Source organism: Carya illinoinensis, chromosome 10 (genome assembly GCF_018687715.1).
Source record: "Carya illinoinensis cultivar Pawnee chromosome 10, C.illinoinensisPawnee_v1, whole genome shotgun sequence".
In the NCBI taxonomy this organism is placed as follows: Eukaryota; Viridiplantae; Streptophyta; class Magnoliopsida; order Fagales; family Juglandaceae; genus Carya; species Carya illinoinensis.
The window spans coordinates 35,734,401-35,806,489 of record NC_056761.1 but is presented as its reverse complement, the minus strand read 5'-3'; the positions used below and the strand labels follow the sequence as shown (position 1 = coordinate 35,806,489).

At 35.3% G+C, this 72,089-nt stretch overlaps 3 protein-coding genes and 1 non-coding gene across 9 annotated transcripts; 3 read left to right on the top strand and 1 right to left on the bottom strand.

The window, feature by feature from the left end:
- The first annotated feature begins 2,229 nt into the window (after window positions 1-2,229).
- On the top strand, window positions 2,230-2,303 carry TRNAV-CAC. Its single transcript has one exon. It is a non-coding gene; the product is annotated as a tRNA-Val (tRNA).
- Window positions 2,304-2,325: 22 nt separating this feature from the next.
- On the top strand, window positions 2,326-6,655 carry LOC122279959 (PRA1 family protein A1-like). 3 transcript variants are annotated; one of them, XR_006229698.1, is made up of 9 exons: window positions 2,326-2,664; window positions 3,220-3,260; window positions 3,350-3,428; window positions 4,980-5,066; window positions 5,141-5,229; window positions 5,353-5,424; window positions 5,519-5,647; window positions 6,133-6,210; window positions 6,316-6,655. XR_006229698.1 is itself a non-coding variant. In XM_043090879.1 (8 exons), exons 1-7 carry the CDS (start codon window positions 2,507-2,509, stop codon window positions 5,620-5,622), a joined length of 630 nt encoding a protein of 209 aa, XP_042946813.1. In that variant the 5' UTR covers window positions 2,326-2,506; the 3' UTR covers window positions 5,623-5,647; window positions 5,855-6,118. The 3 variants fall into 3 exon arrangements, 2 of the variants coding, with proteins under 2 accessions (XP_042946813.1, XP_042946812.1); XM_043090879.1 differs by lacking the exons at window positions 6,133-6,210; window positions 6,316-6,655 and adding an exon at window positions 5,855-6,118; XM_043090878.1 differs by lacking the exon at window positions 6,133-6,210 and having other exon boundaries at window positions 2,329-2,664.
- Window positions 6,656-41,918: 35,263 nt separating this feature from the next.
- On the top strand, window positions 41,919-42,353 carry LOC122278683 (glycine-rich protein 5-like). The gene has a single exon (XM_043088867.1). The coding sequence runs from the start codon at window positions 41,919-41,921 to the stop codon at window positions 42,351-42,353; it is 435 nt and encodes a 144-aa protein (XP_042944801.1).
- Window positions 42,354-58,516: 16,163 nt separating this feature from the next.
- LOC122278160 (uracil phosphoribosyltransferase-like) lies at window positions 58,517-64,151 on the bottom strand. Of its 4 annotated transcripts, none has more exons than XM_043088266.1 (12): window positions 63,964-64,150; window positions 63,780-63,872; window positions 63,452-63,530; window positions 62,486-62,544; window positions 61,584-61,661; window positions 61,232-61,313; window positions 60,944-60,992; window positions 60,085-60,146; window positions 59,831-59,898; window positions 58,989-59,044; window positions 58,861-58,908; window positions 58,517-58,752 (listed from the first exon to the last, which is right to left on the bottom strand). In XM_043088266.1, exons 1-12 carry the CDS (start codon window positions 64,090-64,092, stop codon window positions 58,701-58,703), a joined length of 855 nt encoding a protein of 284 aa, XP_042944200.1. In that variant the 5' UTR covers window positions 64,093-64,150; the 3' UTR covers window positions 58,517-58,700. The 4 variants fall into 4 exon arrangements, 3 of the variants coding, with proteins under 3 accessions (XP_042944200.1, XP_042944201.1, XP_042944202.1); XM_043088267.1 differs by having other exon boundaries at window positions 64,009-64,149; XR_006229305.1 differs by lacking the exon at window positions 58,517-58,752 and having other exon boundaries at window positions 59,810-59,898; window positions 63,964-64,151.
- Between the last annotated feature and the right edge of the window lie 7,938 nt (window positions 64,152-72,089).

Sequence of the window (72,089 nt, the reverse complement as noted above, 5' to 3'; positions counted from 1 at the left end):
TTATTTAAATTACTAAATTAAAATTAAGTGAATTATTAATGTAGATTTTGTAACTAACTCATTAAAAAATATTTTATATGGTCAATGATAATAAATTAGATGAAAATTACATCATTAACTTATATATATTGTATAAAAATAACATATTAAATTATTAAAAATATTTTTAAAAAATATATAGGAGTTTGGTCCATTCGGTCAGGTCCGGTCCTGGCCGGTCCAAAATTTATAGGGCCCGGGACTAAACTGAATGTTCTCGGTCCACAATTTATTAGACCGAGATGGACTAGTTCAAAGTTTGGTCCGATCAAATCGATTTTTCCGGTCCGGACCGACCAACTTACACTCCTACTTGCTACATTGACTTGAAGATTCTTTACGTGACTTGCTGAATGCATGTGTCCAAATAAGAGGAACTATCCTTAACAATCCTACACAACATGCTATGTAATCATAATGGTGGTAAGACTTTTTCTACATATTTTATTATGGAGTAATACTAGATATAATTTTAGGTTATACAAAACTTACGCAATCCCTTTAAAAAAAAAGTGAAGTCCACCGTAAGAAAGTGAATTTTATCATATGGGTGGCGATGCAACAATGTTCGGCGCAAATCTTTGCAATCAGATCGAACTTAAATCCATATCTAGCGGGAATTGCAATTTTGTTGATTTCAAAAATGATCTGAAGCAACTCCAAAGCACATAATCACTACAAGAAAAATGGCATTTTGCGACCAATTTATAGCGGCGAAAAGACTATTAGCAACCAAAATTGATCGCTAATAGTCTTTTCGCCGAATGTTGAAGTAACTTAATTAGGTCAAGACAAATTTGAAGACTAGTTTGACACAGGTTGACAATTATTATAGAAAGCTAAAAGCATCCAACGTAGGAATGTTATGCACCATGTGAAACCCCCTTAGTTGCGGGAAAAAGCAAAGCAGGCCATACCTATATTTGATTGTTTTAGTAAATTGGGTTTTTTCTGCAAACAAGCTGATAGAAAATCGCACCAACACTCCAGAGATTTGCCTGCTTAATTATTCAGTTCAATGTTAATGTGAAGAACATGAACTAATTCATGTATACTTGACTAATGAAAAGAGTGAAAGTCACCTTTGCATTGTGCATACTTTGACGTTGCATGAAAAAGAGATTTGTATAAAAAAGAACAAAAAAGAACCGAGCAAAAGCCTTTTGATTTGGTCAATGGGTCACTCCAATTCGAGGGAAAAAAGAGAAGAAGGCTTGTGGGTTTAAAAAATCTTAGGCAAATGCATTTTGAATACTTCTACTTGCAAGTCAGTGTGGAAAATATATATCGTACTCTAAATCATTGAGTAACAGATATAGAACTTGATTTACAAGAAATATAAGTTTTAAATTTCTCTTGGAAGAAGTGTAAGCGGTGTGGAGGGAGTGTTCCCTACATTGACTTATTAATAAAAAATTTCATCCTTTTTATTTGTTCTATATTTTGTATTTAAAATTATTATATTGACACATTGTATTCTATAAGACTATAACTATTGTTGATTGTCAAATAGTAATCTCTATCATACTCAACAGTTAAGATTCATGTACGTATAAATGTCGTACTGTTTATCATCTTATTATAGGTTAGACTTGGATGAATTGTCATATGGGGAAGTTTAGGTTTAAACATGCATAAATCTTATACTAAGAAAGTTTATACATAGAAGTGACTTAATGAAATAATTTAGATTTAATTTAAAATAAAAAAGAGTTTTACTATCTAATAGATCATATTAATTAACCCCCTGCGTGTAAACTTTTTTGTGTAAAACTTGCTTATAATTAGGGTTCGATTGGATAGTAAGATGAACTGAGATAATTTTAAATGAAAGTTGAAGAAAATATTATTAGAATATTATTTTTTAATATTATTATTATTTTAAAATTTGAAAAAATTAAATTGAGATTTAAAATGATTGAATTGTTTATTATATTTGATATTGAAACTTGAAAAATTGTAATGATGAGATTAGATGAGACACTTTATGAATCCAAATGATCTGTAAGCATTTCTCTTGTCATACTTGTTAGTTCCAAGGTGTATTATATTAACTTTAATTGTTTGAAATGAAAAATACAGAACTTCTAATTATTTAAGGGTGAAAACTTTGTTTCACTTGAAAGTATTTTTTGTATTTATTCCTGTCACAAAGTGTTATTTATTAATTTTAAAAAGACACTTTATCATGTCTGGGTGGTGTAGTTGGTTATCACGCTAGTCTCACACACTAGAGGTCCCCGGTTCGAACCCGGGCTCAGACATTCTTAACGTTGTTATTTTCAACTATCTTTTACTTTACCCCACAAAGGGCAATCGTATCCATTTTCGATCCTTCAACGCTCAAATTACTGCTTCGTATCACCATCTTCCAACCTCGATTCCTTCTCAGGCTGTCATTTCTCTTTACCTCGTACTTGTAAGGTTTTTCCTTTTAGGGCTTCGCAGCAGAATCCCCGAGACAGCCATGGATTGGGGCAACGTTACAGCGGAGGATCTGGTCGACGCCCTCCGCGAGGTCGAGTGGTCGGCTCCACCGCGCCCTCTCTCCGAATTCTTCTCCAGATTCACCTTCCCCCGATCTTACGCCAAATGGAATAGCCGCCTTAAATGCAATCTCTACTAGTACGGTTCCTTTTCTCTCTGCTATTATCGTATTCTTTCTTGCCTGAGCTATCGTGTTTTACTGATTTATTTTGCGAAATTTGCTTGTCAATTGAACCCGCTTGGATTTTAATAGCCATCTTCTATGGTCGATGAGTATGAATTGAAAATTTTATCGTATCCTGTTTGTTCCAGTGTTTTGGCTCCTGCAAAATAATACATAACTGAATTAGGGCAAATAGTTGTATAACGCCCGTAAAGGTATTATTATCTCTCATCATTTCTATATTCATTTAAGATAGAATATGCTATTAAGGAAATAGGAGCTGCTAGCGCTTTATTTTGCAGTACTGCGATTGTAAAAGTGTTTGAACCATGCACTTCAAGCCCTATATCTCCCTGTTTTGTTCCTGTAGAGTGAATAGGCGACTCAACTAAGCTCTGTTGGTATGTCCGGCTCAGTGTATGGCTTCGGTTATGGTAGATTACAAATAATGTAATGATGTGTATTTGTTTTACTAATTTTTATCTTCAATATATTAATTTGTTATCTTCAAACGAAAAATATGTTTGCAGCTATCGAACCAACTACTTCATTATGATAATATTCATTCTTGGTAAGTGAACAGGACTTTGTTGTCTTCTTCCTGTGGTATAAATATGTGAACTGTGTTTCTTTTATTAATATCTTACCTATGAATTTTAGGATTGGGTTTTCTTCGGAGGCCACTTGCTCTTGTAGCTGCTTGTCTGACAGCACTTAGCATTGCTTTTCTGAATGATAGGTAAGCCATTGAACATAAGTGTTTGCGGGGTGGTTGTGTGAGTTGCACTTGTCTCAATTGGCAATGGGGTTTTTGTAGTTGGAATTGATTTTTTCATTAAGAATACTTTGAATAGTCATTTTCCACCCTCTTGAGGTGTTGTAAGCATATATTTCACAATATGAGTTCTTTCTTTTATATTATCATTACCCATGTTCATCTGTTTGTAAACCCCTACGGGTTGGCTCAAGTGGTAAAGGTCTTGGGCTTGAGTGTATGCTCCCCCCAAGTTTAAGGTTTGAATCACTTCGGGTACAAACAATCGCTATGGGCCATTGGACTGGGGGGTTTTCCTCTTAAATTACCCGAGGTGCACTTGCGGGAAACTTCTTGTCGAGGGCTTGTGCACCCCAAGATTAGTTGGGATGCTGTTCATGGACACCCGGTGCCAATAAAAAAAAAAAAAAAAGTTTCATCCGTTTGTAAAAGTCTTTTTAACATTTTGAAGTTTTAGGTTATAAGTAACATTAGCTAGATTTTAAATAATTTAGGTTGCAGTGAGCTACTGCTGCTTGAGTCCATATAGATCAAAGACACTCAGCAGTAAGAAGTGGGTGTACTATCTGTCATATGTTCCTCTTGATCTTGGAGGTACTGGGAGTATGCTTCTGTGCCTATAATAAGTAAAACTTCCAATCATTATTATTTTACGTTAGTAGATATTACAACCATGCATATATGGACACTCATGCATGCTCACCCAGAAAGTCTGCGCTTGAAATTTCATAAAGCAATTACCATATGGATTTTGGTAGAGTTTCAATTAATCCAGTGAGAAGTTTCTATAGTGTGTGCTGATGTATATATGGTTGGAGAAAGTGGTTTTTGTAAAGATCTGAACAGATCTTAAAAAGAAGTAATTGATCCATATTGATCAGCTTTTCTTTCTATGTACTTCATAATGCCACACAAGAAAGTACTTTCCTAAATAAAAAAGAATGTCACATGAGAGAGAAAGTAGCTTGACTTGGTTGCCGCTATTGTCAAGATGATTCTTGATTGATCCTAATCTATTTTTTCAATTTATTTTCTGCCGTACTCTCCATGGATGAGGGGAGGTTATATCATATTTTATTTTTATATTGGTCCCAATGACAGTAAAATAAGATGATCATTTTATGAAGCACAGATAGTCATGCTTGGGATTTTTTTCTTTATACGTTGGTACTGTTGTGATTATATAATTCCTTATTGAATGGATAATGATAGGCTTTCTACTTTCTACCACCCTTTTACTACTTCATAGTGTATTTGAAATTTTTATTTTACTATTATTTTATTTTAAGTAATTTTTTAACAACCTTAATCATTAAGAAAAAAATTTAAAAAAATATACAACTTTACTAATAGTCATTTCCTTAACCATTAAGTAAAAGAAAATAATAAAAAAAACTAAAAAAAAAAATAAAGAGAGTAGTAAAGGACTGGTAGGAAGTAGTAAGCCTATCATTATCCATTGGTAATAATCATGTTAGTTTTCCCATTTATGTATGCTAAGGATTATTTCTGCAGCTTTGCAGGTACTTTTAGTGAGAAGGTAACAAGAACAGTAAGGCAATTCTCGCCACACTTAGCTGCAAAGATGAGGCCTGCTCTTACGTAAGTGTGTTAGCCTATTATGTGCTTGCAAGTTTTTCAGAAATGTTGCTTTAATAATTCTTTGTTGTTGGCAGGCCTGTTATTCGTGGACGTCCATCAGCTAAAAGAGCAATATATATTTGTGGTCGGCCTCGTTGGGTGTTTGTTTTGATATTCTCTACTGGTATTTTAATTCTGAAAATCATTTTTTTCCCTGTATAGCTTGAGAGGAGTATAAATGTTACTTGATTCTCCTTCTTTATAACTTATATAAATGTTTACTTAATCTCCTTGTCTATTTTTGTAGTGAGTTTCTTCCTCTGGTTTGTTTCCTGTGGTCTCTTAATGGTCCTATGGGCTCTTGCCATTGGACTTCTTGGTATGTTATGTGCTAGATCTCACCTGGCTTTTTCCTTCATGGTGTATGTATGTTGTTAACTCTCTCTCTCTCTCTCTCTCTCTCTCTCTCTCAGCCACCATCCTGCATGCAAGTTTTAGAACACCTAATTTGAAAGCACGTTTGAACACATTCCGTGAGGAATTTCGTGCGGTTTGGCGCAATTATAGTGAGCTGTAGCTTACATGGAGTTTGTAGAATGTTGGTAAGCATTTGCTGACCTTTATTTATGGTTCAATTCTTACCATATACCGTTATTTCTACGATGATTTTCATTTCCTTAATTCCAGTTAAGCCTTTCTAGTTTTTGGCAGAGGTTTTCTAATTTAAAATGTTTGGATTTAATTGAATCCAAGATAATATTTTCATTTACAAGTTATGAGTAATTGATGTGTAGCTTAAAATGTGTCAGGGCCCAATATTTTCCGAGGCACTGTGCACGCATAAGTGAAATTAGGGGTGATTCTTGTATTATTGTCAAATGCTTGTCTATCTGTCATCCAAAAAAAAAAAGAAAGGTCTTGCTTCGATGCTGTTCTGGCATTCTTTTGCTTTCATGTAAAACACCTGAGGTGTGAAATTGGATATAATTGTATCCCTTTAGCACGTGGTCTTACAGCCGATTGGATGTGACATCAATTATTTGGGCTTGTGATATCATGTGTTTATATTGCAATTACTATGTTACAGCGCCAGGTTTTGTATTTAACCTCGTCAATAGTTTGACATGCTAATGTTGGCGATGGGACGTTTGAATACAATCCCAATGTAGGTTAATGCTTGCACTGATTAAATGGGTCATGCGTAAACTTGCTTTCTGGCATCAGTATTACGAAAGCTTGAGTTTTCACAATTCATTGCTTTTCTATTCAGGGGATTGTTTTGATTCTGAAGGTCATTCAAGTTGTCATTTTTTATTTGGGATCAGCTACTGCCACTTTGGGTATAAAATAATACCACTTCGCTGGACTGGGGTTCGTAGGGGAAAACTGCTGATATATACAGATCACCAAGTTGTATATTAACTGGAACTAAAATTTCTGTAGCAGACTGTTTCAATTTCTTACTTGGTATGTAGAAGAAACCATGGAGCATTAGAATGCAGAGAGCGCAGATGTTCTAGGGATACCTGGGCACGCGGTAAATGCCCACCCTAGTTTGTGATAGAATTTAATCTTTGGTTAATAGAAATTAGTAGTAAAAGTTGCCTGTATGGGAATGGTGAGGTTTTTCTGTTTTGAGTTTTCCTTGATCATTTTGTTAATTGGTTTATATTGTCGATAGATTCTGTTTCCATTTTATTATGAAGAATGTAATCAATCCAGAAAAAAGGTGTCATATGGACACTATCATTGGAGCTTGTGCATGGGAGGGAAGTAAAGGTTTTGGTGAGATTGAAATCGAGAGGCAATACCCAGGAAAAGAGAGCCATATCTAGACTTGCCTCGATTTCTAACCTTTCAGTTTTCATCGAGTTTGGATAAAACTCCTCCTGTTGAAGGGCATCGGGTATTTATTTTAAGTTGGGAGGGGCTTGCTATCATTGTTAAAATGTGGTGTGTGGAGGTTGTGGCTTTTTTAATTATTGTATTGATTGGAAAGAAGGAACTGGAATAAAAGATAATATCCCTAGAAGCTTTTGTGGATTTCTCTCTCATTGCATAGGTTTCGAGATTTCGTTGACGTGAGGAATGGATGGATAAATTCTCTTTACGCGTGGTGATCTCATGAAATAGCTTTTCAATGAATGCAAGAGGCTTCCGTAGAACCTGTCACTCATCTGGTTTACTAGCGGTTTTGCGAACCCTTTCCTTGTATGGAGAAGTTGAAGTTGACTCAACGAGTTAAATTTTCTTTTCCCTTTTGCGTTTGCATCGATTATGATTCAAATCTTTCCCACAATTGCCCTGCCCTCGTTATTGATTGATTATACTCACGGCTCAATAATAACTGAATGTTATTAATATTGGAGATAATATCAAATTAAAATGATTAATTATGAAAATTAAAATCAAGATAATATCAAATTAAAGAATATTATCTCATCACTTAAAATAATAATTCTCATTATATGAGGAATCTCAATCCACAATGTCAATGATGGTAAAATCAAAAGCGTAATTCGTATATTAAAAATTCTAACTGTAGTCACTTTTGCATATTCTGTTATGCATTTTATTGATGTCATTGGTTGTGTATTTAAAAAAAATTAATGCAACTAATCACATCAGTGAAATGCGCAGGGCGTACGTAAAAGTGACTATATAGCATTACTTCAGTTGGACATTTCTGTATACATTATACAATATCTATGAAATTCACAGGTTGGCCTATGTTGTTTCGTCATCTTTCAAGCTCAACTCAAATGTACCATCTCTCTCTCTCTCTCTCTCTCTCTCTCTCTCTCTCTCTTCCCACAAGAGGATCAGCATCGATTGTTTTCCTCTTTTTTCTCCTAAAAGAGGAGATACCATTAATTAATTCCAGGGTAGATGATTTAGCCTCAGCTCTACAATATGACTAGAAGAAGAAAAAGAAGTAAACCTTGTTATTTGGTGCCTTGAGACGAGGAGGGGAGGCCTGGCTGTCAAATAAAAAAAAAAAAAAAGCGCTTCATTCACAGTTAGGTCGAGCTCTCTCTAGCGAAAGTATAAATAAAGATGGAGCAATATTACTATGGGAAGTGGGCACAAGCTTCGGCCTCCGCGGTGGGCTTCATGCTGCTGTTGCTTCTCGTGTGTTGTTGTCTCAGCACCAAACCTCGCCAACTTGCCAATCTAAGCAGCAAAATTGACGGTTGCGGTTGTGATGGTGGCCATGCTTGAGTTCAATGATGATATTGGCCATGATCTCTAACTTCCTTGTTGGAAAACTTTGGTCTTTTTTTGTTTTTGTTTTATTTCAATGTTGGCTAAGCCAATTTGCTAGTTGCTATGAATTTATTTGATCAAGCATATAAAATTAATCGGTCTTAATTTCTTGTAATTATATGGGATATCATTATTTTATTTGTTTGATTTATTGCTTATTTTAGCTGATATACATCTTTTACTACCTATTTCTCTTCGTTTTCTGTCGATAACTCATCAAGGAAAACAGAAAGAACTGCATGGAAGGCTTACACCACACATCTCTACTTAATGAATATGTAATTTGTCATTTTATCTTAATGTTTAAATATGTACGTATTTAAATAGAATGATAAAAATAACAAATCATATAATGTTTAGATGGAAGTGTATGATCTAAGAGTTAACATTTCTAAGAGTTCCTTATAACATTTCTCAAAGAGAAAAACAACCTACCTTTCTTCACCACAGCGTTTGAGAGATCTTTCTTTTTAACTCTTCGCAAGCAAAGATGGATAGATATAGTCACAAACTTTTTACACATGGGCCTCAATAACAACTTATTTCATTTGGTAGGCCTCCTACCAATCTTTCAAGCCCAAAAAAGAGGTATCATGCAAAATTTTTACCCATCATTTCTAAGCAGGTGTCAAAAAACCTTTCTTTATATAGAGTGGGATTGGGTGTTTATATATGAATGTATATACGTGCGTGCATACGTACATAACGTTAAAGCACACCTTTTGGTAGGGTTGAGCAGTAGGGCTCCGCTCCCTACCGCCCTGCTAGGGAAACAATGGTGGGGCCCGCCCCCTCTACACCACACCTTATATACTAGGGGTTTGGATTTCCATTGGTTTAAACTCATACTTGTTTAAGTTTTTGTCATTTCTGATTTGAAGCCAAGGTTAGGGTTTATTGATTCCTTTTTATCATTCGTTGATGGAAAGCACATAGGATGCTTAAGGAGTGTAGAACCTTATTCCTAAGTTGCATGTTGAACATTAGGTTAAAATGAAATTTATTGAGGTTATTCAGACACTGTTTTGCTTTTGCACATATTATATACATCATCTAAGTGTTTTAACCTTGACGGGTATCACATTTGAAGGAGACTATGGATTGTAATAACTCCCTGGAACACCTACTACGAGAGAGTGACCCGAGTTAATATTTGGTATCACCTTCTACATGGCAATGATACTATTTGTGGAATCTGTTAATTAGCAAGGGTTAGGCAGGCAAAATGAAGACGAAACAAGTTAATATTTGGTAAAGACACAGTACGCGACTTCAAATATTACATATGCATTTCGTGAGTTCACTTTAAAAGAAAATTATTGCAAATTACTATCTTTCTTTTATCTCTTCTATGATCTCTGTGTGTCTGTGTCTTAGAAAGTCTTCATTAATTGACATAAATATAAATATAATATGGTGCACAAACAGAAACTAAAACACGAGATTTCACACAACCTTTCAAGTTCTTTGATTGAATGGTAAATAAATAAGTGGCCAAAAATTTTCTGCTAAAATGCCAATATTATTTTACATATTATTTCTATCTTAACGTCAACCTGTGATGAATAATAACTTAAATTCTCATACATGTAACGGTGTTGAAAATATTAAAAATGCCAATATTATTTTACATGTCTTTTCTATCTTAATTTTACACTTGCATTCTCTTCAATAGGTACACTATTTATTCATATTTTGTATTTATTTGTGAGTTGAATAATTTGCATATATTAAGTTAAACTAATCGTCACATTTTCTATCTATACACTGTGATTTTCAGATATGCATTTGAATTTTAAGATATATCTAGTATATGTATTCTTCTCAGGATATGGGAAAGTGAAAAAACAAATCCAATATAGAAGACATTGAGAAAGCTTTTAAGAGATAGATTTTGAGTTTATCAACAATACCTGCACTATACAATTATCACCGATCCCTTCAACATCCTAATGATAAACCGCTGAAAGCTACTGTGGGTGGAATACACTATACTAGAAATGTGAAAAGTCTGATAAAGAATTTCGAGCAAGAAGAGAGATATTGGAGAAAGTATTCTAAGAGACAAAAGTGTTCATGCTATTCAATCTCAAAGGAAAATTCGGATGAAGGCAATAATGACATAGACAACCAAATCACCCCCACCCCCCGGTACTGCATTTACATCATCATGGGAATCCAAGGCACATAACTGGGATGATTGCATATCAGATAATGGTTCATGGAAGCATGGTTTTATAATGAATGATGTTGCAGCAAATGAATCAAGGAATCCTCAATATGGCACCACACCTCACTCTACATGGTTTAATTCGTGCATCAAGACCAAAGCAAGAATGTGTGTTATACCACCTACTCGGAGTTTTGACTTTGACATACCCAATGATGATAGTCCAACTGCAAAGCAGTGGTTGAACTTGGTCCGAGCTATCGATCCAGGTTAGTGAGCAATACACAAGATGATTTTCGCATTATCAATGTAAAGTTTGAAGGCCGCCAATCAGATCCAATCTATCAAGACCCTTTTCATGATCCAAAACCTTATATTCCAACTATTCCAAACTATTCTCATTCGTTACAAGGTCAATACAAATCTGAAATGGCATCGAACAGGGCAATTGAGGCTTGGAATTATTTTGAGGAATGAAGCTGTGAATTATGAATGAAGTCGTGATTAGCATTTTAGTGAAGGCATATGATATTTATTTTTCGATTAAAACAACGTAAAACAATGTGTTTTTTAATTTTATATTTGTTAGCAACTTTTGACAATAATTTATTTGATGAATATGTAATGTATCAATGTATAACCATTTTATTATAATAGCAAGGACTCTACTATGCACGGTTGAAATGTTTAGTGTAAGTGAAGACATTTAATGAAAAGCTAGTGCGATTTTATTTTTCCATCATCTAATTATATATATATATATATATCTATAAGATCCAGCATAAATAATGGTCTGTGTATTGCGTGAGTTATAGGCTCTTATAAATAATAAAAGGCAGTAAAACCAACCCTCTACATGAATTAAAATAATAGACAGAAGAGAATAAAATTGACTTCATTAAAAACGTAACATAATACTTACAAGAAAATTAATTCTCAAAGGAGTTGAGAGTAGAAGACATGAAGGAAGATTTAGTTTACAAGAGAGAATATTTGGAAGTAAAAAGGATAAGAGAAGGAATGACTTCAAATAAGAAGATTTGAATGCCTTCCTTTACATACAAACTCTCTTTATATAGATACATGTACAATATAGATAAATAATATGAGTCACCTGACACTAATACAGTAAACACTCATAATATGTACCATCTGACACCCTAAAGACTAAAATATACAAAGTCTCTTGTCCTATTAGGCTAGACTCTTATTTTCCTAAGTAAAGTGAAGATAGCTCAAAATGTACAAAGTCATTTGTCCTTTAGTAGACATGGAGAATAATCTTGAAACACACATATTTACTATTCTTGAACAGTAATTTTTGTCCCCTTGAATAACTCTTGCCTTCTTTCTTAGAAAAATACTTGGCAACAAGTCTGGCCTTATATCGTTTGACATTGTATTTTGAGTCACATTTTATCTTAAAAACCCACTTACAACCGATTGTTTGACACCCTTCAGGCAATTTAACGAAATCCTAGACTTGATTCTAGTCCATGGATTTCAACTCTTCTTTCATAACATCAACCTATTTACTAGAATCACTCATTTCTATGGCCTGTGAAGATGTTCGTGGATCTTCACTTGTCCTAATATCAAATTCAGATTCCTAGATATACACCACGTAATCTGCCGAAATAGTAGGTCTCTGATCTCTTTGAGATCTGGTAAGACTACCCATTTTGGTGACTCCATACTTGGTTCATCAGAAGTGTTATCATTCTAAGATGAGTGATCATTTACGTGTTCCAATGTATTATTGTGATGATCAATTAAATGAAGCACCTATGCTTCCTCAATATTCACATCTCTAGGTTCGATGCTCCCACTGATCTCGCCAAGTTCAATGAATTTGGCATTTTTTGTTTCCACTATTCTCGGACTATGATTATGATAGTATAACATATACCCTTTTGATCTCTCTGGATAACCAATAAAGTACTCACTTACTATTCTAGGATCCAATCTCCTTTTATGTGGGTTGTAACGTCTCACTTCTACTAGACAACCCTAAATATGCATGTGCCTTAAACTTAGTGTTCTACCAGTCCATAACTCAAAAGGGGTTTTTGGAACTGGCTTACTAGGAGCTCTATTTAAGATATACATTCTCGTCTTAATAGCTTCACACCGTAATGACTTGGGTGAGGTAGAATTACTTATCAAACTTCTAACCATATATAATAAATTCCAATTACACCTTTTAGCAATACCATTCTGCTCGAGGATTCTTGGCATTATGTACTACGGACAATGCTATGCTGTTCAAGAAGTATGGCGAATGGGTCAATGTTACAACTCGATTCATCATTCTTCCCATAGTATTCTCTACTTCCCATAGTATTCCCAACTTGATGACTTTCCCCTTTCTGGCTAATTACTTTCCACCTCTATGAGAAATACCTCAAGTACTGAAACGACTTGAGATTTCTCATGTAACAAATACATATGCCAATAACATGAAAAATCATCTATAAAGGTGATAAAATACTTTTCTCTACCAAAACATTGTGTGGAGAATGGTCCGCATATATCTGTGTATATTATTTCAAGGAACTCCTTACTTCTTGTGGCACTTTTTTTAGTATTTTGGGTTGCTTTCCTATAATGCAATCCATACACATATTTTAAGATTAGTAAAATCAAAATGCAGAAGTATCATTGCTTTTACTAATCTCTACAACCTTTCTTTGGGGATGTGCCTTAATATTTTATGCCACAAGTCATAAGAGCTCTCATCCATCATGTTTCTTTTAGTTCCAATACATGCTTCATAGTGTTGGTCATCTTGACAAAAGTATTATCAAGACAAAATCGATAAAGGCCATTGGAAAGAAATCCATAACCAATAGATAAGGTATTTTTGAATAAATTGAAACTACCATTACGAGATGAAAATTAATAACTATTAGTGTCAAGTCTAGATAGGGAAATCAAATTACTCCTCATAGAAGACACAAAAACTGTCATGAAGGTATAAACAATGACTAGTACTAAAAAACAAACGAAAGATTTATATGGCTGAAACTTCAGCCTTATTCTCGTTTCCCATAAAAATAAATCACTCACTTGGTTTTGGTGTACAACTTTTAAGGTATCCCTACATGGTAATGGAAACATCAACATTAGCACCAGAGTCTAACCACCAAGAGTTAGTAGGAAAGTTTACAAGATTTGATTCGAAACATATAAAAGTAAGAGGCATACCCTTCTTTTCAAACCAAACCTTGCATTTTAGACACTCAACCTTCATGTGTGTTAGTTTCTCACAAAAGATGCACTTGCCACTGTTATCTTGAACCTGATTGACTTTCGTAGGCTCATTTCCTTTTAGTGGTCCAGTTTGTTCCATTTTGCAGTAATGGTATTTTTTATTTCCAGCTTCTTTAGTTACAAAGTTAGCAAAGTAATGACCTTGTTGTTTCAGTCTTGCTTCCTCCTGAACTACCATACTTGCTAACTCATTCACATTCCATTTATCTTTAATAGAATTATAGTGCATCTAGAATAAACCATACTGAGGTGACAATGAGTTCAGAATAAACTTCACAGTAAAAGACTCCTCTGCTTTCGATTTTAGGGTTTGTAATCTCGTAAGAATATTTGTCATTTTAAGGATATGCTCTTGCATTTTTTAGCTCCATCATATTTCATGGTGGTAAGTTTAGCTAGCAGAGTTCCTACTAAAGATTTATTTGCGGACCGAAACCTCTCCTTAGCATTTTTTTAAAATATTTGGGCATCCTTATTACTAGGAAGTGGATTTTTTATATTTTCGGCTATGTTCATTCTTAAGAACATCAGACTCAGCCTGTTTGATCTCTCTTACAACTTAAATGATTCTCTCTCATCCCTAGTATTACTCTCAGTGATGGGTGGTATTTCGGACTCCAAAGGTGAATTGGACTCACTCAACCCACTCAAAAAAGTTGGAGCCATTCAAAACATGAACATATGAAATCTATGAATGCAATAATGTTGGTATGCTTATTGCAAGAAATAAAATTATGGTCGCATATTGCTTTGAGTTAGACACTTATAAACAATAATAAGAATTTAAACAATTACAAATGAACTAGTAGTGTCATTAAGATTTCTCCTTTGGCATTCAATCTCAATACACAGTGTTCTCTCATCAATATTGAATTCTTTGGGTGAACTAAATGTATTGCTAGAATTCTCATTTGGGAGTAAACTTTAACATACAAATTGTTTCGTCCATTTTTAAATTTTGCGGATGAACTAGCTATATCATCAGAATTCTCATTTGGGAATAAACTCTGACATACAAACTGTTCACTCTAACCTTACTTTGATGAATGAATTAGTAGTGTCATCAAGATCTTCCTTTTGGGAGTAGGTCTTGATACACAAATTGTTCACTCTAACCCTACTTTGATAGATGAACTATTTGTGTCATCAAAATCCCTCATTTAGGAGTGAATTTTTATATAAAAAATTGTTCCCTCCATCATACTCATCCTATCATGGAGTTTAGTGATTTTCCATCCAAAATTAAGAAAAATTTTATACATATGGGCAATAAATCTCCTTAATTTTGGTGCAAATCATTTTTCTCATATTGGATAAATAATTATATATAAATCATAATAAAAATAATTCAAATAAGAGCAAAAAAACCAATATTAAATAATTCATGCATTTATTGAAAGCTTTCCAATTTTTCCTTTTTTTTTGAAAAAAATATTAAAATAATCATTATAATAAAATAATTTGGCTAGATCCGATCGAGCAACCCAATCCACACCCGATTTAATACCAGTGCCAGTTTGCAAGTCAGGTCACACAGTGATCCTTTTGGTTCCTTGTTTTATTTTGGGCTTGGGCCTAGTGTACAGGCCTGAATCATTTCTTCTCCTTTTTCTGTTTTCATGTTAGGGTGGGGCCAAGACTTTTGGTCAACTATCATTGGTTCAAACTGTAATGGGTTTAAAACCCTACCCAATTGGATTACCCATGACCCATTTCATCTTTCTCCTTTACTCTAACACAGCTGCCTCACCACTTTGTTGCAACTTCTATTCCGATGTAGTTATGGATGGTGTTGCCAGCGAGGAGATGCTGACAAGACATCGCTGACCTCCTTTTGCCGCTAACATCAACCTCCTTCTCTCTCACTTTTTTTTTTCAATTTTTATTTCTTTACTGCAAGTGCTGGACTTGACAGTCCTTTGCGTTGCCACCACAAAGACATTTCTGACGAAGAGGTTTTCGACCTCCTCGTAGTGCCAGAACATCATTTTTTTTTTGAAACGTCCCAAAACAGTTAAAATATGTTGTAGCTATACAGGTCATTTACATTTCATTTTGAGCTTATATTTTATTTGGATTTAAAATTTAAAAACCATTGCCCTTTGTCATTGTAATTAATAAAGCCAAGTTATGATGATTTGCTCACAATTCAAAGAGAAGTAGCTTCTTTTATGCTTCACATGACCCTACACTTAGATTGAGTTGTCGATCTTCTGAATATAAAATATCATGTGGATATAATGTTTCTAGAGAATGTGACACAATTTCCAGCCTAAGAGCCATTGCATTTTATTTAAAACTAAAGGTGGCAACCACTCATGATTTGATATGTCATAAGGCTTTCGTATAAGAATTCTCTTTAAAGAAAAATGGTACTTTAGTTTGCTTCTCATGACGTCCTATGAACGTCCATAGAGTCGGTCTCCTAAAAAATAGAATTAATTTCAATTTCTTTGAAACTTAGTTGAGATAAGATTAAAATGATTTGATCATTTAACATTGTAAATGCAAGAGTTTAGCTAGGATTATGCAAACAAAATGATAGTCTATATCAAAATATTTTGGATGAATGTAAATTATTATGATTTTATTTATAACAATATTAAGTTTATCTAGAAGGTAATATAAATTTGGATATGTTATTGCAAATAAGATTTCGCACAAAGTTTTAGCATCCAGTCATGAGAGTTCTTCACAACAAGTTTGCTCCGTCAGTCCTACTGTAACTCAAACTTCTTTCAGATTAATTGAATATTTAAAAGGATTTGGTTGGATAACACAATCAGAGATTTTTGCCAGGAATATTTTATGTGAAAAAGTTGTCAGACTGAAAAAAAGTGAACAAGAATCTGTACAATAAACTCACAATTGTGGAGAATGAAAAGAATAATGTTTCCGAAACACTGAAAATATTTGATGTTCAAATATCAAGGTTGAATGCTCAAAAGGTAGCACTAGAAAAAGAATTGAAAAATTTCCATGAGTGCCAACAAAAAATTCAACTCAGAAATTACAAGAAATGTAAAGCTTTCAAAAGTCCAATTGTGATCGAACTGGTTTAGGGTACACAACTCCTAGCAAAGAACATTTAGCCTCCTCATCCGCTACCACTACATCTAAAGGTATTGTCTTTGCCAAATTAAACCAAGTTGTGGATGCTCAAAATCAAGCTGTATCAAAGTCAAGTCACTCAAAAAACTCTCATGAAAAATCAACCTCAAAGAAGCTGAATTGAGATAAGTTTGAATGTAAGTTTATTCTTATTTGTCATTATTGTGGTATTGCTGGCCATATAAGGCCATATTGCTTTAACGTGAATAAAATGTAGAACAATGGAGGGGAAAGAAAATTAAAAAGGAAGTGAAAGACTCTAGAAAATTAAGTTGATGAGTTGAGTAATCAAATAACCTCCATAAGTCTCAAGCTTGGTGAACTAGCAGAATGTTATCTTCACAGAAAAAGAAAAGATCATACAAAATGGTGTTGATGAAAAAAAGTCAAAACATAAAAAAAAAAAGAGTGGTCAAGGAGGATGTTGTATGTCTAATTGCTCACACAACCCTTAAATCAATAGAAAATTGTCTTGGCTACTTGGACAACGCATGTTCAAGACACGTTTAGAGACAAGACCCTACCCAAGGGGGTTGAACTAACTAATGGAGGCACTGTGACATTTAGAGATGGTAGCAAGTCCATTGTTAAAGGGAAATGGAGTATTGAAATACCTGGACTACCTATTGTCCATAATGTTTTATTTGTTAGTAATCTTAAAGTAAATTTACTTAGTATTAGTTAAATTTGTGATGATAATCTTTCTATACAGTTCTCAAGAGATAAATGCAATGTCTACAACCAAGCTGGAGAATTGATTCTAAGGGGCACTAAAACATGAGATAATTGCTATGGAGTCTTAACATCAAATTTGAGTTGTCACAGAGTTTTAGTTGATGAATCCGAGTTGTGGTACCAATGTCTTGGGGATATTACCTTTAGAGACTTATCAAAAATTTCAAAAAGAGAAGTTGTAGCCAGACAGCCTGGGTCTCTTAAAATCAAAAAGATGGTTTGTGGATCATGTTAAGAGGGAAAACAAACAAGAGCTGCTTCACATGGATTTGATGGGTCCAACACAAACTGAAAGCCTAGGTGAAAAGAAGTACATTATGGTTGTTGAGGATGATTTCTCAAGATTCACATGGACTATTCTTTTAAGGGAAAAATCTGAAGCATTTGACCTTGCCAAGAAGCTGTGTAAGAGATTACAAATAGAGAATCATCTTCCTATCTCTAGAATTCGTAGTAATCATGGTAAAGAATTTGAGAATACTAACTTTTCCTCTTTTTGTGATGAACATTGCATACATCAAGAACTTTTTGCTCCTATCACTCCACAACAAAATGGAGTGGTGGAAAGGAAAAATTTAAGAAATGGCTCAAACTATGTTGAACAACAAAAAGATGGCGTTATATTTTTAGGGAGAAGTTGTGAACATGACGAGTCATATTTTGAATAGAGTGGTTCTAAGGCCAAGCACCAAACACACCTTGTATGGTTTGCGGACGAATAAAACGTCTACTGTCATGTATTTTAGAGTCTTTAGCAGCAAATGCTACATCTTGTGAGATCAAGAAAACTCACAAAAGTTTGATAGCAAGAATGATGAAGAAGTGTTCCTTGGATGTTCTTTAAATAGCAAGGTTTATAGAGTCTACAACATACGGACAAACAAAGTCATAGAATTTGTCAATGTGGTTGTAGATGATATTTTAGCCGAGACTACCCAGAAAGAACTTGAAAACTTGAAAGATCTAGTACAAGCTGTTGAAGAGGACTCACAAGTGCAATGTGAAGAAGACCACATAGAGAAAACACTACAAAACTCTCTTTCTCCAAATGACAAAGAACCCTCTTTAAAGGTTACTCACAATAATCCAATGGAGAATATTTTTGGTGAGCTAGATGAAGGTATAAGACTTAACAAAAGAGTTCTAAATCAAGTTTTTTTTTTTTTTTGTGTGTTATTTGGCACAAGTTGAACCCAAGAAAGTTTAGGAAGCATTAAATGATGGAAGTTGGGTTAATGTCATATATGACGAACTCCATCAATTCACTAGGAACGATGTATGGGAGTTGGTTCCTAGACCTGAAAATTAGAACATCATTAGAACTAAGTGGGTCTTCAAGAATAAGTTCGATAACCATGGCACCATTGTGAGAAATAAAACAAGATTAGTTGCACAAGGCAACACACAAGTGGAGGGGATTGATTTTGATAAAACTTTTGCTCCAGTGGCTCGCTTAAAATTTTTTCGCATACTTCTTGCCATTGCTTGTCATCTAAACTTCAAGTTCAAATGGATGTCAAGAGTGCATTTTTAAATGGACTACTAAAAGAAGAGGTATATGTTGAGCAACCCAAAGATTTATTAATCACTTCTATCCTGATTATGTTTACAGGTTAAAGAAGGCACCCTATGGACTAAAACAAGCACTTCGTGCTTAGTATGATAGATTGACAGCTTACTTAAACATGGTTTCACTAGAGAACAAGCTGATAGGATTCTCTTCATTAGAAAATCAGTTAAGTAATTACTCATTGCTCAAATTTATGTTGACGATATTGTGTTTAGAGCAAAACTTGATTTATCTTTCATATGATTTTGTTACTGAAATGAAATCTGAGTTTGAAATGAGCATGATTGGTGAGTTTAAATTTTTTTCTTAAGTAAAACAAAGTAAAGAAGGAATTTTTATCTCACAATCTAAGTATGATAGAGATCTTGTTAAGAAGTTTGAGATGGAAGGAAAGAACCATGCTTACACTCCTATGAGCACTTTAGTAAAAGTCAGCACAGATAGCCTACGTGTAAGAATATTAATCATACTCTTTATAGAAGCATGATAGAAAGTCTAATTTACATTACAGCTAGTAGACCCGATACAGCTTTTAGTGTCGGTGTGTGTGCTAGGTTTCAAGCTAATCCTAAGGAATCTCATCTCACAATAGTAAAAAGAATAATTAAATATCTAAGTGCAACTATTGATTATGGGATTTGGTATTTAAGGACACTAACTTGACACTAGTTAGCTATTTGGATGCAAATTGGGCTAGGAATGCTTATGATTGAAATAGTATATCTGGAGGATGTTTTATGTAGGTGACAATCTTGTAGCTTGGATGAGCAAAAAGTAAAATTCAATTTCCTTGTCTACAATTGAAGCCAAGTATATAGTAGAAGGAAGTTGCTATTCACAGCTGCTATGGGTGAAAAAAATGCTTGAATACTACGAGTTCTCTCAAGATACTATGACTACTTATTGTTAAATTCTTGTGCTATTAGTATCTCAAAGAATCTTGTTTAGCATTCCAGGACCAAGCATATAGACATTAGACATCATTTCATTAGAGACTTGGTCAAGTCTAAAATAGTGTCTTTAGATCATCTGTCTACTGAGCATCAACTCTCTGATTGGTTAACTAAACCTTTAGATGGACTAAGTTTTGAGTTTTTAAGGAAAACTACTGGTGTGCGTGACATCAAGTAAGACGCACACTACATACTTGCATTAGTCTAGGATGTACATTTTTCATGTTTCTTATTTTAAGTTTTTTTTCCACTTTTTGAGTTTAAATCATATTATATTTTTTTCTTGGTTTGTTTCTATTTTTTTTTTCAGTTGAGGAAAGTACATACTTGGTGTGCCAAGTTTTCACACTTGAGTTCTCACATGGTTCATTTCTTGAGCTGAAGCATGTCTTTGTGCAGTCAACTTTGAGTATGCTATCCTTATGGTTCATCTTGACAAAATTAAATTATAAACACTGTGAGGAACTTACTTTTATGCTCTTTATTACTATGTTTCATAATTATTTAGGAGGTGCTCACCAAAGAGGGAGTCTAAGCCTAAAATTGACTAATATTAGTTGAAGTTAGTACTAAAAGGAAGAGATCGCCCCTTACTAAATATAAATGTTTGATCCATATAGAAAAAGTTAGGTTTAATCATTGCATAAAGAGACAAACACCCAACACGGATCTGTCCTTTAAGTCCTTATAGAAAAAGTCATTGCTCTAATCATTGCGGAAAAATATGAGTAATAAAAATAAACATATCAAACATTGAGCAATCTTGTGTTCGGAGGAGATACTCTTTCAAGTATCTAGGCCCTATCGTAAATTTTGATTTTTAAGGTGAGAAACAATCTTTTGGGACGATCCAAAAAAATGATGATAATAAAAAAAAAATTAAAAAGCGATGAAAAATACATATATATATATATATATATATATGATTTTTTTAATAAGTATTCTCACTCACATATATATGATTTTTTTTAGTAAGTATTCTCACTTACATGAACTTTGATATTGATGAACTTATGGGTTGTGAACAACCATTGTGATTATTGCAAATAAGATAGTGTACTTTTTTTTTTTTTTTTTTTTTCTGTGTGAGTGACACTATACTTAGACTTGTGATGCACGTAGGCATGTTCTTTGACTTACTTTTTATAAAGGGGGGGGGAATTATTTTTGGGTCAAACATGTTTAATTTTTTTTTTTTTTAATTTTTGTGTTGATGGGTCACTAGGCATATTTTATTTTTGGTACTGTGCAATTTGGTGCACAAATCTAAAAGGGGTGGTCTGTTTTATTTTGGCATTAAGTTATGGCCTTAGTGTCTAAGTCCTAGTGGGACTCTAAGACATAGACCCTTATCACGTTTGACTTTCTTGTGATTTAGAACCAGCACAAACCATCTTGATCTACGATTCTCTATCACAGTAAGTATTCCTTTCATCCATCTCATTTTCTTTTTCAGTTCTAGGGTTCGGCACACATGAAGTTTGGGGATTATGGATTTTATTGTTTGATTTGTGCTTTTGAGTTTGGATTTTTTATGTTTGGGGTATGAATCTCTGCATATGGTGAAATGGGTTTGATTTGACCATGTACAAAGGTTAGATTTTGGTGGGTTATGTCATTATGCTTCTCGGATTATATGGTATTCCCACCAAGTGTTTATTTTTATGACTTAACCAAACTATGTCATTCATTTGGTCATGGTTTTCCTTGCATTTATGCACATACATTAAGTGCACTTTATATATGAAGAGTTGAGACACTAGATTGTTGTTCATCATGTCACTTTCTTTATTTTCTCTTAGCCCATCTAGGTTTGTTATTGATACTTCTACTTTTGACCTTGTCTATATATTTCCTCATATGAGATTTAAAGAGAGAGCAAATGGGAAGAAAAATGCTCAGGTACCCTCACCTGAAAACTCCTCAAGTGAGGAAGAACCTCCACTTGAGACAATATAGGCTGGAGAGCCATCAACCCCTCCACTTGAGACTCCACAACCTGGAGCATCTTTTGAGTGCTTCACTTCAATTGAAGCTAAAGTTGCTTATAGAACTATATTCTCTCTCAAGCCGGGTATTAGGTGAGCAAGAAGTAAGTATCAATGACTTTCTTACTACTGGTTTTGAGCTCATTCATCATATCTTTATGGAACGACACTGGGAAAAACTTACACACCCCTCACCCACTACGTATGTTGAGGTGGTGTATGAGTTTTACTCTAACATAGCTCACTTTAATCTTGATGATTATAGCATATTAGTATCACCTCTAGTGTTTGGGGAAATCTCCACGAGATTTTCCCTGCCTTTATTAGAGACCTATATGATTTACATGAGGTGGATGCACCATTGTATCCATATGAAGGCATGGGGGCCCAACAAAGACAGCAATGTGCAACCTCTTTGTTGGACCTCAAGGCCCAAAATGGAATCTAAAATTTAATCATCTTCCACTTTGTGTAATGCTCCCTCAATTCAGATTGTTAGCTAAGATAGTGTTGTCCAATCTTTGGCCAAAAAGCCGCCACACTGAACTTTCATTAGAGCGGGCTGATTTTATGTATGCATTGGCCACGGGTGTCTCCATTGACTTTCTACGACATGTCATTGACATTATACATCGTTCTCATGTAAAAAAGAAGTTAAATATGCCTTTTGGTTGCTTAATCACAAAACTTGCTATTAAAGCCAATGCCCCTCTTAGGGATAATGAGCCTATGATGAAGATGGCTGGTTCTATTTTAGTCCTCACTGTGGTTAAGTCAGAGGTAGTTTTAACTAAAAAGAAGCCCTAGAAAACTGGATCTGCATTCTCTCCTCTAGAACCTTCTGTTCCCATCTCTCAAGTACTAAAACAGATCAATCTTCTCTCCCATAAGATTGACACTTTTATTGTAAAATGGGAGGTTAGCCAGTCCAAGTTAGTGCAACAAATTGTTGCTATACATTCTAATTGTATACAAGCAAATGACAGAATTTTCTAGCTCTCCTTGTATGTGTAGCAAGTGATGGAGAATGTTATGGACTCTGATGTGGAGTTGACTTCCATGATCTAATTGATGACAAAAAGGGGGAGTAGCACCAGTTGAGGGTGGGATCAATAGCGGTAGTAGTAGGCAAATCCCAACCTTGTTTTGTTTATTTCCATTCTACTTCAGTTTCTTTTAATTAATATGGAATGTAATCAGAACAATGTTTTTTTTTTTTTTGCATGATTTGATTCAGTTTTGTAGTGACTAGAACATTGGTATACTTCGTGTAATTCTAACTTTGATATTGTAGAATCTAGTTATAGTAAATATTCTAAGTCAGTATGTTTTTGGATAATTTTGTAAGATTTTCCACTGAATTTTCTTGGTCTATTCTTTGTGTGTGTGTGTGTGTGTGTTTTTTTTTTTTTTTGATATGTTTATTTACATTCATTAAGTTGGTTTTGTCACCAATCTGCCAAATGAGGAGATTGGAAATGCAAAAGTTTGGCTAGGTCTAGGTGACTAAAATGATAAAGTCTATCCTACCATTAATTTTGTATTTTGGATGAATGTAATTTATTTTAATTTTATCTATAATAATATTAAGTTTATTTAGAAGGTATTATGAATTGTTTTAAATAAGTCAAGTGTGTGAAAATCAAGTCCCAATGAGTCTATGTTTATCCAAAGAAGAGTTTGAATTGAGATCTGTTACTGTAGAGAAGATTTAGTGCAAGGTGTCAGCATCCCATTAGGAGAGTTCTTCACGGCAAAGTTGCTCTATTAGCAAAGTCTTACTGCAACTCAAACTTCTTTCAAATTGAATATGTAAAGGGATTCAGTTGGATAGCACAATAAGAGATTTTTGTCGGGAATTATTGAGAGTACATTCTAAGTGCTAATGGGTGAGAAAACTCACTTGAGAATTTTCTAGTTGTTTATCTCTCTTCGAGTATGATCGCGCTCCATGTCGAAGATTGATTGGTCGTGATTCAGCCACTGGAATTTTAGGAGAAAAGCCAATATTTGAATATTGTCAAAGGTTCTGGCTACTACTGAAGTAGAGGCAAACATGTTGTTTGTCAGGTCAAATAAGAGAGTCAATTAACAAAGGTTTTGTGATTGAGAACTTATTTGTAACTTGATTTTCAAATAATAAAATTGATTTTTCTGGGTTTAGCTACCCCGTAGGGTTTTACATTTAAGGAGTTCTTTAAATAGTTTTCCTTCGTTACCAATTTTGGTTTTATGCAATTTATTTACTTTATGTTATTATTTAATTATTAAATAATTGCATTATTGATGACTAACTAATTTATTAAGTGAATTGGTAGATATTTCCATGTACATACAAGGGTACTTTAGTAATTTCAAGAGTAAAAGAGCAGAGTGAAATTTCAAGAGTAATTTCAAGAATTGATGACAACATATAGGCTTGCTCTGTGGGTACTTATGAAAAGATGTAGCAAGAGTTAAAATATCTTTATAATGATAACATCATCTTTATTAAGAATATAATACAAATAATTAAATTTATCTATTCCTATCAACTTAAATTTTTGGGACAAATAGGAATCTCACATAGTATTAGAGCAGATGTCCTAAGTTTCAACCCAAAATCTACACTTTGTTCAATTTAGTTAAATATTCTACATGCTGGGCATTCTCATTAGAATGGAGTCTGGCCAACACGTAGGTGAAAGTGTTAAGACTATAATACAAATAATTCAATCTACCTATTCCTACCAGCTTAAGTTTGTAGGATAAGTGGTGATTTCAAAAGTTATACTTATTAGATTGAAGTTGCTCTTTGGGATATTGACCATCAGCTACAATGGTGACAATGGCTATGGTACCTAATTACTTAACAAATTCATAGAACAAACATCATTAACATCATATGGAATAGGGGCGCTACCCATATCCCCCATTGACTCCAGTCCACACCACACATGGGTGGGAAGAGTTAGGCTGCCTCGCCCCGGTGTCCATGGGTAGGTGCACCATTCGCATGCGTTAGGGCAAACTGGCCCCACGGTCGTCCGCCTGCCCCACCCAAACCACTGCAAAAAACCAATAAAAAAAAAAAAACAAAATCCAGAACAAATCTCATGCACAGAGAGAGAGAGATAGAAACCTGGGGATGGGATGCTAGGATTAATGGCCAAATAGAGAGAGAGAGAGAGAGAGAGAGAGAGAGAGAGAGAGAGAGAGAGAGAGAGAGAGAGAGAGAGAGAGAGAGAGAGAGAGAGAGAGAGACGAACAGCGAAATAGAGAAGAAGAGGACCGAGATTGAGTGAGGAGAGAGAGAAAGAGAGACCACAGGGGTCGCCGTGGGGGGGGGGGGCTCTCTTTTAAACCAAACCTAATATGAAATGACAATATTTGGAAAGTCCTGACTCACTAAAAAATGAGTGGCACAAAGGCTATTCTAAGTGCATGAGGATGTCGTGTAATAATTAGGAATAAAATTCCTAGATCGTCTCCTCGGGGAAAGTTGTTTAAATTTAAATTCGTATAAAATGGTGAAAAATTTCACAAATAAAAGTGATGGTATGTACAATGAACGGAATGGTGCAATGGAAATAAAAAAAAAGGCACTAGTTATAGAGTAGATTCATACTTTTATATTTTTTTTAGTGTCGAAATGAAACGTAAAAGACTAACAAATTAAAATTAACAATTAAAGATTCAACTACGTTAAATAATTTTAATTAATCTGAAAATTAAATAATAAACTAAAATTAATCTAAAATATAATTGTAATGCATATTTAATAGAAGTTTAAAGAAACAAGAAAAAATAACTAATATAAAATAAAATAAACAGCAAATAAAATGCCCAAAATTTTAATCCAAAAATATCAAAAATACACCATGAACTTCAAATTGAAATTAAATAAAAAGTAAGGAATGAAAAAATCAAGCCAATTGAATGGAGATGGAGATTGAAAGCAATGGAAGAGGCTGGATTGTAGCAGCAATTGGACCCCTCAATGAGCTCTTCAACGCGTTACAGTGTGAGTGAGTACCCTAGAAGAATTTATGTGTTGCGGCATAAATAAATACTAGAGAGGAAAAATCTTCATGTGGCTTGAAATATGCTCCCTAAAAGAAATTAAGTGTGTGGCGTCCAAAAGAATAGAAGTCTACCGTGTAGTCTTGAACTCCCAAGGAAAAAATAAAAGTGTTCCTTAGGTCAAACTCCACCAAGAAAAAATACAAGTCTTGCGTGCAGCACTTGAAGTCCCACTCCAAGTCAAAGTCTCCAAATCAATTAATGCAGCCCTTGGTCAAATTAGAAGTGTGGCTGAAATTAATTCCCCATCACCAAAGTGTTGCTGTGTGTTAAAGACCCCAATGTCAAAGTCTCATTTGAATAAATGCATATCAAGGTCAAAGTCCCATTTTCATTTATTAGCCTATACAAAAAAATAAAAATAAAAATAAAAATTAGAAATAAAAATAAAATAAAATAAAAATAAAGAATAGAATATCAAAAATATGTTATGCATGTAAAGGAATATTGTCCAATTAAATCACAAGTTATAATATTAAGCAAAAACCATGCTATTTATCAATTTAAATCACAACTCGAATTTATGCATCTTAATTACTTTTTCATCTAAAACTAATAATAATGTAATGAAAGAATTAAAATATATTGGTTCTAAATGTACAAAAAACATGCAATATTTCATATTTAAGCTCAATCACACCTCCTAACTAGCATTTTGCTAATCCTTGAGTAAAATAATGAAAATTAGTTGAGATGAACATTGCATAAAAATCAAAATTCAAACAAAAGCAATCAAACACAATTTCGAATTCCCACAAAAGGTGATCCATGACTACTCAACCCTAGGAGTTATACCTATCAAGACTGTCTCAACAATTATTCACATAGAATTGGGGAAAATGTCTCTGAACTCAGATGTGTGTGTGTGTAGCTACACGGTTGTATGTTCCTCATTACTAGCAAGGATTTGTCATATGATTTTTCAACATTAAGATTAATCATTACTGATTCTAACTACCTCAAAGCCCAAGGGACTAGCAGTTTTCACGCTAACTCTGTTTAAAGGTTGAATACTCAACCCCCACAGTTAGGGTAACTATTTCTAGCCCTTTACTATTTCTAGCTCGGTAGTCCTGCAGTTTACTTCTTTTGTGTTAAATCAGTGGACGGTAAATGATGAATACTACAGGTGTAAGCATGTACAAAATGTCCTTCAAACTTTTACCTTCGTTCTATATAAATCTTACCAAGTCTCATCTCAATAAGTATAGCAACCCGGTATTTCAAACCATATATCAACTAATATGATGCATCAGAAATCATGCTCTATGCTCAGGCTTGAAAATAAATTTTCACAAAATAATTCTGCTCAATCACTCCACCAAGATTCTCAAATTTCACAAAGTACTATAAATGAAGTGTGTCAATCATATATGTATCAATGCACATCATATTAATGCAATAGTTTTTAAAAGACTGTGCACACACTACCCCCAACTAGTGAGAGACATGGTACTCAATTAATCGAACGAAAGAAAACAAAGTGCACAAGAATAAGTAAGCAACACGGACAACCAATCATGTGATATAAAATAAAAGCAAAACAACAAATATAAATAATAGATAAAATGCAATGAAAAAAAGCCATAAAGGGAAAAAATAAATAAATCAAAATAAAAAAAATTTCCCCGAGATCTTGCACAAGCAAGATCTCTTCGTTTGGATCAAAGGCAGTCATAAACGGTTTTAGACGTTGTCCATTGATAGTGAAGCTATTGATTCTTCGAATTGACAATGTCTACCACCCCATTAGGATGAACCTCCTTTATAATGTATAACCCACTCCATCGTGATTTCGGTTTCCGGGGAAAAACATGTAATCTAGAATTATAGAGAAGCACTTTCTGATCATGGACAAGATATTTGTCAGGAATCTTCTTGTCATGCAAGACCTTCATTCACTCCTTTGCCAAGTGAGAATTGTCGTAGGCCTCACTTCTTGCTTCATCAAGTTTCGAAATCTGTAACTTTCTTAAACTTTTGGCAGCATCAAGTGAAAAGTTAATTTGCTTTATAGCCCATAAAGCACAATGCTGAATCTTAGCAAGTAAATGACATGCCGACCATAAACCAATCTATAAGGTGACATCCCTAAGTTAGTTTTGAATGCAATCTTATAAGCCCAGAGAACATCAACCAGTTTTTCAGATCAGTCCTTCCGAGTGGGATGGACTATTTTTTCAAGAATAAGTTTGATCTCTCTATTGACCAACTTAGGTTGACCACTAGTTTGGGAGTGATATGGAGTAGAGACTTTGTGGGTCACCCCACATTTCTGCATAAGTTTTTGAAAATGTTTGTTACAAAAATATGAACCCTCATAACTAATAATCGCCTTGGGCATGCCAAAATGTGCAAATAATTTTTTCAAGAAACGGATGACAACCTTATGATTATTTGTTCTACAAGGTATAGCTTCTACCCATTTTGAAACATAATCCACAGTAACTAAAATGTAAAAATTTTCAAATGAATTTGGAAATGGTCCCATAAAGTCAATCCCCTAACAATCAAATATCTCAACTGTAAGAATAGGAGAAAGGGGCATCATGTTACGTGTTGTGATTTTTCCAAGTTTTTAACAAGGCTCACATGCCTTACAAAAAGACTCTACATCTCTAAAAATAATGGGCTAGTAGAGTCCACTTTGTAAAATTTTGGCAACAATTTTCTTAACTGCAAAATGACCTCCACAAACCCCAGTATGGCAAAAGTGAAAAACAGAGGTGAACTCATCATCAGGAATACATCGACGCACCAATTGATCAACACAATACTTATAAAGATAAGGAGTGTCGAAGTAATAAAATCGTACATCTGCAAGAAACTTACGCTTGTCCTGAGTTGTCCAATGCTTCGGCATCCGATCAATGACAAGGTAATTCATAATGTCTGCAAACCATGGAACGCATGACACTACAAAAATATGCTCATCTAGAAAATCTTCATTCAAGGAAAGAATGGATGTCGACACATTAGGTAGTTGCAGTCATGACAGGTGATCGGCTACCACATTCTCGACTCCCTTCTTATCCTGAATAGTGATGTCAAATTCTTGGAGCAAAAGAATCCAACGTATCAACCTAGGTTTAGCATCCTTCTTTGCCAACAAATACTTAAGAGCAGAATGGTTAGTAAAACCGATAACATGAAACCCAATAATATAAGAATGAAATTTATCTAAGGCAAACACAACAACTAATTACTCCTTCTCAGTGGTGGTGTAATTTTTCTGTGCATCACTTAAATTTTGACTTGCATAATAAATGACCTAAGGCTTATTGTCTACTTTTTGGCCAAGAACGACACAAAGAGTGAAATCACTAGCGTCAGTCATAATCTCAAATGAGAAGTCCCATCGAGGAGTTTGCATAATAGGTGCAACTATTAAGTGTTCTTTCAGGGTCTCAAAAGCATGTTGACACTCATCAGTCCAAACAAAAGTAGTATTATTTTGCAATAAAGTACCTAATGGTTTTGCAATAGTACTAAATCCTTGAATGAAACGCCAATAGAAGCCAGCGTGACCAAAAAAAGAACGAATATCCTTCACTTTTTTAGGAATAAGCAGTTGAGATATTAATTCTATCTTGACCCTGCCAACCTCTATACCACATTTAGATACTAAATGCCCAAGTACTAAACCACTAGTGATCATAAATTGACATTTCTCCCAATTCAGCAATAAATTCTTTTCCTCACATCTTTTTAACCCAACAGAAATATTTTTTAAATAGGCATCAAAAGATTTACCAAATACAGAAAAATCATCCATAACAACCTCACACATGTCATCAAGCATATCAGAAAAAATGCTCATCATACAACGTTAAATTGAAAAGTAGCAAGTGCATTACATAAACCAAATGACATTCTTCTAAAAACAAAAGTACCAAAGGGGCAAGTGAAGGTGGTCTTCTCTTGATCCTTTGGGATAATTTGATAATAACTAGAGAAGCCATCCAAGAAATAATAAAAAGCATTACCTGCTACTTTTTCTAAAATTTAATCTAAGAAAGGTAATGAGAAGTGATCTTTTCGACTAACCGAATTCAACTTTCGGTAGTCAATATACATTTTTCAGCAGCTTCCTAGTCTGGATCAGCTCACCATTAGCATTTTCAATAACAGTTAAACCAGATTTTTTTTTGTACGACCTGTGTCAGACTTACCCACTTGTTGTCGGAGATAGGATAGATAATGCCTATAACTAACAATTTCAGCACTTTATTCTTACCACCTCCTTCATGGTAGGATTCAACCTCCGCTGTGCATCGCAAACTGGTCTCGCATCTCCTTCCAAAAAAATGTTATGGGTACAAATTAAAGGATCAATACCTTTGATGTCTACAATAGTACAACCTATTGCTCCTCGATGATATCTCAGCGCTATTAATAATTCTGCTTCTTGCTTCAAAGTGAGCTAAGAAGAAATGACCACTAGAAATGTATCATCAATTGGGCCCAGAAAAACATACTTCAAATTCTCGGGTAATGGCTTCAACTCTAGTATTGAGATTTCTTCTTCTGATGACTTCATGGCTCCTGGTAAATCAAGAGTTTCAAAGATTGGCATACACCAATTACTCGTGTAACTCACATCTGATAACTGAAGAGACCCAGTTGTCTCTGTCAATTGCCTATCTGATTCTGTCAACTCTAATGATGTAGGAATTGTCTCAACAAGAGCCTCATATTGCTCAGGAAAGCCATCCTCAGATGCACCCTCATAATCAAATACTGATAACAACTCCGAAGCATCAAAATCATATACCATATCAACAGCATGCACATCTGAATCGTCGCATCCACTAGGTATCTTGCAAGCGTTAAACACAGTCATATTCCTTTAGTAAGCTTCAATACTTCACTTCAAAAATTGATAAGTGCATTCGAAGTAGCAAGGAATGGGCGTCCAAGGATGACAGGTGCATGGTGAATAGTGGAGACTGGCTGCTGCATGTCAAGAACTACAAAATCCACTGGGTAATAAAATTTGTCCACCTGGACTAGCACATTTTCAACTATACCCCTCGACACTTTAACTGATCTGTTAGCCAACTGTAGTATGATGGAGGTCTTTTTTAGTTCACCCAATCCCAACTGCTCATATATTGAGAATGGTAGCAAGTTCACACTACTCCCTATATCAAGTAGAGCTCTCCCAATGCGTGACTCACCAATAATAATGGAAATATGGGGAGAGCCAGGATCTCCAAACTTCTGAGGAGTCTCGCTCAATATCAGTGCACTAACTTACTCTGTTAGGAAGGCTTTCTTCTTCACTGTGCACAAGTCCTTCAAAAATTTTGCATACGAAGCACTTGTTGTATGGCATCTAAGAGTGGAATATTAATCTTTAATTGCTTGAAAATCTTCTAAATCTCAGTGTGATATTTGTTCTTTTGGCCAGCTGCCAATCTCTAACGATAGGGAACCACATGTTAGTACCCCCTACTAGTTTCAACCTTTCCACCCACAGGCTTCTTTGAGTCTAGTCTCACTTCCTCTAGTTCTTTCTTAGTTTTATCAGTCTCTATTATATCTTCAGGTTTAGAACTAACTACCTATTTGTCCATAGTCATCTCAGGTTAGGGAACTTCCTTCCCACTTCTCAAAGTAAGAATGGCTTTCGCTGTCTCAATAACGTCCCCTGAGACATTATGCACTTGCTGTTGTTATTACCTTGTATACTTGAGGATTAGGCTGAGACTGTGCTGGAAATTTCCCTTTCTCTAGAGCGCTCAAGCTCATGCTTGATTGAGCTGAAATATTACGTATTTTAGCTATTTAAAACTAATGTATTTTAAATTCTTCGTGACACTATTATTGGTTTTAGATGGAAAAATGGTTAATAAGCATAAATACGAGTTGTGATTTTTAATTGATTGATATCATGTTTATACTTAATTTTATAACTATGATTTAATGGGACAATATTTTCTCACATATATAGTCTATTTTTGATAATCTATTTTTCTTTTAATTTACTTTTGAGTGTTATTTCTTTCTTTTTATTTTCAACTTAAATAAAATTCAAATGGGATCCGGTTTGAACTTTTGATTAAAAGTGCATATTAATTAAGAGGAATGAAGAGAAGAAAGGAAGCGATGTACTTGGACAACTGAAAAGTATACAAAATGAAGAATCGGTGGTTATTTTCTTCCTTTGATTATTCAAGATGCATGTGATCTTTATGGTTGAACGAAAATCACGGAGGCTTGAGAATTTTTGGTGGTGCAACATTAAAGTCATACAAGGGGGCTGAATTACGGCAAAAAGTGAAAAGAGAAAAATGAATTTTCGGTGGGAGTGTGAATGTAATTGGGCGGTAGCTTGTTGTTGTTTGGCTTAACTTTCACGTGAGAATCAAATATTTGATGTCGGTCGGTGCAGCTAAAGTGGACTTGATTGGAAGTGCTTAATCCTCCGGTGCTGAAAACGTGGTATTTGATAGTCAAGCAGAATAAAATAAATTTGGTGTCGGCTGGAATTAAAGAATGAATTCAGTGTGAAAGAAGTGAACCGACTTCACGTCTGGCTTGAGGCAGCTATAAATATTGATATTCTTACTCTATTTGAAAAGGGGGGAAGCCCCTCCTGGCTGGAGTGAGACTTGGCTGGGAGGTGGAAGGGAAAGGGAGTATTGACGTGGGGGATTTGAGAGAAGACGTTTGAGTGGAGTTTAGAGGTGTCATGTTTAAGTCGGTGGGAGTGAGAGGAGCCATGCTTGACTTGGTTTGAATTTTATTCTAGATTGAGGATTTGCTGAAAGTGAAGTGTACGTGGGGAGTTGAGAGAATTAGAGTTGGAGGTGTGAAGGTCGGTGCCTTATTTTCTCTTGGAGTGTCAGTCGGTGGGTGCATGATTAGAGAGAAACATGTATAGTCGGTGGGGAGTTTCCAGAATTAGAGAGGGTGAGTTGAGAGGGAGACGTGTAGGGATGTGGTCAGAGGTTAGAGATGGAGAGAGATGTCGGTGCTTGAGTCTTGATTAAAGAGAGAGTCGGTCAATTTAATTGGAGGGGAATAAATTCCGTTTGAGGCAGGGAATGGAAGGAATTTCGCTGGCTCTCTGCTTGCGTTAAAGTGGAAAGACGTATAAAGGACTGAGTCGGTGCACGATTTTTCAGTTGAAGGGGAGTTCTTGCCCAGCCTTGCTAAAACAAAGTAAATAATTGAAAAATACATGGAAGGACCGAAGAAAGCACAAAAACACAGAAAATCATGAGGTACATATGCCACCATGGGAAAATGGCGATCAGCAGATCTAAAAAAGCCAGAGGCCCAAACAGTTGCACGTGGCAACAAAAAAGCTACTTGGATGGAGGTGCATGGGATTCACGCGCCAACTTCAACCCATGCATGTGGCTCACACGCCTCTCCTTTTGGTTAACTTCTTCCCTCGTCTAAAAGATCAACTCCTTGGAAATCTTACAATGGGGCGCATGTTGGCTGCTAGGTTTTAGAGAGCTTCAGATCGGTGTTTCATCTTCTTCAGCCTTAAAAAATAAATAAATAAAAAAGGAAAACCTAGAGAGAAGAGGGAGGGGGAAGGAGGAGGGAGGAGCTCCCCCTCCTCTGACTAGTTTGGGTGTTGGGAGTTTGAGAGAGAAGGTTCTCTCTCTAAGTTGGGCAAAGAGGGTCAGTTGGAAGAAATTCTCCATCATCAACATTAAACTTACTATATTCTTCACATAAATGACGTTGATTTTGCTGATGAAAATTTTTGTCCCAAAAAAGTTTTGAAGATGAAAAATCTTCAACTCAAAAAACCCATGTGAAAAAGTTTTTGGAGACGAAATGTGAACGACCTATTCAAAGGTGTTCGAAAGAAATCCTTTTTGGAGATGAAATGGTTTCGAACCAAAATACTATTCCAATTGATTATATTTGATTCAAGCAAACGGGTAATTGTTTGGATGGGTTGATAATGGTAATTTAATTCAAACAACATGAATTTGATTGCTTTTGTTCGAATGAAAAAAGTGTTTGAATGTTTTCTCGTTGTTCGAACATCTTGGTTTCTATACAAACATAAATAATCCGATCAAATGTCCTTGAAATAAGTTAGAATGAAAACTTGTGTTCGAATGTTTAGGCTGACGAACTTTGTTCGAATGGTTTATTGTCCATTCAAATGATGATGGGTTTTGTTCGAACATAATGGTATGTATTTGAATGCTCACATATGGAGAGTGTTTGAACGTAGTAGTAATCCATTTGAATTGGAGTAACGATTTCATTTTTATTATGATGGTTTTTGTGTTGGTCGTTCGAATGGCGGCGGTAATTGTGTTTGAAGAGGCTTAGAAACCATTCACCTAACTTGGAGCTAAATGGGTCAAACCTTCAATGTGGTGGCCCCGACTCTCACGTACTGAAAGGCGAGAATTGCAACACCGGAATGATGACAACACGGATCACACACCCCAAGCGCTAAGTGCTAAGTGTGTGTATATGTAAAAAGTGTATAGCAAATATCGCAACGGATAAATAAAAGATAGTCAACTAAGTAACATAATTTTAAATACATATTCACCAAAATAAAAGCCTTTCAAAAAGTTATACAGCTATCTAGCAAAATATAACACAAAGTCAAAATACATAGATAAAAGGGAAAATAAATCCCATAGCCAACAAGCGACCCCAGGTCACTACTATGGCATAGCCGATCCATCAAGCTCAACGTCATCCTCTACATCAAAATCTATAATTCCATAAAACGGAATCATAGGGTAGGAATACCATGTGAGATTATGAGTCTCAAAAGGTAACTGACCAAACAATCCAAGAGATAAAAATACATTTAAACAACCAACAAGTATGCATGCACATGTTGAAACATACATGAGACCAAAACCATCATTTTTTTCAAAAATGACCATTTTTCCAAAGCATGCCAAAAAATCCCATTTTGCCCAAAACACGTCCATTAAAATACCAACTGCCATTTTTTCAGAAAATGGTTCAATTATAAATATTCCATCATTTTTCCATAAAATAGTCCTTGTATCCATTTATTTATAAACCACCATTTTTATAGAAATGGCCCAACATGTCCATTCACTCAGTCATTGTAGGTGGAAATCACAAGCGGGATTTATCACCATCCTTGCTTACCATCATCCCTAATGCTAGTACTGTAGGCGGGAATCACAGGTGGGACTTACCACCATCCCTACAGCTTACACTATAGGCTGGAATCATAAGCGGGACTTACCACCATCCCTGCTTACCACCATCTCTACAATTCATTTTTCCTTTCTTTCATTCCTTCCAATCCATTTATTGTACATGCACCCAAAATCCTTTCTTAACACAGAAACTCAGTTTTCAAACACGACACATGAAAATGCATGCAAACAATATATATGATGTCATGGCACATCACACATCAGATAAAATACACCAATCACAAATCCAAGTGCACAAATCCACAAACCAACTCCACAAATAAACCCATCCTCCAATTTGGCCCAAAACCCATATTCGACAACAATTACAATAATTTCCCAACACTTCTTGGACCCAATACAGGCCACAACCAATCAGACTGCAGAAAATATGTTAGTGTAAAAATATATTTAAATCCCAAGAAAATCCTTTGGAAAATTACTTGCAATGATGAAAAGCAACTTTGGAAGATCAAAGGTGACACCAAAAGTTGTGGAGCAGTGGTGTAGCGGTGTTTTTCAAGGGGTGGCTGTGGGACACAAAACGGGAAAAATTGAGGGGAGGCTTGGGCCGGGCATGAAGGAGCTAAGGGGGTTGTGGGTGGTTTGATGTGGCGGCTGGCTAGCTCACAGCGGCACTAAGGCAGTGTGAGAAGAAGAATCCATTTCATATAGTGCGTGATGGAGGGGGAATGGGCTATCGTGAGGGAGGGAGAAGGTGCTAGGGGTTCATGGAGTTCGATGGTGGCATGAGGAGGAGGTGGGTCGCACCGTGGTGGCAGATCTTGCTGTTTGAGTGAGGGAAACCCATGGGAAATGGATTTGTGTATGGGGGAAGGTGAAGGAGCTAGGAGTGGCTAGGGTCCAAGAGGGGTAGTTGCCGAAGGGAGGGGGAGTTACTGGTGGTTGTGCGGTGGCTCAGCTGGCTATGCGGGCGTTGTTTTTTTGCCATGATCCCTTAGGGCTTCATCTCTTTTCTTTGTCCTTTGTTGTGCCGACTACTTCCTCCACTTCTCCAGGAGAATTTTCTTCTTCCCCTACTCATTGTTGTGACCTCCATCTTCTTCTTTTCTTTTTTCTTTTTCTTTCCCTCCTCTTATGCCACTCAATCCTTTCTTTTCTCTAAAAATTTTCATGCTCTATTCTTCCATCGGCAGCTTCTTCCTCTTCTTCTTCTATTCAGTTTCTTTTATTTGTATTCTTCAATATGGGTGTTGCCACAGCTCTCTTCCTCTTCAGCTTATTATTTTCTCTATTTTTCTCCATTTTGTAGGTCTGATCGTCATTTCCTTTCCATGCATTGTTTCCTCTCTTTTTTCTTTTTTTTTTCTTTTTGTTTTCCATTAGCATTTTTTGTATTTATGCTTGTGAATCAAACCCTTGCTTTTCTTTTGTTTTTTCCCAACTCGTGCCTTGTTTTCTCCCCCAACTGTGAGCCTCCATGTTGTTTCTTTCTTTAGTTTTTCCTTAGTAATTTCGTGGTTCATACTTGTAATTTATTCCCTTACATTTTCACTTTATTTGGTGCTTTTCCTTGCTCTATTTTTGGCCTTGCCGTGCCCTATTTTTGGTCCAAGTTGTGAGCTTCATCTTAGTTGTGTGGTTATTTTTGCTTTGTCGTGAATCCCAATTTCCAGCCATCATCCCTCCATTTTACCTCTTGTAAATCAGTTCTTTTTCCCAGAAACTCCCCTTCAAATCTTCTTGTTTTCAAGCCCATTTTCAGTCACTAAAATCATGTTTTTTGGTGATTTCATTTCGGGCTTGCTTTTGGTGTTAACTGGGTGCTTGATCTTTCAGAAATTTCCTTTTAGCGCTATAAGTATTTTTCTGAATAACCTTTTGAGATTTAAATATATTTTGTATTAACAAATCTTTGCGATCTTGTTGGTTGTGCCGGACTGAGTCCGAAGAGTTTGGGGGTCAGTTGGATTGTAGAACGAAGTTGTTTGTGTGATTGGCTACTCTTGGGATTTGTTAGTTGTTGGATATTTGTTTTGTGTCATACATTGCATAAGTGCACACATGTTTATGTTTGTAATTGAAAACTGAGTTTTTGCATAATTGCATGCTTGTAAATGTGTTGGAAATGAAAACTGAATTTTCATGTGTAAAATGATTTTAAGGTGCGTGTGTATCACGACCCCAAGCCAAGATGGGGGATTATCTTGGTGGAGCTCCTCTGGTCACTCGGGAGTGGAATATACTAAGTGACGCCTCTTGGGTTGTCACTAGGCGACAACGGGATTAGACGGATGGTAACACTCTCGTGCCGACTCCGTGGCCTCTTGCTGGTGGGGGCTAGAGGATGCTTAGCCACAAAAACGCCGGGTGCGGAACTAGGCATTGATCAATACGAAGTCACATGCACGGTTGTTACCCATAGTATGGCGAAGGGAGCTAGGGTGTGCGGATGGTTCCTAGGAGAGATCATGGTGCTTATGGTTAAAATTTGATATGTGGTCCATTTTCTAGAAAAATGGTGGGAAATGTTTTAATGGAATGTTTTGGGCCAAAATGAAATTTTTGCGTGTATTGGAAAATATTCATTTGTTGGGAAAGATTGATTTTTGGATTTCATCCATTGGTCATCATGTGCATGTATATTTATTGTTGCATAAATGTAGTTCCATCTCATGGGCTGTTTGGATTATTACTTACCTATGGTACCGTTTATTGAGACCGTAGATTTTGATGTAGATGATGAGAAGGTTGAACCTGAGGATGCGGTTCCGTTGGATGAGTGATTTGGTGTCACTTGCTCATATATTGGGATTTGTTTTCTCGTTTTTGGTTCTTGTATTTGTGTTGTATTACTTTTCTTCGGATAACTGTAATACATTTGAAATACTTTTATTTAAGAAAAATTGTATTTAAACAATTTTTGTATTTAGTTGATTGACTTAAATTATCTGCTGCATCTTTTGTTTTACACGTGTTGCATGTGCACACATTTAGCATTTGTCGTTGGGGTGCATGACTTGTGTTGTCATCATCCTAAGGCCTCGGCTCCCGCATTTCCATACGTGGGAGTTGGGGGTGTCACAGAAACGCAATAAGAATAAAAAAAGAATAAGAAAAAGAAAAAATGATGACACGTGGCACATTGATAGTGTACTGTATCAGTGTGTGAGATCCCTTTGTGGAATTTTTTTGTGTCTCTAGCAGCCCTCGAATATAAAATACCACATGGATCTAATGTTTCAAACTTCTTTTGAGATAAGACATGATTTCATTTAGTCATCCAAACAATCTCTAAAATGAATTAAATCCACTGACAACCTAATTGTTTGAATTCGCACGTTGTGGGATACGAAAACGCAGGATGAATGAAGGCTTGAAGTTCTTTCTCATACTATTTTCCTCCAGGGTTGCTGTATCAATCCATTCTTTTGAACTTGATCTTTGGAAAACTATTACCATGCACAATCAATGCTGATGTTGCTAACAATGATGGTGGAGGAAGAGGTGATGGTGGCGGAGAAGATTGTGGTACTGGTGATTGAGGAGTTTGTATTGGTGGGTGTATGGCTGCTAAGATCAATTGGTGGTCAGCTTTTGTAATCTATGTTTGGCTTTTCTGTAAGTAAACATATATTCATCATCGCTTTTCTTATCATTTTTTCATCATTCCATGATGTGACATTAAATAATAGGTTCACAAGTGAAATATAATAAATAATTTTCAATAATCTAATATCACATCTTGAGATGTTGAGTACTAAGATGATGAGTATCATTACTTTTTCTGTAATTAGGTTACCTAATGTCTATTGGTGCCTTGCATGTAGTTTATGCCACGTCCCTCATTATATAAATATATATATATACATATTTTTTTTAAAAAAAATGATGGTATGAGTACTCTCAAAAATGCTCATCAAATGTGTCAATTCATATATTTTAATTTTTTTTTTCTTGATGATCAAGAAAGTGAATATTAATGAAATTGTTTTTTTTTTCCTTAACGATTAAGTATACTTAAAAAATGCTTAAAAGAAAGAGAAAAAAGAAAAAGTCATTTGCATTGGTGTGTGTGCATATTTGGAATGCTCATTTGGTGTGCACCATAGCGTGCTAGTATTTTTTATTTTATATATAAAAAATTCTATTTACAGTCTCAAGTGAAGGATTACGTGTGCAGGCCATTGATGTATTGGGACAAAAGGGGAAAAAGGAACATTTTAAAAAGTATATTATTGTAATTTTAAAATTTTTTTAAAGATAAATGTATAAGCTTATGTGAGCAGTTTCCAAATAGGAACGGTACATAGACTAACTCTTTATATATATATATATATATATATATATCTACTCGTGCTGCATAAATTATTGTAGTTAATGTATTAAATTGGTCTTTTATGTACTGCTTTGATATAATGGTTATTGTTATCAGAACTGCTTGTATTAATTTAGTTAGTCTATTACTTTGATTTTTGTTCTTCGATAGACTATATTTCTACGATTGGCTAAAACTAGGATCGCGATGCATGCTAGCAGCTAGTTTATCCCCCAAAGATGCATTACTCCTTTGTATAAGAACTCTCCCCCAAAGATGTTGTGCAGCACTCGTCATTTCGGTGTCATATTCTTTTATTTGATGGCTCAACATCTTGAACAAAACTCAACCAAACTATCTTTTTATGTGATTCCCACTTCGTGGATCTTTCCACTTCGTCCTAATATAAAGCCTCTCAAATCATTTTCTGCTGGGCTTCTGTATGCCTAGTTATCATGTTTGTTGCGGCCGGCTTAATGACCTAACTTGAAAATGATCCAATGCGATTTTTTAATAGATTTTCAATGATTACTTTTGGCTCATTTTAAGAAAAATGAATTTTTGTGATCATTATTTTGCAACTAAAATGACTATTTTCGCTCCTAATCCAACCCGGTCTGCTAATTATGATTTATTATATATTGTAATAAATCTTTGTACGACCATCACACTATTTTTTATTATTATTTAAATAAAATTCTCTATACTTCTGTAGAGTTAAATATATTGTTGAACTACGTAAATCTTGTATTGTCTGTGAATAATTTTAATTTTTGTTGTACTTTTTCTCTTATTGGTTGCTAACATTTTCATTTCATCAATCCTCCTTTCATCTATTTGTTGTGAAGAATATTCTCTATATATAGCAACAGGAACACCCAATGGATACAAGCCCAGGGGGCTGGGAGGGTAACCATCTTATTAGTTAATTCTTATAGTACTAGTTGTTTGTTCTTTAGAATTGGAGCTCAACTTTGTTAATTTTCACTAAATGTGTGCTGAGTTTGGCTCTGATAGGACAGTACTATAACGGTTTCCACCGTTTGTGTCTTCTAGTAATTGGAAAATAAGGTGGATCGAAACCTAGGACTCGCTTATATATATACTAGTGTTAAATGGTTAATTTGTAAGGTACTTTTTTAAGTTTTGTGGATATGTCCTTTTCATTATATTGGAGTCCCAATAATCTTTTAAAGTTATTCTACAATGAAGCTTTAGTACACCACATGCCTCCATTTAACCAATTTGTGATTTGTCATTTTGGTATTTCTATTTACACAAACATATTTTAAGTATTAAGATAGAAGAGAAAAAATAATAAATCACATATTGACTAAATGGAGGTGTGTGATATAAAGTTTTTATTTAAAATTTTCTCATTTGTTTTATCTCAAAGTATCAGGGTTGTTCACCCGATCGACCCAAATGGGCAAAAAGTTTGCTTTTTCGATCCGGCCCGAATTTATTTTAATCAAAGTTTAATGAGGTCGTTGAAGACATATTTCGATTAATTCGGATAATGCTGCTGGATAATTGAATATCGAAAATTTTACTTAATTCCGACCTGACCCATGTTTATTTTTGGTCGAAAAGAATAATTCCAAACTGTAATTGTCCGGCCGAATTTCATCCCGACCTGCTTCCCATTTTACTTCTGTATTTATTTTTATTTTCAATCAAATTTTAACTGCGTTGTTTAAAACATTTTTTAATTAATTCAAAATATAATCGAAAATTTTCCGATTTTTAAAACGTTTTTAATCGGGTTGCTTATTTTGGATCGGATCGAGCTGGCCACGCGGCTTCGTTGTGCACTCGTGAGATTCCCGGTTTAATTTTCCTCGTTTTTCTCAGCAACAGGTTGCTATATCTATTAGTAATTTAGTATGATATTTTCATCCTAAGAAAGAAAGAAAGAACGAGTTTAGTTTTCTAGCCCGACTTGGTGCCCATTAAAAGTCCATTTGCGCGTATCGTGAGAAGTGAGAATACCGGCACTTGCACGTAAACCAGTCCATGTTTTTATTTGAACATCTGCAAAAAGAGAATCCTTGCTTCATAAAAATGAACTCTGAAAAATTCAAATTAAGCAGACCAGCTTTTCATGTCTCCGAACAGCACCCTCTCTTTAAGCGTTGGTCAAATATTTCCACAGAGAGAATGTTTGAAGCCGTCAATAATAAACTTCTATTTCGAAAGTCAGACCACGATTCCTCCCTTCGGTACATATAAAAGGAAGCCTAGCTGCGAGGAGTTTATATCCTTGACTTTGATTTAATTTGCTAGAAGATGGATAAGACCTTTATAATTATCCCAGCCGTTTTTGGGTCGATGATCTTGATATTTATGATTCTGAGTTTCTTGTGTAGAGGACGTGCAGGTTCTGGGAAAACGGAGTATGGTAATGGTCATTTTGGAGGTGGTGGTTTTGTTGGTGGAGGCGTACAAGACATAGGTGGCGGTGATGATGGTGCGGGGGCGCTTGAAGCTGGCTGGGGATCAGGAGGAGATGTTGGTGGAGGTGGAGGTGGAGGTTGTGGAGGAGGGGATTTTGGAGGTGGCGGAGGAGGAGGGGGAGGTTTTGGCTGCGGAGGGGATTTTGGAGGTAGTGGAGGAGGAGGGGGAGGTTGTGGCGGCGGAGGGGATTTTGGAGGTGGTGGAGGAGGAGGGGGAGGTTGTGGCGGCGGCGGTGGAGCGGGAGGAGGAACTGATGGTGGCTGTTGATCACAAAAGATGTTTCAGATTCTGATCAAATGGTGGCCATAGTGATTATAAAACTACTACCATTATGGGTCATTTGTAAAAAGACCTTCTGTTTCTGCCTTCTGGATCTGGAGACCATTAGAAGTTCAGCCCATGTAATTATAGCCCTTTGCTCTTATTGTTTTTTCTTTTATTTTCTTTTCTATGTTCTTCTCCCGCAAAAATGCCAGCATTCTTTGATTGTAGTTTTATAAGATTTATTTATTTACAGAGGAATATCTTATACAATAAGGAAATTGGGGGTTACTTTCCAAAATCTCGAAACTATACTCCTAAAAATTAAGTGGAAATAATTAGAATAATCAGAAATCTAACAATAAAAACAAAAAGAGAAAGAAACAACTAATGTCTGAGTTTTGGGATATTGGCACAATCCAAAACAACAAGAACAAACATATATATGTTTAGAAAGTTGTAAAATATAAAAGAAACTTACCGTATTACCATGCGTATCGAATGAGGTAAGACTATTAACTAGAGAACTACATTTCTTGAATCCGTTAATTAATTAACTGGTAATTTGACCATTGAGAAACTTATGAGTTTCAACTCGCAATTAATTTGCACGTACTACGTCAAACCTAACTAAATTATTTGGTAATTAATATTCTGAATTAAATGGGAGTAATTCTACATTCAACCATAAAGTGCGTAAACGCCACGTAATTGTTTTGATGAAAAAGAGTAGGGTAAACTATTAAAATATTAACTTTTTTAATGTAAATTTTATATTTTATTCATTTTTTTTTCAAAACGATTATGGGATGGTTGTACAATTCACAATTGTAAATATCTTTTGTCCTTATATAATCATGAATCAAATTCTTGTTAATGAAAAAGTAATTATATATATAAGATAATTTTGTAGTTTTGCTTTCTTTTTTTAAAGGGTATGTACCAAAGTTTTACACTAAAAATTGTATATATCAAGCATTATATTTAAATTCCGAACTGAGAGAAAAATACTAAATCGTCACGATTTTTTGAATTGATTAGGAAAATGATCAAATTCATAACCAGCTAGCCATACGTATGTTAATGTCAAAAAGCCAATCGTGACTCTTATTCGTGAAAGCCACGTGATCATTTGCTCGCGAGGTCAAAGCTAAGACGCATGCATGCATGCAGCTTCTTATTATAATTAATTTTATGCTTAGCGTGACGCCGTGACGCGCGTCCCTACCCTTCTGTATAACCATATATAGAGTCGGTCTCCTGAAAAAAAAGATCTAATTTTAATTTCTTTGAAACTTCGTTGAGATAAGATCCACTATTTCATCGTTCAGCCTAAATTGAAATCAATTGATAAAACCTATTGGCTTGTTCTGCATTCGGATACTAATTCTGAAAGGATGTTGGAAGAGTTAAAAGATCTTTATCATGAAAACATCATCTTAATTCTTAGCTAGTTGGATTAAAAATATAATATTAATAATTAAATATATTTCTTTTCATCAATTTAAGTCTTTAGGACAATGATTTCACATAATATTATAGTAGATTTCTTGAGTTTAAATCTTAATTCTACACTATCAAATTTAGTTAAATATCCATATATTGGACCTACTAATTGATATAAATTAGTCTAGTCTACATGTGAATGGAACTGTTAAAAATATAATATAAATAATTAAATTTATATCATTTTATCAGTTTAGATTTTTGAGAGAGGCGATTTTGCAGATTGTATTCATTCTATTGAAGTTACGTACACTAGGATATTGACCATGCATCGATCAGCCGTATTGTTGACAGTAGCAATGGTTCGCAATTAGTCAACAAATTCATAGAACGAACAAGATAATTAACATCATCTTAAGTAAATGCAATTTGAGACTTTTCACCTCTTGGCTTAACTCCATTATCAACATTAAAATTAAGATATTCTTCACATAAATGGTCACTTCCTTCGCCTTCACGCTAGCTATAGATTTAGCTAACTTTTCCATAGGCCTGTTCAACCAGGTTGGTCAGAAATCGGGATAACCAGATTCCAATTAATGTTTCTGGTCCCAGTGAAATCTAATTCAAAACCCGCATCATCAAATCCGTATCCATCGGACCCAGATGCGGTTTTGACATCATGACTACATTTACTAACCTCACGAATAATTTCATTACCCTCACGAGCAAGATCACAACCCTAAACCCCCCTCTTGACGTGATCAATTTCTCTCTCTAGTCTCTACTCCTCTCTCTCCTTTGTTTGCTCTTGTTAATAAAGTTGCAATTGTCTAATTCCTTCTATATATTTCTCTCAAGCACACTGAGGCACTACCTCTTCAACATGTATATATATACACACACGCAAGATGCGAATATTCGTTACATTTCAGATACTACAAAACTTATAGGAGCTGATTGGTTGAGGACTCTGTAGTGCAGCAGGGGTACAGTAGCTGGGTCGGCATGGCATCGTGGTTGTATGCTTGATGCTTCATGGCTTGCATGCGGTACGTGCAGAGGAGGTACAGCTTGCATGGTTTGCATGCGGTACGTGCAGAGGAGGTGCAGCAGTATCCGTTGTGAGTGGTGGTCCTGATTCATCGTCTTCTGTATGAAGTGCTTTAACAGTCCCCCTCAAGTCAAGCTGCAGGAAACGGAGGCACAGACTTGAACAAAGGGCTTGGAATCGTGCAGCTGACAGTGGCTTTGTCAACGCATCTGCGAGTTGGTCTTTGCCTGAGATGAAGGCCACTGTCAGGGATTTGTTTAGAACACGGTTTCTCACAAAGTGGAAGTCTATTTCCACATGTTTGGTTCTTGCATGAAAGACAGGGTTAGAGGACAAATATGTTGCTCCTAAGTTGTCGCAAAACAGGGTTGGTGCAGCTGTTAGATGGATGCCGAGATCTTTGCAAAGGTTTTGTACCCATATCACTTCAGCTGTAGCATTTGCTACTGATTTGAACTCTGCTTCAGTAGATGATCTCGCTATTGTAGGCTGCTTTTTAGAGGACCAAGAAATTAAGTTAGATCCTGAAAATAGACAATATGCACTTGTTGATTTTCTATCGTCTGGACAGCCGGCCCAGTCGGCGTCCGAAAAGGCTGTGATGTTCATAGTAGAGGACTTAGAGAACTGTAAACCAAGGTGGAACGTGTGTTTTAGATACCTCAATATCCGTTTAACTGCTTGCCAGTGGGGAACTCTCGGAGCATGCATATATTGGCAGACTTTACTTACCGCAAAGGCCAAATCTGGCCTTGTAAAAGATAGATACTGAAGGGAACCTATGGTGCTGCGATAGAGAGATGGGTCTTCAAACATATTTCCAGAGTGCAAGCTGAGCTTATCGGAGACTGACATTGGAGTTTTCACGGGCTTGGCTAAGATCATGTTTGTTCTTTCAAGCAAATCAGTGATGTACTTCTTCTGAGTTAAGAGAAGTCCAGCAGCATTGTATGTCGCTTCAATGCCTAAGAAGAAGTGGAGTTTGCTGAGATCAGTGATTGGAAAATCTGTTCTGAGAGCATTAAGCAGTGCAGTGATGCAGTTGATGTTAGATCCAGTAATAAGCAAGTCATCGACGTACACCAAGACATATAGGACCGAGGAACCATTAACCTTGACAAACAAGGAGGAGTCTGCAGTTGAAATGTTGAACCCGAGTTCCACCAGCTTTTGGCTTAGACGAGAATACCACGCCCTGGGTGATTGTTTTAAACCATAAAGCGCCTTTTTGAGCTTGCATACGTGAGTGGGAAACTGCGGGTGAGCGAAACCAGGAGGTTGTGCCATGAATACGGTTTCATTGAGAGGACCGTGAAGAAAAGCATTTTGGACGTCGTATTGTTGAACCGGCCAACCATTGGTTATGGCAAGAGCTAAGACGAGTCTTATAGTTGTAGCTTTCACAACTGGACTGAACGTTTGGTTGTAGTCGATGCCGGATTGCTGTAGAAAACCTTTTGCTACTAAACGGGATTTTCTTCTCTCAATGGTTCCGTTAGAGAGTTTCTTTGTTCTGAACACCCATTTGCATGATACAATATTCTAGGCTTGCGAAGTTGGAACTAGTGTCCATGTTTCATTTGCTAGAAGAGCATTGAATTCATTTGACATGGCTTCACGCCATTCTGAAAACTTTTGTGCTACTGAAAAACAAGTTGGAGTTTCGGGTATGGTGCTGGAGGTGGTGATTGAGATATTTGCTCTTGGTGGTGGCCATCGGATGGTACCATCGGTGTACTGACGTGGATCGGGTTACCATGGATCTCAATGGTGCTTGTGTATTTTGGATCTGTGTTGATGGAGAGGGAAGTCTCAATGGGGATGTAGAAGGTTGTGTAGGGGCTGGACCGAGTATGGATTGGGTTGGTTGTGTTTGAGTTGGGAAAGAGTTAAAAATTGGAAGAGGAGTTCTGTTTTGGTCAGATAGTGGTTCGGAGTTGTGTTTTGCTTGTTCTGAAAAGGGGAAGAAGTCTTCATTGTGTTTTATATCTTTAGAGATATAAACTCGTTTTGAAGGGATGTGATAGCATATTGAACCATGGTGGGTTGGACTGATACCGAGATAGACACATTGAAGGGACCTAAAATCAAATTTGTGTTTATTGTATGCCCGTGTGAGTGGCCAGCAGGCTGATCCAAATACACTGATGAGCTTAAAATCTGGATTCTTTTTGTGAAGTATGAAGAATGGAGATGAAAAATTAAGTGAAGAGGATGGGAGCAGATTAATTAAGCACACTGCATGTTGGAAGGCGTATGGCCAAAAGGCTAAAGGGACAGAGGCATGTGCAAGTAAGGCTAGGCCGGAGTCAACAATGTATCTATGCTTTCTTTCAATGATGCCATTTTGAGTGTGTGTGAGGGCATGTGATTCGGTGCAGGATTCCAGAGGTGGAGAGAAGCTCAGTGAAGGACCTGAACTCCCCTCCCCAATCGGTTTGAATTTGTTTGATTTTGGTTTTGAATTGCAACTCAACATAAGCTTTAAATTTAATGAAAGTAGGCAAAGCTTGAGATTTAGTTTGTAGAGGGAATAGCCAAGTGTATCTTGAATAATCATCTACAAATGAAATGTAAAACCGAAAGCCATCCTCAGAAACATGAGGAGATGGTCCCCATAAGTCACTAAATAAAAGCTGAAAAGGTGCAACAGATTTGGATTTTCTGGTTGGTGCAGGTTTGCGGTGGTGCTTGGCCATCGCACAGGCATTACAGAAATGCAAAGATGATATTTCATCAAAAGGTAGGCCATGTTGAAGAAGGACTTGACGCACGACTTTGAGTGAGGGGTGTCCAAGGCGTGAATGCCATGTAGAAATGGAGTTGCAGGTACTGGAGTATGCTTGAGGGGATGGAGTGGAGAAAGTGTAAAGGCCGTTATTTGTCTTCCCTTGAAGTAGAAGATTCCCCGGGTGTAGTCCTTTACAAAAAAATGATCAGAGAAAAATTCAAAGTAAACATGATTATCGGTGCAAAATTGCTGAACTGAAATGAGGTTTTTGTTAAAGGTAGGAACACATAACATTTTTGTTAGAATAAAAGGAGATGAAGTTGAGGGAAAAAGGGTTGAACCAGTTTGTGTGATTGGAACAAGAGATCCATCACCAACTCGTAGTTGATCTGTTCCTTGGTAATCAGTGGAGTGGAGATTCAGGTTAACTAGTTCACTGGTTACGTGATTTGTTGCCGCTGTGTCAGGGTACCAGGTACCATCCATGGCATAGGCCGAGGCAGAGGATGTGTACTGAGCTGAGGTAGGGGCATTTGTGGTGTAGGACTGATTGAAGCGGTAGAAGCATGTAAGGGTCGTGTGCCCAGCTCTGTTGCATACTTGACACACAGAACGGTTGTCAATAGAAGATGTAAAGGAACCAGTTTGAGGAGTACCTGAGTAGGCAGGAGAACCATGCCCACGGTTGCTTGTACGTCCCCCTCGGTTGTTGCGTCCACGTCCACGTGAGCCTCGTTTATGAGTAAAGTATTGAGGACTGCGAGCAGAGAAATGTGCTGAAGGGTCAGAGAAAATAGTGGTATTTGTGGCATGGTGTTGCAGTCGAGCTTCGTGAGCTAAGAGATGTCCGAGAAGGGAATCTATGGATATGGGATCTATTCTTGTGGTAACAGAGGACACGAGGGGGTCATAGTCAGGACCAAGTCCCGCTAAGAGGTAAGGTACAAAGTCATTTGATGGCAATGGACGGCCAGCAGCAGCCATTGTGTCTGCTAAGGTTTTTGCACGACGAAAATATACCATGATGGAATCACTGCCTTTCTTCAGTGAGGCGAGTTGGAGCTGTGTTTGAAGTAAGCGTGCTTGGGATGAAGATGCATAGGAGGATTCTAGTGATAGCCAAACATCCCGAGCAGTGGCACAACCAACTACTTGTGCAATGAGAGATTCGGAGAGAGAGGAGATTAAAGCCGACATGACCAGCTGATCTTGCTGGAACCAGTGTTCATATTGAGGGTTGGGCAAAGAATCGGAAAGAAGAATGGGAGGGGCTGGGCAAGTGCCATCAACATATTGGAATAATCTTTGGCCACGAAGATACGGAACAAGTTGCACCTTCCATAAGAGATAGTTTTCTGGATTCAGTTTGATAGAGAGTATGTGGGAGAGATTGGGTGAAGAAAGGGATGGAAGAGAGGTGGGTGAAGGAGAAGACATAGTGTCGGAGGGGGTAGACATTGTGGACGATTAGTCCTTAGATATGCTCTGATACCATGTTAATAAAGTTGCAATTGTCTAATTCCTTCTATATATTTCTCTCAAGCACACTGAGGCACTGCCTCTTCAACATGTATATATATACACACGCAAGATGCGAATATTCGTTACATTTCAGATACCACAAAACTTATAGGAGCTGATTGGTTGAGGACTCTGCAGTGCAGCAGGGGTCCAGTAGCTGGGTTGGCATGGCATCGTGGTTGTATGCTTGGTGCTTCATGGCTTGCATGCGGTACGTGCAGAGGAGGTACAACTTGCATGGTTTGCATGCAGTACGTGCAGAGGAGGTGCAGCAGTATCCGTTGTGAGTGGTGGTCCTGATTCGTCATCTTCTGTATGAAGTGTTTTAACAGCTCTTTGCAGACTCTGCTCTCTCTCTCTCTCTCGTTCAAGTTTGTGCAGCCGTTTCTCTCATTGCCAGCATTTCGGTAAGCCTTTCTCTCTCTTCCTTTGAGCATGTCAACATGATTTTCCAAGATCTGCACTTCCTTTTTTTTTTTTTTTGTTTAAAGAAAACATGGGTTGTTTTTTGTAGATGCAAGAGTTTGGATAGGACTAAGAGGCTAAGATGATAGACTTCATCTTATTTTTTATTTTGTAATTTTAATGAATGTAAAACACTTTGACTTTCTCTATAACTATTTTGATGTTATCTAGAAGTTATTTAGGAAGTGTTTTAGATAAGTCAAGAGTGTAAAAATCGAGTTCTAAGAGTATTATCCAGAGAAGAATTTGTATACAAACTGCTACTGCTGAAAATATAAAGTGATAGGTACCAACATTCAATCAACAGAGTCTGTCGCGATAGAGATACTCTGTCAGCAGAATCCGACTATAATTTAAACTATTTTCAAATTGTTTATTTAAGATATCCTATTAGTTAGGATTCAGAGAGATTTGGTTCTGAATATTTTCTAGAGCACTTGTTAGTGCATATTTTGGTGAGAAAGTTTCTTCGAGAATTTTTATATTATTTCTCTCAAAGAGTATGATCGTTGATCCAAGATTGAGATAGTGTAATCATTTTCAGCCACTTGAGTTCTATTAGAGAAGTTAATATTTGAAAATCGATAGAAGTTCTGGTTACTACTGTATTAAAGATAAACGAGTCATTTGTCGTGTCAAATAAAATAGTCAATTGACAAACGTTTTGTAATTGAGACTTACTTGTGCTTGATTCTCAAATACTAAAATTGACTTTTCTAGGTTTAATTGCCCCGTAGGGTTTTACCTTTAAAGTATTCTTAAAAAGTGGTCCTCCATGAAAAATTACTCTCAGGCTCTTGATACCATGTAAGGAAGCAAAAAATGAGAAGAAGTGGAAGGTTAGACTGCAGAGAGCATGATATATACACGAAGGCTTGGAAAAATTTTGTACTGTATTTCTGAATGAATGTCACGATACAAAAAGGAATTCTCATATAGGCACTTTGCTCTAACAAACTAACATAACCTATATCCCAAAATAGAATAAGCCAATAGAATATTTACTAAGAATAAAAATGAATAAGACAAAAATACATGTAAAACAGAAATAAAAGGAATTTTATCCTTTTCTAGAACGACTTGTAGCAACTTGTTCATGCTCAGTGTGTAATACATGAGTTCATTAATTTAGTCTAAATTGTGTATAAAATGAATTAAATCCATTGACAACTTAATTGTTCACATTCGTAAGTTGTGGGATAGCAAAATGTAGGATGGATGAAGGCCTGAAGATCTTTCTCATAATATTTTGCTCTGGATTGTTGTATTTCTTTTGAACTTGGTCTTTGGAAAACTATTACCATGTACAATCAGTGTTGACGCCACTGGCAACGATGGTGGAGAAGGTGACATCGGTGATGGTGGAGGAGGAGATTGTGGGGGTTATTAAGGATCAGTTTGTATTGGTGGGTGCATGGCTACGAAGATCAATTTGATGATCAGCTTTTGTAATCTATGTTTGGCTTGTTTGTAATTAGGTTACCCAATGTACTATTGGTGTCTACGTGCATGTATTTTATGCCGAATCCCTCATTAATTTTTTTAACTTTTCATGCTGTATAAATTATTTCAGTTAATGTATTAATTTGGTCCTTTCTATACAGCTTGTATTAATTTAGTTAGTCTGTTACTTTGATTAATTTATGTTCTTTGATATATTATATTTTTACGATTAGTTAGGATTGTGCATTCAGGTTAGGTTTTTTTCCAGCCCAATCCGAAACCAGGATAATCGGTTCCAGGCATGAAAAAATCTAGGCTAATAAACACCACAAATATAAACACTTTTTTAATTTAAATTTTTATTTTTTTTTATCTAATTATTATGTAGTTATTATAACTTTTCCAAATTTCTAAACAAAATATAAAAAATAATTTAACTTTTTCGCATCCCAAAATAAAAGAAAATTATATTCTAATAATATTTTTTAACTTTATAATATTTTTTCAACTTTTTCTCATTTCTTTCCAAAAAAATCCATAAAACATATATTAACTATTTCACTATTATTCACAAATCATTTCACTTCTACTTACAGGTCATCTCATTTCATCATCTTATTGTCGAAACAAAGCCTTTATTATATCCAACGTCATTTGAGTTTCAGTTAACGAAAATATGCTAAGAGAATGAAATTGTACGTATTTTATAATTATGATCAATTACATTTCACCTTCATACTCCATATATGCTAGGAAGCAAAATTAGTGACATGGGGGCTAATGCATGTCGTGTCCCCAAAAGGTTTGAAGGTCCCTTAATATACGACAATTCTAACACTGTCTTTATTCCCATTTGCCAAGTTTCTTCGAGGATGAGTAGAGATATGACATTTTTCGTCTACCAGACAACCAACTCATTTGCTCAAAAGGTCTATTCAGCAACCTTTTCTTGACCCCTAATTTAAAAATATCCAGCGGATGTAGCATTGGATATGCCCACGTAACCTTCCTAGCAAGGGCTTGTACTTGGCCTCTTGCATGAGTCACATGGCTCACTTGCTATATGGACCACTCGTCGGAAGTTTCCCAAATTTATAGACTTGAAACTTCAATTTCGTTTGAAATTAAGGAACATTATCTTTCGTTGAGATCTAAGCTATAAAAAGGAAATGCATGTCAAGCTTATTTCCTTGTATAGCGTGCGCACGAATAGTACAAAAAGATGCAGGAATTTGTTATAATTATTCCCATTGTCTTTGCTATAATGTTAGTTTTTGCTATCTTGCTGAGATTTTTCGGTGGAGAACCCATAAGATCATCAGCAAGCGAATTTGGCACTAATGGTGATCATCACAGAATTGCGGCCACTAGTCACGGAGCAGGCATAGGAATGAGTATGGGTGGCGCCCATTTTGGAGGAGGAGGAGGAGGCGGAGGCTACGATGATGGCCACAATAGTGCATGTTGATCACTTACAGTACGTGTGTATGGGGCTTTTGCTCTTTCTCTAATTGGCTTTGTCGTCTTAAGAAGCGATTGTTTTGATGTTGTGGTTGCCGTATATATCGTACGCAATCATATCTTTATAGTTTATACATAAAAGTGGCTATCCAGAAATGAGCGGTGGCATTTTGTTTGATTGACTAATTACATTTTTGTTAACTTTGGCAGTGCATTCTTGTTTGATGGACGAAATTACATATTCCTCCTGTGTCTGTTTTGCAATGTCTTGTTTTTTAATACAAATTTGTCCCTATTGTCGAAGTGAAACCAGTCACTCTCCTCTTTCTTCTCCGTTGGTGGTCACCTGTTTGGTCCCTCTGGAGATTTGGTTTGCTCCTGGTTACTTTTGCTTTTGTGGTCATGTTAGAAAAACTAGAACAAAGTATATAGCAAAAATGTTTACCTCAAGTAGCAAATAATAGATTGGGTGTTGTTCGTTTGAAATCATTAGGCTAGGGTGTAAAAAAAAAGGGAAAACTGGTTGGACCAAATCGAATCAGTGGGTTCTATCCAGTTTGTAAGCAGTTTGGTGCGATATCAGTTCTTAAAAATCAAAACCGGTCCTAAACTGATGCGGTAACAATTTTCATATTTGAAAACCGGTTTAAACACGAACCGGACTGGTATATATATTTATAATTTTTTTAAGGTATATTATATATATTATATGTTAAATTACTAATTAAATAACATGAAATTCTAATCTTATTTTTAAAATGTATTAATCTTATAACATAAAATTTATATAACATGTGATATAAAATAAAATTAATCTTATAATTTTTAATACAACATATAAAATTTTAATTTATAATATAAAATTAATATAAAATAAAATTTTAATTTTAAACGAAAACATTAATATTAAATTATTAATATATACTTATTATATATATATATATCAAGGATAAATACATTTTTGGCATAATAAATTATAACATATATATTCTTTTGTAAATACATTTTTACACAATTGATCATATATACCCAAATAAAAAGTTTAGACCTTATATAAACTATAATTAAATTCAATACTATACTAGTATGTGTTAATTATCATAAAATAATGTCCTTATACTATAATATAAATAGACTAATAGTTTAGTATACCTAAATATCATATTATTACTAACATAGATAATCTGTAAAATTAGGAAAACTGAACCGAGAAAAAAAAAAAAAAAAAGTTTCAATTTCGTTAGTGAATCGGTCCAATATTAATTCTTAAATTTTTAAAATCGATGTACCCATATGTTCCTCAACCAAAATTTGGGGACTAGAGAGAACGATACTTGAGAGAGATTTTTTATTTGTGCATGAAGTGTTTCATCAAAATGAGGGAGGGGCTATATAAATAGCCCCTCTTAGTGTTACCTATGGCTAGCCTTAAAGGTCAATCATCAAGATTCATAAAGTGGCTTCATAAACCCTAACCAAGGGTAGGGGAAAGGGTGCCCACTAAAGTTGCCCATTTACTACATCTCTCTCATTTGCACATGGTGGGCAAAGCCTCAAGCCTATATCGCTCAATATATTCTCAATCTTTTCTGTACTCGCAAATATGTTGTGCAACCACCGAGCACACCTATAAAAGAAAAATGAGTCACTATACTAAATCTTTCTAAGAGAAATCCAGCATAATAATATTCCTAAAGGTGTCTCGTTATACTTCTACTTATTTGGTCACATCACATTAAGCATCCATAATCTCTCTCAAGTCCAAATAAGTCAAAGTAATGCTCAATCTCCATAAAACATTATATACTCATAATAATGTCGCAACATCCAATAAGCAACACAACTTGCTGGCAATTAGTAAAAACACAATATTGATGTGTTAGCAAATAGTCTTCCATTTGCACTCATGTCATTTAGTTTTAGTCTAGTTGCTTTTCCAGCAATGTCTCATTAGATCGCATCATTCTTGGTCATAGACAACATATCAAAGTAGTAGACACTAAAACCTCAACCTCGTGAATAGTCAAAGGTCTGTTAAGGTCATAAATAAATTATGACCATCAGTTATGACCTATAGGACTTACATGGTAAGGAAGCAGGGATTCATTCACTCACCTTTGCTATAGGTTACCGCAATGATTCATTCACTCACCTCTACCATTGGTCGTAAAAGCATATGTGGTATGAAATACATGCAACGGGGGAGTTTTTTGTCCAAAAAAGCAGATGTCTAATATTCTCAATATACCGCACAATTGTTAGGTTCGGTTTGGTAACAAAAAATTTTCATCTCAAACTTAAAATTCTCATTTTATTATTATAACTTTCTCAAATCATCATACAAAATATAATAAATAATTCAACTTTTTCAAATCTCAAAACAATAATAATATTAAAATATAATATTTTAATATTTCATCTTAAACTCAAAATTTTCATCCCACTTACCAAACCGAACCTTAGTCTAGTCGCTATCTCAGCACCTAAACTGAATCCCTCCATTTACTCGCTATCCAAAGCTCCAAATAGGGTCTCGCATTTGGTTAAATCAATGGCTACACGGATTGTGGGCTATCCATGTACGATCTTACTAAATAACAAAGATCTCATCTTAGCCTAGTTAAGGTGACATATATATTTGTGTCAACCATCTCTATGTGCTATATCAGTATCAAGGGACACAATGTCTCATCACCGCTTACTATCTAAGCGCCAAAGGCAGTTGTTCGTGTTAGTGATCCGATCTAAGCCTGTCGACGTATCTTTTTCACCATAATTCCAAAATTCTTGGTGAATATGCGCGCTCACTAAATTCTCCTAGTCGTGCCACATGATCATAAAACATATCACTATCATGTACAGGATGAGCAATATCATAAGTGAGAGATATCACATGATCAACTACAAATAATTAAACCACAACTCTCAAATGGTGTTTATAATGATTTCTCTCCATGCGCAATCTCTTGTGCAGTAACCTTTCAAAAAATATGCACCTACCAAGAGACTCTGCTTATATATATATATATATATATATATATAACTTTGTACAATTATGAAGTCGGTGATTCATCACAAATCTCCCTTAGGGTCAAACTAACAATATAAATCTTAGATTCTAGTCAACAAGTCCAACTGCGATTTCTAAGAATCTAAAAGGTGACCTCAAATATCATTCAACAAGCTTAATTTGCAACTCCAGCGTTTCATATAAATCTCTTGTGTACTCAACAATAGCATGTGAGATAACCAACCTTTATTTTTCATTAATGGTAAAGCAATTAAGACCTTTGCCCCTAAGGACAATCACAACAGTCTAGCCATTACTCTTAATGACTTGTCCAAATCACATCACAAACTCATTTAATTAATCAAATAAGCCATTTTTAGCCTCTAACGAAATCTCAACTCCTAACTCTCATGACCAAACCATAATGCAAATATCAAATAGTATAAGCAAAAATAGATTCTTTTATATTCATAATCTCATTAATTGTTACTAGATTTTGAATAAGAGTTTCTAGAAACTGTTTTTCTAGTAAATAGTCTCATAAGACATGAAGTTTGAGCTAATTTTCACAAGCTCATACCCACTACCTCTTAGTATGGAAATCCTATCATTTGGCGACAATAATAATATAATACAACTAGATCTTGATCTCTCTTAGGAGGGTACTTTTCTAGGATTGTCAATTGTGTTCAAAGAACTCATTTTATTAAATAGGTCATTAATAAAAATGATTATGTACATTGGGTATCTTTGAATAGATAGCTGGTTTATGCTGCATGAAAATAATATTAACAACATTTATTCACTTTTTTTGCCAAACCAGTACAAGCAACAATCACACATTCAAAGTACTTCGCACCTAAACATTATAAAAGCTAACAATTTAATCCTTTTACAAGAATCAACTATTTAACTCGTTCTAGAAAAAGGTCTATTGTATGTGAGGTCAATAGTTATCTAAAGACAACTCAACTATTGCTAGAATAGATTTATACTTCTATTAACTCTATTTTTCTTTTATCAATCAAATCAACAACCCCAAGTTGGATCATATAAGTAGAGTGAATCTAGAATTCTATATTAAGATTCCTAGGTACTACGAATTCCATACTAGTGGAGCACTTATTACAAATATTCTCTTCCTGTCTTTAAACGATGAGATAATGCTGATATATAGCTACCATGTTATTTATGAGTATCTTTATATTATAGTAAATTTTAAAAGTTATTATCACTAGTGGTACACCTTCATTCAAAGTTATATCCCACTAATTGGTGAATTACTCCCATATCTTTTATAAAATAAGTTGAAAATATTAATATTAAGATAATGTGAAATAAAACGTCATTTCAAAAAAAAAATTTGCAAAAAAAAAAATATATTAATAAAATCCACAATACCCCTCCATTGCCGAAAATATGAGTAATTTTCTGGACTTAATAAAAAAATATTTAAGCTTAGATCATCCGTATTTCCATTTTAATTGAATTCAGGCTTGCACAAAATATTCACACAATCACTCAGCCTTACTAAAAGGTCAATGAACTTGATCTAATGACGACATAATAGAATTAAGGCTACAACCCCATATTACATCAACCCAAGTGTGATGTAACAATTGCTTTGCACCAAAATTCACTTATTCATTCTCAACAAGTCAGAACACCGCAAGATAATTGCTCTCATTATATAACTCATATTATTCTGATTTAGAAAATATTTTATCTGGAAAATATGTTTTCCTTCAATTAAAAAAAAACTTTAGAATCACATTAAATGATGAGAAAAGATTTCTTATTTAATGTCCTTAATGTGCATGTATAGGAACTTTTAACATAAAAAATGCTCATATTATCTTTTCTTGTTGACTTTACTAAATAAAGGAAAGTGATCGTATTAGCAAGAAAATTTTCAATTTCTCAAGCTTCACACCCATCATCCTATACCTCAATGGCACATTTTAGTATATCATATCTTCCCCTAATTTGAAACAATATCACTGAGTCAATGAGTGACCATCTAATTTCTAGATCTCTAGAAATTCTTATTAACACTACCATATTCATTAAGTTTTAAATGAAATTAGGTATAGACTTTACCAATATCACATTAAAAGCACGAAAACATTGTCTTGTGCAATAAATGCAGCTTAGAACGTTTTAGCAGTTAAGTAGCAATATTCATATTTCTTGCTCACTCAATATTTTTCATATTCTTCAATCCACTATGGGGGAAAGAGAGAGAGAAAACTTTGCCAAAAATTATCTTAACCTAAAATCTATCATGCATCAATGCAATCACTATCACGATTTTTAAACTTAATTAAGTCAACCAAATTACTTAGACTTTGCTGTAGTTAACATGCAAACTTCCAAGGTGCTTGGTATTACATTATTCTCAATGAGTGCTCGAATGTTCATATATCTATAGGGACCTAGTTGCATTCACGAGAAAAAAAAAATGGAAAAACTTGAGCAAGATTACCACTGCTAATATCACATAGAGGTGCACCAGAAAGCCTCTAAAAATGAATGTGTCAATCAATAAAGTGCTTAACACTCTTGCATATTTAGATTTTAATACCCCCACTAACTAGGCATACTAGTAAATTTTTTAGAATATATATTTATCTGCAAGTTGCTAGCTTCAACATCATAATACTTAACCTCAAAGACGTAAGCAATTAATTAAAAATGCACAACTTTCGTGATTACCTACAAGATTCTCAAAGGCAAAACAGCGGTTTACTTCTATGTGTTAGCCAATCCCTTCAACTTCTGTGACAATTGTAATGCATGCGTCACATACGTACTTACAATTTCACTTGAGGACTTTTAGAGGTTGCTGTGCACCGGTAATTTCTAGCTTAAATTGCGCAGGCAGCAAGCTTATTCCCATGCAACCCCAGCACACTTTGCCATCCTTATTCCCAATATGTATCTTTATCACTTACGTTGACACCTCCTGCCTCATTCGTATCTTCATTTCCATATTTGCACTCGTAATGTATACCTTGTAGAATGCAAACTCTTTTGCGAAATGCAGAAATATTACTACACTTTATTGCTCTCGCGGATTCATTAATTTGCACAAGAATTAATTAAATTTGTAAAGTAAGTTCGCTGATCAAACATAAAAGCTCAGCAAGATTTTAGTAATTGTCCAATATGTCAAAATTGCACGGGGTTACAAGACTTGGCTGGATAGACATTTGGGTGTATTCAAGTACCGAAGCTACGGCCTCCAACATCTCCAAGTCCTGGAATTATGAACCTAGGAAAGTCCATTCAAAATAAAAAAGAGTTAAAACATATTATTCACAATTTTCATCCATCCAAGCTAACTATGGAGTGTTATTAAAAAACATGGGGAGGTGCTTACCCTTTGTCATCGACTGTGGGATCAATGATTCCAGTGTATACATGAAGCCTGCAAAATTATAAAAACAGAGAACTTGAGGAATGCCGACTTCATTTTTAGCTGTGAAATCTTATCCGTAATATTATTACCCAGGGAAGTTCTCACTGAGCTTTTGAAGAGCTGGAGGGGCGGTAACAGCCGAAATCTGCATCGTATCAGTCCCTTTAGTAGTGTGCTAGTCAATGAATGCAATGCAAATGACCCTCTGTGAATGTGTGCACACTTATGTAGGTGGTGGATGAATAAATTTTGCAGAGACAAAGCATTGCACACCTTCTCCTCACTTTATATCACACCATTAACAGGATAAATATTCACAAAACATACTGGAATTCATATAAAGCAAATATTATGAAAATGTAAGCCATATAATACATCCATCACAACCTAGGCAAGACAACAACAACACAGCTCCGTCTACAAGATTCCTTTTTCCTTTCCCTAAAATTTTGGGATAAAAACCACTGCTACTACAGGCATATTGATCCATCCATTTAGCTCACGCATCTCAATTTAATATTAGCTGCATATAAACTTCAATAGATATACAGAGGATAGTCAATGATACTTGTTTTTTACAAGTAAGAAAGAACTATTTAATAGTCAGTGATACTTAATTACATATTGATCCATCCACTTAGCCCACGCATCTCGGTTTGGTATTAGCAGCATATAAACTTCAATAGACACAGAGGATAGTCAGTGATACTTTTTTATTGATAGATAATGATGGTCAATGATACTTGATTACATATTGATCCATCCACTTAGCCCATGCATCTATGCTTGGTAATTAGCGGCATATAAACTTCAATAGATGTACATAGGATAGTCAATAAGACAATCTTGATTATATTGGGATTGGGTTTGCTGAACAGAAACGTATCCGATATCACATTAGAAAGCTTACTTATCAAAACAAAATGTTTACCACTTTAATTTGGTTGTTATCAATCCCACGCTCCTTTAAGAGGTTGAGAGCTGCTACAATTGTGCCGCCTGGTATTGATTATCAAGAACAATATAAAGAAAAATCAAGCTCAATTTCTGGCCAAGTATGATTCCAACCATACAAAGGACAATATGTTGCAAACTGTAAAATGTTATGAACCATTTTATAGGGGAGAAAGAAACCCTAAAAAGGACTGAACACAGAACTAGGAGCTCCAGCCATTAGTACTGTACCTGTTGCCAGCATGGGATCAATTACAAATACTCGAGACCCTTCAGGAAATTTGTCAGGTAACCTATGAAAAGTGATGATAAGAAGTGTAAGAAAAGTTTCTTCAACACTAGCATAGACTAAGATCCGCCGCCCTCCTTTTCCTTTCAACTTTGACGATTTTGATCATCCTTACACTTCTCCATCAATCACACTAGGATCTCACGCCATGTAACACAAATATCACATCAAGACCAATGGGATGCTGACACATGTCAACTTAAAAATAATAAACATCTTAACTTCAATTTCCTTCAACCTTAAAACTTTTTATACTTAAACAAAAAGGGATTGGCCACCATTCAGATCAAGGGTTGGTGCACGCTTGCAACACCCCCTTCAGATTCGAGGGTAGCTGCATGGCTACTCACTTCCTATTTTATTTTTTAAGTGATATTTTTCAAGTTCAAAGAAATATTTTTTTCCTTTCAAGTATTCGTTACTTTTAGTTCATGTGTGTCAACATCCCATTGGTGTTGATGTTTTAATTGTATTGAGGTGGTGGGTCCATTAGTGGGACTAATAGAAGGGTCACGGAATGAATAAATTGGAGGCACTGGCATAAAAAAGGTATAAATACATAAATAAAGGAGAGACTTCAATCAGTATGCAAAGATTAAAATGACTCAAAGAATCAAAGAAAAAAATATGAAACAAAAGCAAAGAGATGAACAAGAATAGAAGTTCAAAAAAGTGCTCAATTTCGCTAAAATATCTCAAATAGAAACAAATGTGAAAAGTTTCTCATGACCTTTGCCTGAGCCATTTAGAGACTTAACAAAGAAAAAAACATGTTCTCATTTCCATGCAAGGCTTTCTTACTTGTTCAGATATACTGAAGGCTGAAGTGTCTCTTCATCTCTGCTTAACCCTTAATTTGCAAAAAGGAAAGAAAACCACCAAAGTAATCAATCACATTGCAAACCTGAAGAAGCAAGAATTGAAGTCTAAACGAACAATTGATAATGCGGTTGAATTAAGTCATTAAAGGAGAGCATCATCATTGTATCAGTGAATGGTTGAGATGCACTAAGCTTAACAAAATTTATAGACATCCTCATCCTTGACTATTCCCTTCTACTATAGCTACATGCACGAACCGTTCCTCACCCAGGTGGTATGTTTTTGTTGCTGGCAATATAGAAGATGCGTGTTCTGCAAGAGTTAGACCAGCTCTTAGGATTGGAACTACCTGCAAAAGTAAAAGACAATATAAGTTGAAGGTGCAGCCAGACATCATTTGACCATAAAAGACCTCACAATATTGTGTCGCACTAACCAGCAATATTATAAAATCCAGGCCTGATGCCACTCCTAACAACTTGGTTTGGAAAACATTGTCAACAATATACAATCATCAGACCTAGAACTGATTCCACAACTTACAATGACTCCAAGAGCAACAAAGAAAGGGGAAGAGACAGACACGCATATAGAAGTGCGATTGCTACCACAAACTCACCACCATTGGCTCCCTTGGATCTATGAACTCAACTGAGGCAACACCCATTGGTGACTGAATTTCCCCATTGACCGTAGGCTGATAGCGGCAAAACCACAGGAATGCAGAATTAAAATATCAGTGAAAACACATAAGAAGAAAATGCGAACACAAAGAAGTTTCCCCTGAAATAGTACGATCATTGGTATATTCCACAATCTAATTGGACAAAAAAAAAAAAAAAACTCAAAAAACAAACAATAGTTTTAGCTAAAAATGGACAGAGAACACAGCATATCAAATGAAAACTAGGTGAAATGCAGAAGCATCGAAATTTTTATGAGTTAGCTAAAAATACATCGTACTACCCAAACATACACATGTTTGTGTTTGCTTTTGATTTGTTCCCGTATGACAGACAGCTTTGTCTACTTTAATACTCGGTGATAAATTCCAAATTTTCTGCCAGTGGGGTGAGCAAGAGAGAGAGAGAGAGAGAGAGAGAGAGAGATCCCATAATAACTTCTTCTTCTTTTTTTAAGAAAAGAGATCCCATAATAACAAGAATGGCTAAGCACAATAAAAAATTATGTTAATTGCATTGAAAGCTGAAAGAGCTCTGGGTTTTTTGCATCCCTTGTGCCGTCAACGACAGATGACAGTTGCCATGTACTTACTATTTCTGCTCCAAATCTAACTGAAACCTGGACACCCTATACCACACAATCTCTTAGGCTTTCAACATTAAGAAATACATAAGGGCACCTAGGACTTGTATGTTTTACAAAACATAAATTACTACAGCGGCATCCATATTAGAATTAAATCGGTATCACGAAAACATCTAGAAACCAAAAAAGCAAAAGACACATCTCTAGAATTATCATTTTCAACAAATTTTCATGCACAATGTATCAACTAACCAACCAATCCCTCGAAGCTTCATACAAAAGTAGCCTCCCCAACTCAGCCATTGCATTCCCTACAACATTTAAAGTTTAAAACCTCAAACCCAACTCAGAATCAAGAGCAGAAAAGAGGACCAACAAATAAGGACAATAAATAACTCTAAAAATACTGAAAATCAGAGGACGTTGTGATATGTGCTAGGGGAAACAATGTCGACAAGTATTGAAGATTTCATCCTAATAATGAAAATCCAAGTCTTGTTCTAATTATACTAGTCATTTTTTGGTTTTTGGATCAAGCAGGAACTATCGTTACTAGCATTTAGGTTGGAGTAGACACCATCGTACAGATTTCAACAAAAAAAAAAAATGAGACATCATTACACCCACAACCTATCCAACACAGGTCAGTTGCATCTCAAGTATGGTAACCCAGATCTATCAACCACCAAGCAACCTTTGATCTCTCTTGGAAGCTATTTAAGAATCAGAAGAGACTTATAAGATTGAGATTTCATCTCCAAATACATATCATTTTGTAAGGATCCAGATTCCCTAAGTTCTTGCTTGAATTATAATGCCTAGAGGGGGAAACACGTAAACACATAGAATAAGTCCTATAGCCTTTATATGTAGTGCCGCCTGGGTGAATTTCCGGGCAGCATCAAATTTTAAATAAATGCTGTGAGACAAGAATTATTACCTATTGCCATATATGTATTAGCGAACAAGGAATCCCATTAGATTCATTGCGCAGAACAGGATTTTTGGGTATTGACGACTAAATGACCATGATCTTTTGGCACTTCCCTAGGAACTAATGGCCATAAAAATAATGTACATAACAGCCTAATATAACCAATGGTTATGAGTAACTTGTGCAGTAAAGGGTTCCAGTGGAAATCAAAGTAGACGTCCAAAGTTTTTAGCGGATGGATCGTCAATTAGTCTTTATAAACACACATTCCAACTGGTACTTACTAAATATTGGACAAGGAGTCTGTACATTCCTTAGAACTGAAACCCAATGCTTGATCAATGGATGCGGAGGGACAAAGACCTGAAATTCAAAATTTTGGTTTACTTGTCAGTTAGTCGCACCAATCCTACAACGAGCAATACGACCAACCAAAGTTATATAATGCTGTGTCATTTGGAAGTTAGCACATAGTTCGACAGCATTTTCCAAAGACACCATTCAAATACTAGCCAAATGAAGGTTGCGTGTAATAAATATCATCCAATTTAAATCTTTTCAACATATTTTTGGAGGCAACCAAACAGAGGAGAAAAGTAAGGGTGAACTGACCAGCATTCGGTCCTGCGATGTGGATTTCTCCTCGGTAACCACGTGAGCCCTCGCAGAAAGAATATTACGGTGGCGAGCATTGGAATATGATATCTGTGGGAATCGGAGGAATGGCTCTTATTACAGATAAGTGTAACGACCAGGGTTTTAGAGAATTGAAATTCTTCACTATACATAAGAATACCGCTTTGAGACTGGGGGAAGAAGAAGAATAAGAGGAAATAAATACAAAAGGAACGCGAGCATGGGTCTTCGGGCGACATGTGAACGAAAAACGCGGCGCACCGGACGTGCACGAAGCCATCGCTTCCATTTTCTCTTCGGAGGCAAACTGAGCTGCAAGCAATCAACTATTGAGAGTGTTCGGTTGGCGGAAATTTGGATGATTCGGTTAGGAGGAAACGGTGGAGGGTCCGGCCCATCTGTTGTTGGACTTTGGGCTTCATTTCAGGATCTTAAATAGAGAAGAGATGAGATGCATCAAATCAATTTGTTTATATATGATGCCGAAAACACTTGGGCCGGATGTCAAAGCGCGGGAGAACAAGTGTTCAATCCCCAAGTTCTTATGCTTGAAGTCCGTGTGTAAAGCATATCTTCGTGCTTTCGACGTGAAAAACTTAATTTAAAAGAAAATTTTATCAATCCCCACCCTAGTATCTAGTAAGAAAAAGAGTGTTATAAGACCGTCTTTACAATCTCTACACATTTATTAAAGATTTTGAGTAGTATATATATTTATTTTCAATTTTACGTATAACATTATATATATTGAATAGAAGATTCATTTTATCAATTTTATTTTTTTTAATTCGAATTTTGAATTTCAAATTTCATATTTTTTACTATAAATAAAAATTATATATATAAATAATATTTTTCATGTTTTGAGATCTTACTTTATCAAGAATAAGGCTCTGTTTGAATGTTAAGAGTATTTCAAATTATCTGTAAATAGTAATGAAATAATTTGTAAATAATAATAAATAATTTGTGAATAGTAATGAATAATTTGTAAACAGTAGTGAAATATTTGTAAAAAATAATAAAATAATCTAAAAATATTATAAAACATTTGTGTTTTCAAATAGACCCTAAGAGTGTAAGAAATAAGGTGGGCCATGTAGACTTAAAAGTACAGTAATATTATATATATTTATAATTTTATTTATAAGACTCATTTTGTCAATTTTTTGATTTAAATTTTAAATTTTAAATATCATGATGTTTAGCATGTAAAATAAGCAAGTTTTTTTTTTTTTTTTTATAAATTTTTCTTTAATTTAATTTAGCATCTCCCTTAAAAGGAATATAAGTCATACACGCAACACACTTTTTTGAGTCTCTCTATCTGTGTACGTGTATCTGGGAGCCAAGTTCCAAGCACTCACATTTTCAATGTAAGTGTCTGTCTTTTTTGTAAACCATCTGTTGCATCAATGTCATATTCCTTGGACTCTATTGGACCGACCGTACGTCAACATCCACCATGCCAACTTAAGTCTGATTATATAATGGTAACTCCATCAAATGTTAGAAATTCCAAACCCATACATGTACATGTCAAATCATACACCATCATTTGAGACGAAGAAACACGTGCATGCATGCACCCATCAAAGCCATGATCCTTGGATCTTGTTCTTCGTCTTTATCAGAAGAGCATGTCCATTTGTTAAAAGCAGGCTTCTCTATTTTACAATGTTTTATAACATAATTAACAATATGTCAAAATAAGGTTTCCATTTGATTATGTATAATCAACGTAAAATACGTAAAAAAAAAAAATGATAAGTAAAAATAAATAAATAATAAAATAAAATAAATTTAACATATATTATTCATCTATATATGTAGACATTTTTTATTATCCCTTTCAGCTTTTTCCGAATCTTTCTTTATATTTCTTACTTTTACACTTTTATTTAAAAAAACATCAAAAAGTTATACAAAAAGATTAATGGAGTGCTCTTTAGGTTTTCAAAACTAAACTCCTAGAAGGCATGTTCATACCTATACTTTCATCAAACCTTGATTCAATCCAATGGTTAAGGATGCTTTAAAACTTAAGGAAGTAAATGTGCTCACTCAGCGTGATGAAGGTATTTTACATTGCTTCAATTTGCCTTCAAATATTCTGAGGAAGGAGCATTCCGGTTACATGAAAACACCCTAAACAAGGTTGGGCTAAGCTGAACATAGATGGTTGCTCTCTTGGTAATCTCGATCCTTCAGGTGTGGATGGAATTATTAGGGATCATAAAGGAAACTTGGCTTGGTTACTATGACAAGACAAAATTCTAACAACTATGTTTAGTTGATGGGTTTACTTCATGGGCTTTGGTACATTGGTCAGTTGGCTCCTTTATTTGTGGAGATTGAACTGGATTCCATGTTAGTGCTTAACTGGTTGAGATCTTAGAGATGTGACCTATGGTATATGGAAGATTATTAGGAAGAAATACAAAGTTGGCTAGCTGGTCTTCATGTTTCTTTTATTCACTGTTATAGAAAAAGTAACTCGATTGCTGATGGCTTTGCTAAAATGGGTGCTAAAGGCCTAACTAGCATCTGGTCTTCGTTATCTGAGTTACCTGCTTTCATTAGAGGTAACATTAGGCTTGACAGAGGGAGTTTTCCCTATATTCGGAAAGTTTGTAGAGATGATTAGGGGGCTTCCCTGCAAGTATGTCTTCCTTACCCTTGTTTTATGTTCTTATTCACTATATGTTCGTGTAGGCTCTTTTCTTGCAAGTTGTTGCTTTGTGTTTCGATCATGGTTTTTTTATGGATTTTGTCTTTGGGTTGAGTTTCTATAGTTTTTTTGAGGCCTGGTTTTGGTCTTATTTTAATATTTGTAACCCCAGGCCTATGGTTGTAACAAAAAAGAAAAGAAAAGGATGTTATGGTTCCTCTCTCTCTCTCTCTCTCTCTCTCTCTCTATATATATATATATATACATACACACACACGAAAAATGTCTTTTCGCATGGATTCCTCAAAGAAGAAATTATGGATAAATCACAACGATATATTGATCCTAGCTCTCATTCCTTAAAAAAAACTATTAAAACCCGTCATGGGAAATCGAGGATATATATAAAATATACCGTGATAAAATAAAAAATGAAAATTATACTTGGCTCTATCATTTTGTCCTCTCAAATTCACCATTCAGGTATTTTATTTTATTACTTAATAGTTAAAGAAGTAACTATTAGGCTAAGGTTGTAAAAAAAAAAAAAAAATCAGTGAACCGGTAAATCGGATCAGACCAGACCAAACCGATGTGATTGGTCCAATCCTAAGTTTGGTTTGGTCCGGTACTGGTACCGGTTTTATTTTGCTTAAAATTGGTCAAAATCGACTCGATTCCAATTTTTCTTTTTCTAAAACCGGACCGAACCGGTTCATATAAATATATATTTTAATTTTTTCTATTGTATATAAGTTTTATATACAATATATAATTATATATAAAATAGTTTCGTATTATATGATAAATTACTAATTAATATAATATTAAATTTTAAAATCTTATATCATTTGGTTTATTGTATTAATAGTTTACTAATATTATATAGTATATATTAATAGTATTATAATATACTATTAATATACTACAACGATGATTATATATTATAGTATACTATAATATATCATCACTGTAGTATTATATATTATAATATATTACAATATATTATATAATATATAATATAGTATATTAAAACCGAAAAACTGGACCGGAAACTGGTAAAACCGGAGTACCGGTTTATGAGGGTAATAGGTGCGTAATCAATTTTGAAAAATACAAAACCTGTACATACCAATTCAGTCTTAAATTTTGTCAAAATACGGACCGGACTGGTTACACCCCTAGTATTAACAATGTTATGTATTTTTTTTTTAAAATGTTAAAGATGTTTAAAAATGTTTGAAAGGAAAAGAAGAAATTGAAATTGCACTAATGGTAATTTTGAGGAGACAAAATCATGGGGTTGAGTAACAGCATCTAAATAAAAATTACAATGAAATTACAATTATTGAAACGAAATTAGTTTAGACTAAGTCACATAGATCTCATTCTCTTTAAGAATATTCAAGCACTATACAGTATACTAAGTTTCAAATGAACCAATACAACAGACCTCCTCTAGAATATAACAAACCATATCAATTGGATGAATTCAAAATTCCACTAAAAATGCCACATATCTACTCTGTAAAATTCTTCAGAATATCCATACACTTTATTGTTTTCTTTTTCTTTTTTTTCTTTTTTCTTTTTTTTTTTATATTAAACTGCTCTTTTAGTCCGTAAAAATATGTAGACTACCTAACTTCTATATTAAAAAAAGTTGAGAAGCTAGCATATAAATAGTAGTAATATATGAGCTCAAAAACATGCCCTAAAAGAAACAAAACAAAACGCTCGACTTAGAAATAGCATCCCTGTCACATTATCTCTCTTCTTTCTTCCCCGCTTCGAGATAAAATCAATCAAATTTAATTTGATTATATAATATAAAATGATTTGAAAGTTAAAAAATATTTAATTATATATGATCTATGTAGCTAATAGAATACATAAGGGGTGACTGGGTGCATGCATGAGACACCCCAGCTAGCCCAGCCCTGGCCTTCCCATATTTATAGGCTTCTCAACTTTTCTGAATATAGCCGCGCGCTGTCCTCAGCCGACTGAGGATCCATTTCGCATAAATATTAAATATATTACAAATGTTTATTACTTATATTATAATATTAAATATATTACATATAAATATGCAGTCGAAGTTTGGATGTCGGAGCCTATATTGGCTTCAACTCTAACCAAGATTTTCGGAGCAATTCCAACACCGACTTCAAACTCTGAATTCTCCAACTCTATTACACAATGAAAATACTCTAGCTGTAGGTCGTTTAATTATCATAACAGACACATGTCGTTTAGCATCAAGTCATAAATCTGGGAAGGGTTAAATTTGTACATTTCATATATTCTTATTTTTTGATTATTATTTCATTATTTCTCAATAGATATTTCCTATTATTAGAATATTACCATTTGTGGTAGATAGCAGTTAGTTTGTTACGAAAACAAGTATATATATTTAGGCCATCATTGTACAGTGGTGAGCACTTTTTGTATAAGGAGAATATTCATATTTTCTCCATCTCCTCCATGTAAATGCTCTCTATTTTCTTTTCATTCTAAACCTAATATGGTATCCAAAGCCTCAAGAGCACCATCCATGGAGGATCCCCTCGACAATTTAGACGAATCTTCTTCTCCCACCCATCCCTGATCAATTCATTCTGGCAATCTCTCAAACAAAAATCGTGCTGTAAACCTGACCCGTTACCTTAACCTTACAAACCCTAGCAACCCATTTCGCCTAAACACGAGCGACAACCCCACCATGATTTTGGTCATAGATTTATTCACCAGTGACAATTATTCCACCTGGTCGCATGCGATGCACAGAGCACTTCACACGAAGAACAAATTGGGCTTCATATCTGGCTCAATCCCTAAACCTATTGACCCAAATGCTCTACTTTTAGATTTGTGGGAACGCTGCAACAATATGGTGGTTTCATGACTACAAAACTCTATCAGCCCCTCCATCAAATCTAGTGTGGCCATTGTTGATGATGCTCGTGAGATCTGGCTCAACCTTGAGGATCGCTTCTCTTATCAGAACGAACCTCGAATTTATCAGTTGAAGAAGACCTTAGCTAGCCTCTTTCAAGAATCCGATACTATAAGTATTTTTATTACGGCAAGCTAAAAATCCTATTAGATGAGTTGTTGATTTATGATTATTTTCCTGTTGCACCTATGGTTCAATGAAAACACTATTTGATTGTTACCAACAAGATTGTGTTTTCCAATTTTTGATCGGGTTGAATGACACTTACTCACCTATTAGGGATCAAATTATGCTTCTCAACCCCTTATCTCTACTCACTAAAGTATTCTCCCTCATCCAACAACAAGAACGCCACTACCAAATGGTCTTTATCTCTCCTTCACCTAACTCCATGGCATTTGCCATCGGACAACCCTACACCAACTCTAACAAATTTCCTCCCCAATCCAAACCCAAGAAAGACAAAGTTTATTGTACCCATTGCAAAATCAATGGCCACACTTTTGAAACTTGTTTCAAAATTGGTAATGCTGAGGCACCTGTCTATTCTCATTGTAACATGTCTGGACACACGATGGAGAAATGCTATAAGCTTCATGGCTATCCACCTGGACATAAATTGTTCAATAAATCCCAAGGTTCCTTTGCTCTTGCTGCTCAATCTATTTCTAACATAGAGGATGTCAGTGATGCTCGAGTAGGTCTCACTAAGGCTCAATACCAGCAACTCATGACTTTACTTCAACCTTGGGAGCTTTCCACTGCTATTCAACCCTCTGCTAATCAGATTCAGTCCAATTTTCCCACCACTTCAACTCTCCACATTTCTGGTATATCCCTTTACTCATCCACCAGCACACAAAATACTTTGTCCTTTCGACATGCTCCTTGGATCATTAATACAAGCACAACAGACCACATGGTCTATTGCCCCTCTTTGTTCACCACCATCACAGCTACCATTTCTCACTCAGTCAGATTACCAAATGGGACAAATGTCCCTGTCACACACACTGGCACAGTCCAATTAACCCAATCCATTATTCTCACTGAAGTTTTATGTGTTCCATCCTTTAAATTTAATTTGATTTCTGTCAAGAAATTAGCTGCCACACTCACCTATTGTCTAGTGTTTTTCTTTGATTTTTGTCTCATACAGGACCTTCTCTCTTGGACAACAATTGGAAAGGGTGAAGTGAGGAATGATCTTTATTACTTGCTCAATACTACTGTTTCTCCATCTACTCTGGTCACCACACTTTAGCCACCCACCAAGAACTCCATCACAGCTTCTGTTACTAATTCTAATACTGTTACTGACCTATGGCATTGTCACCTAGGTCACCTTTCATTTCCAATTTTACATATGATTACAGATCCTATTGCAAGAGACCATATTTCTGCCATTAATACAAAACCATGTTATGTTTGTCCATTAGCAAAATTTCACAGAATTTCATTGTCTCATAACACACATAAAACAACAAAACCTTTCGAGATGGTGCACTGTGACCTTTGGGGACCAAGTTCTGTTGCTGCTTATGATGGTTCTCTTTATTTCCTCACCATAGCCGATGACTTCACTCGAAGTACATGGCTCTATCTCCTTCAAATAAAGCAAAAACTAGAAAAATCATCGAATCATTTGCCCACCTGATTGAAACTCAATTTGATCTAAAAATTAAAATTCTAAGAAGTGATATTGGCAAAAAATTCCAAATGCAAAAAGTTTTCAACACAAAAGGCATCATTCACCATAATAGTTGTGTTGCCACACCTCAACAAAATGAGATTGTGGAAAGAAAGTATCAACACATACTCAATGTAGCTCGGGCCTTAAAATTTCAAGCCAACATTCCTCTTTGAATTTTGGAATGATTGTCTTAATAGCCACATATGCATTAGGACCCCTAGTCCTTTACTCAACAACAAAACTCTATTTGACCTTTTATTTAATTCTTCACCCTCTTACTCTCACTTAAGAGTTTTCGGTTCCCTTTGTTTTGCTTCCACCCTACATCAAGGTAGGAAGAAATTTGATCCTAGAGGTTGAATGTGCATCTTTCTTGGGTATCCTTTTAGCACTAAAGGCTACAAACTTCTTGACCTTAAGTCAAGAACAACATTCATCTCTCAGGATGTGCTATTCCATGAGTCCATTTTTCCTTTTTGCAACATGAATAATCACTCATCCACTTCTTCTTCTAATCCCACATTTGTTTTCACACAACTCATACTTGATACACTTGACTTTCTCATTTATTCTCCACATTTTCAATCTGTCATACCTCTCCATACAACCACTCCTTCACCATCACTTGTTCCCTCCATCTCACACATACCTGACCCCCCTCCCCCCACATCTCCACCTCTCATTTCCACCCCTAATACCCCATCTAACCCTCATCTATGCAAGTCCACCAGAGTAAGAAGAGCTCCACAGTATTTGCAAGAGTTTCACTGCAATCAAACCTCACTTTCAGCTCCTTCTTAGTTGCTATCCACTTCTATACCTGGTAATCCTTACTCTCTTGCTAAGTTTTTATCTTACCAGAAATTTTCCCCTGCTTTTACTGCCTTTTCAACTTCCATTTCAACCATTTCTGATCCCACTACTTATAAACAAGCACTACAACAGATTGGACTTTTCCTG

What these genes read in the sequence shown, in the direction of transcription:
- LOC122279959 (XM_043090878.1), top strand. Translation starts at nt 2,507, where the DNA reads ATGGATTGGGGCAACGTTACAGCGGAGGATCTGGTCGACGCCCTCCGC. An exon ending in CTTAAATGCAATCTCTACTA is followed by an intron (nt 2,665 to 3,219) that starts GTACGGTTCCTT and finishes ATATGTTTGCAG; the next exon opens with CTATCGAACCAACTACTTCA. An exon ending in ATTGCTTTTCTGAATGATAG is followed by an intron (nt 3,429 to 4,979) that starts GTAAGCCATTGA and finishes TTATTTCTGCAG; the next exon opens with CTTTGCAGGTACTTTTAGTG.
- LOC122278683 (XM_043088867.1), top strand. Translation starts at nt 41,919, where the DNA reads ATGGATAAGACCTTTATAATTATCCCAGCCGTTTTTGGGTCGATGATC.
- LOC122278160 (XM_043088266.1), bottom strand. Translation starts at nt 64,092, where the DNA reads ATGGAAGCGATGGCTTCGTGCACGTCCGGTGCGCCGCGTTTTTCGTTC. An exon ending in ATAACAACCAAATTAAAGTG is followed by an intron (nt 59,045 to 59,830) that starts GTAAACATTTTG and finishes GATACGATGCAG; the next exon opens with ATTTCGGCTGTTACCGCCCC. An exon ending in CTCAGTGAGAACTTCCCTGG is followed by an intron (nt 58,909 to 58,988) that starts GTAATAATATTA and finishes ATAATTTTGCAG; the next exon opens with GCTTCATGTATACACTGGAA.